Genomic DNA, 72,089 nt, shown 5'->3' with positions numbered 1-72,089 from the left:
GTGGTGAGTTTGGAGCCAGGCTTCTTCTGTCCCCAGATGAGTATTTCCAGGCAGACCATGCCATCTCAGATGCCTTCCTCATCTACCGGATTGGATCCCCAAGGCCCCATCCAATACTAACATCCTTTTTTTCTGCAACTTCAGAAAATCTGTTTTTTGTAATGAAAATAACCAAGTAATTCTTCTGTTTCCTAAGGCTCAAGACTAGCTATAAAACTAGCCCTAGTAATATCCATATCAGTCAAGTCAAGAAAATATTTATTGCTTGTGTCTCCACTGTTGAAATTCCTATCTTAGCAGCATTGGAAAAAAAAAAAAAAAAAGACCAGGATTTTCCTGACAGTCCAGTGGTTGCAAATCCACCTGCCAATGCAGAGGACATGGGTTTGATCCCTGGTCCGGGATGACTCCACTTGCCACTAGGCAACCAAGCCCACGTGCCACAACTACTAGAACCCATGCTCTGCAGTGAGAGAATCCACAGCAGTGAGAAGACGTGCACCCCAACAAAGAGTAGCCCCAGCTCGCCACAAATACAGAAAAGCCCAAGCAAAGCAGCAAAGACCCAGCACAGCCTAGATAAATAATAAATTTTTAAAAGACCAAATGACAAGCCTTCACTTTCCTATTGATGAACAAGCCTTCCTGTCTGACCTTGTTGTGAGTCAATCAGTCATGTCTGACTCTTTGCAACCCCATGGACTACAGCACACCAGGCTTTCCTGTCTTTCACTTTCTGCCAGAGTCTGGCCAAATTCATGCCCACTGAGTCAGTGTTGCCATTCCAACTGTCTCATCCTCTGTCATCCCCTTCTTCTCCTCCCCTCAATCTTTCCCAGAACCAGGGTCTTTTCCAATGAGTTGGCTCTTCGCATCAGGTGGCCAAAGTATTGGAACTTAAGCATCTGTCCTTTCAATGAATATTCAGGGTTGATTTCCTTTAGGATTGACTGGTTTGATCTCCTTGCAGTCCAAGGGACTCTCAAGGGTCTTCTCCAGCACCATAGCACTCAGCCTTCCTTATGGTCCAGCTCTCACATCCATACATGACTACTGGAAAAACCATAGCTTTGACAAATACCAGTGGTTTTCCTTAAATTTTCCTTTAGCCAGTACAGCCTCTCCATGGATGCCCCAACATCCATGGTCCCTACTAGGTCCCTGCTTGGGTACCTACTTCCATCCTCCTGGTAGTTCTGACTTGGAAAACTCACTGGCATGGGTTAAGCTGCCTATGTTTGTCAATTCTCTGTGTTCAAGTAGGCATATGCACATCCTGTCTCTCCCTTAATAGGATACACGTACCCCGTGGCTGGGCAGTACACCTCCACTCCCCTTCCTAGCCTTCCCAACCACTCCCATGCAGGGACGGGGGCGGGCAGAAGCAAAGGGAAAGCTATGATACCAGGAGGAGAGCCCTTCTCTTCCCAGAGATGAGGGGCTTTGCCCTCAGCTGTGGAAATAAGTCCCAGTTTTGAGGCTGCAGTCCATGTAGTTTTCAAGAGTTCGACATGACTTAGTGACTGAATAACAACAATTTGAGGATCTAGCTCACATTTTTTTTTTTTTTTTTGGCCACTTGACTTGCAGTATCTTCCCCAACCAGGGATGGAACCCAGGCTCCCTGCAGTGGAAGTGCAGAGTCCTAACCACTGGACCACCTGGGAAGTCCCCTGGCTCACATTTCTGGAACAGACAAGCAGGAGAGTCACTCATCTGCAAGTCTGGGCCTTTCCCTTAGGCACAGCTTGGATCAAGTCCCATCTCTGTGTTGGCCTCTGTTTGCCCTCCCAGACCATAGGCACACAAACCTGTCATCCCTCCTGCCCAATTTGCATAAACTGAAAGTAACCAGCCCCAGGCTCCTCCTGTCACAGGAAAAGGGGACTTTATAGTATTAAACAGAGATGAGTCAACACAACAAGGATATAACACATGGGCTGAGTCAAGGCCGGTGTATCTCTGGTCAGGCCGGGTATTTGGGGCAGCTTGGAAGGGTTACTTCTTTTTGTTTTTTAATTTTTATTAGAGTATATTTGATTTATAGTGTTGTGTTACTTTCAAGTACAGCAAAGTGAATCAGTTAAACATATACATATGTGCTCAGTTGCTTAAGTCATTTCCGACTCTCTTGCAACCCCACAGACCACAGCCCACCAGGCTTCTTTGTCCATGGGATTTTCCAGGCAGGAATACTGGAGTGGGTTGCCATTTCCTACTCCAGGGAGTCTTCCTGACCCAGGGATCGAACTCCTGTCTCCTGCATCGGCAGGAGGCTTCTTTACTACTGAGCCACCTAGGAATTCCCATACGTATACATATGTGTGTGTGTGCTAAGTCTCTTCAGTCATGTCCTACTCTTTGTGACCCTGTGGACTATAGCCTGCCAGGCTCCTCTGTCTTAGGGATTCTCCAGGCAAGAATACTGGAGGGGGTTGCCATGCTGTCCTCCAGGGGAATCTTCCCAACCCAAGGATTGAACCTGAATCTCTTATGTCTCCTACATTGGCAGGTGGGTTCTTTCCCACTGGCGCCACCTGGGAAGCCCGCGTATTCATATATCCACTCCTGTTTAGCTTGTTTTCCCATGTAGGCCATTACAGAGTCTGAACTCCCTGCGTTCTACAAAAGGTTGGAAGGTCTCCTTCTTGAATCTTGTATTCAGCCCTCCTTTCTCCATGGCATGTCCAGCCTTGGGAACAAGGTCAGCAAATGGGGATAGGAGTCAGATGACAGGCAGACCCCTCCCTTGTCCCACGGAAATGCCATTTAGATAACTTTTTGTTGTTTACTTTCTCCAACAGTCACTGCTCCCTGCAAAGGCTCTGTACCTCCACTTGCTAGAGGCAAAGAGAATGGAGACAACGGGGAGCCCCTCATCAGGTGGAGTGTGTCACTTGGGGGTAAAAGACTGCCAACGGACCCGGAGGCCCAGTCTTAGAAGAGCAGACATCTGTTGACATATGTGGCCCAGACACAGGATGTACGGGCTCCCCAGAGACAGCCTGTTTTCTCACGTGGCAGAGCCAAGGCAGCCCAGACATGGTCCTGGTGCCAAAGGGGAAAGCGACAGCACACCTGTCGGTACGCGCTTGCATACTTAAGAGCTTGCGTGCTTGCATTCCTGCAAGATTGTGTGATGACCTCTGTACAGCCTCTTGGACCAGCTCACTCTTCACCAATCATGCCCAGATCTAGCTGCAAAGAAGACCCAGGCAAGGGATGGGATCTCGCCCTAAGACCCCCAGCATCTGTGGGCACTGAATCACTGGTGACCTCATTTCCTCTCTCATTTGATCTGTCATTGAGAACTCCCTGGCTGGGAGTCCAAAAATACTAATGAGATTGAACAGCTGTCAGCATGCCTTTCCTTCAGCCAACCTGCCTGTCTGCTGCTGCTGCTGGTTGAAGTCCAGCTGTCAGCCATCTGCTGTAAGAGCCCAAGATGAGCGTTCAGAAAGAAAAGTAGCACAGTCAGGACACCAACAGCCCCAGAGGCTTACAGTTCTGTCATTTCTCCCACCTCTACACCCACAGTTGCCACCAGGACTCCTAACTTTAACTTCCACTGCCCAGCACCCACCATGAGATTTCCTACAACCCATCAACTTCCTGGCCTCTTGTCCCTGCCTTGCTCTCCTGCCCAGGATCCAACCCAGCAGCTCCTGGGTGCCTTGCATCTGCTCGGTGAAGGAGCATGTGACCTAAAGGCAAACTGTCCCTCCCTAAACTTGAGGCCATTGTTGTTGTTTGGTGACTAAGTCTTGTCCAAATCTTTTGCAATGCCCTGGACTATAGCCCACCAGGTTTCTCTGTCCCTGGGATTTCCCAGGACAATACTAGACTGGGTTGCCATTTCCTCTTCCAAGGGATCTTCCTGACCCAGGGATCAAACCTGTGTCTCCTGCTTGGCAAGTGGATTCTTTAGCACTGAGCCACTTGGGAAGCCCTGGGGCTAGAAAACCCCAAATGGCCCTCCTGAGAACCTCAGGGAATCTGGTTTCTTCAACAGGTTTTCCAGGTGACCGAGGATGATAAGTGGTCTCTGGAGAACTACATGCCAGCCTTCTCCCCCAAGCTGATCCCAACTGCAGGGTATCCTGAGTGCAACATGGGTACAGAAGCAAAAGGGACAGCAGCTTGTGAGCCCCATGGGAAATGTCCCTGCTGTGCATGTGTCTATCTTTGTGAGGCAGCTGTGCCTTCATCCACAATAATTTTTCTGAGATCTACCCTAGTATCTACTTTTTAGAGCTATAAACCCGTGTTGTTGTTCAGTTGCTAAGTCATGTCTGACTCTTTATGACCCCATGGACTGCAGCACACCAGTCTTCCCTGTCTTTCAACATCTCCCAGAGTTTGCTCAAACTCATGTCCATTGCGTTGATGATGCCATCCAACCATCTCATCCTCTGTTGTCCCCCTTTTCTCCTGCCCTCAGTCTTTCCCAGCATCAGGGTCTTTTCCAATGAGTTGGCTCTTCACATCCGGTGGCCAAAGTATCAGAGCTTCAGCACCAGTCCTTCCAATGAATAAAGTCATCAAAATAGAAAAATCACTCTTGATGGCAGTAATCTCTGGGCTGCAATATATGACTCAGAGAAGAGACAGTGTCACTTTTCACAATGAAAGCTTTCATGCTGTTTGATTTCTTATCCTACACTTGTAAGCTTTTTAAAAACTAATAGCAATAAATTCTGGAGAAAGTGGAGAAAAGAGAACTCTCTTGCACTGTCACTGGAAATGTAAATTGATAACAGTTTTTAAAGGAGAATTCCTTTAAAAACTAGGAATAAGACTACCATATGCCCCAGCAATCCCACTACTGGGCATGTACTCTGAGGAAACCAAATTTGAAAAAGACACGTGTATCCTCGTGTTCACTGCAGCACTATTTACATTCAACACTATTTAGTTAGGACATGGAAGCAACTTAGATGTCTGTCCATCAACAGATAAATGGATAAAGAAGTCGTGGTGCATATATACAATGAAATGCTGTTCAGCCATAAAAAGAAATGCTTTTGAGTCAGTTCTAGTGAGGTGAATGAACCCAGAGCCTATTACACAGAGGGAAGTAAGTCAGAAAGAGAACAACAAATATCTTATATTAGTGCACATGACACAGCAAGGGAAGGAGAGGGTGGGACGAACTGACATACCAAGTAGATAGAGTAGCTTCCCAGGTGATACAGTGGTAAAGAATCCACCCGCCAAGGCAGGAGACTCGAGAGACATAGATTTGATCCCTGGGTTGGGAAGATCCCCTAGAGTACGAAATGGCTACCCACTCCAGAATTCTTGCCTGGAAAATGGCATGGTTAGAGGCGACTGGAGGGCTACAGTCCATGGGTTCCCAGAGTCGACTATGACTGAGCGCGCGCACACACACAGTCCTGTCCATCAACAGCACCGATCCTTTGCACCTGAGTTTAATCGCATTAGAACAACTTTGAAACAATCCATTCAGTTCTCAGGCAATTCTCAGGTCTAGAACCAACTGCCTTTCCACATCATGGCTTCACACATGCCATTACACCCATATGATCCACCCCATTACTATCAAATACTTTGAAGTTTACCTGCCAGAGTTCCCTAATATCACCCAAGATTGGTGAGGGAATTAAAGGGGATGGGTGATACAGAAACTCTTAGACTCCTGTGGGTGTGGCTACTCTGCCAGTCCAAACTTTCCTGGAGGGCTCAAGGCTCAAGAATTGGGTATTTTCTCTAAGAATATATTTCCAGCTTGTCTCAGAGAAAAACTGCAAGTGCTCACTTTTTTTCACCCTCACCTCCACCCAGGAGATCCTTTGATCTGTGAAACTGTTCCCTTGTTGAGCCACCTCTTCCCAAGAAGAGACGTTGAAGGAAAGTAAAACTCTAAGAAGCTTTTTTAAAGCTGCCCCCCAGGGCTTCCCTGGTAAACAATCCTCGGGCCAATGCAGGAGACATGGATTCGATCCCTGGTCCGGGATGATTCCACATGCCGTGGAGCAACTACACCGATGCACCACAACTATTGAGCTTGGGCTCTAGAGTCCAGGAGCCACAACTACTGAAGCCCCAGCACTCTAGAGCCTGTGCTCTGCAATAAGAGAAGCCACTGCAATGAGAAGCTGGCACAGTGCTGCCCTGACTCACCAAAATTAGAGAAAGGCCTGTGCAGCAACGAAGACTCAGTGCAGCCAAAAATAAAATAAATGAATAAATAAATTTAAAAAAAAAACCTACAACCCAGTCTTCATATGCCCGAGCGTGTGAAACCATTACCAGGAGCTGGGGGCATCACTCATCACTCTCTCTCACTTGCAGCCCCCAGGCTGGTCCTCAGAATGGAACCCAGTTAGCCAGAACCATTTTTCCAGGACTTCTGTGAGAAGCAAGAGGCCCTCCTCCAGCCCACTCAGTGCTTCTGATCTGTCAGGATTAGGCAGGCTTGGAAACTCAGACCCAGCATGAGTCACTTCCAACTCACTGCTAGTGTCATCATTTTATATAAATCTGGAATTATTTGGAAGTGCCATTTTTTTCCCAGAATTTCTCTCTAGGCTAAGAAAGGTTTTGCTTTGCTTCGTTTCTTTCAGAGAAGTTTCTCCTTTTTTATTTTTTTAAAATTTTATTGGACTCTAGGTGATACACAATGTTGTGTTAGTTTCTGCTGTACAGCATAGTGAATCAGTTACACATATACATATGTCCACTCTTTAGATTCTTTTCCCATATAGGTTACTACAGAGCACTGAGTAGAGTTCCCTGTGCTGTTTAGTCTATTTTATATATAGCAGCAGTGAAGTGAAGTGAAAGTTGCTCAGTAGTATCCGACTCTTTTCGACACCATGGACTATATTGTCCCTGGAATTCTCCAGTCCAGAATACTGGAGTGGGTAGCCTTCCCTCCTCCAGGGAATCTTCCCAACCCAGGGATCGAACCCAGGTCTCCCGCATTACAGGTGGATTCTTTACCAGCTGAGCCACAAGGGAAGCCCAAGAATATTGGAGAGGGTAGCCTATCCATTCTCCGGGGGATCTTCCAGACCCAGAAATTGAACCGGAGTCTCCTGCATTGCAGGTAGATTCTTTACCAACTGAGATATCAGGGAAGCTGCATATATAGTAGTAAGTATATGTCAATCCCAGTCTCCCAATTTATCCCTCCCCACCTTGTCCCCTGGGAAAAGTAAGTTTGCTTTCTACATCTGTGACTCTACTTCTGTTTTGTAAAAATATAGCATGTGTTATGAATTTTCATGTCATTTTTTTCTCTTAGATGGTTTGAGTTTTGTTTCATTTTTTCATTAATGTTTTGTTCACTAGTCTAAAGAAATTATATATTTATCTCTGTTATAAAAGTGCTTACCTCTAAGAGTTTTTAACATCATATCTAATTAAATAAAAATCTATTTTGTCAAAAACTTTCTTGACAGAAATAAATTTGTCAATATTTATTCCCTTCTCTCTAACTAAAAAGAACCTCAGAGTGCTTTAACTTCTATCTCTCCCCTCCCCAAACCTACTATAGTTCCTTCACAAATTAGATATTTTATTAAACAGTTGACGCTTGTTTGTGAGTGTGTGTGTGTGTGTGTGTGTGTGTGTATGTGTGTGTATATGCTCAGCTGAGTCCAGTTCTCTGCAACCCCATGGACTGTAGGCCACCAGGCTCCTACTCCATTTCCTACTCCAGGGGATCTTCCCAACCCGGGGATCAAACTGGTGTCTCTTACATCTCCTGCATTGACAGATTCTTTACCAGTGTCCCACCTGGGAAGCTCAAATGTTTGTTTAGCTTTATTCAAACACTGACTATATACTTAGCCCACCATTTCTTCTTACATCCCAGGCTTTCCTAGTGGGGTCATTTTCCCCTCCCGCTAGTACAGCCTTTGGAAGTCAGTTTAATAAAGGCCTCTTGGTATGAAACTTCACCACTGACACCTTTGCATGGTTCTTGTTCTTGAAAGATGTTTTTATGGGACCCACAATTCTCAGTTGATAGCATTTGCTTACAATACTATAAAACTATTACTGCATTGTTTTTCAGCTTTCACTTTAACTGTTGAAGAGTTCCCCATCATTCTAATTGTTGTGCCTCTGTAACCAACCAGCTTCTCTTTGCTATCTCCTGTGCATACCCTGGAAGAGAGCATGGCAACCCACTCCAGAGTTCTTGTCTGGAGAATCTCATAGACAGAAGAGCCTGGCAGGCCACGGTTCATAGGGTCACAAAGAGTTGGACATGACTAAAGTGGCTTAGCATGCACACACGTGGTTAACCTCACTTGTGAAATAATTTTCTTACTGCATCCAGCTGAGTCATGCTTTTAAAAATATGCTAATGAGAGCTAACTTAATCCTTATATTCCAGATGTCTTTTACTGGGGGAAATTGTGCTACACAATTAGTCATCTATATGACTAGAAATGAAAAGCCTTTTTATTGTGGTTTTTTTTAAGTTTCTTCACTACTTTGTTCACTTAACAATTGAGCAAATATTTGTTGAGAACCTTCTAATTGTGAAGCATTGTATCAGGTACTGGATGTATATTGGAGCATAAAACAGATATGATGTTGCCCTATGGAACTTACAGCTTAATAGGAGAGATATTCAACAAACAAGAAAACAAATAAATATGAACATAGAGAATGACTCAGAAGTCGAAAGAACCTAAAACATTGTTGTATGAAGAAATGAAGGAATTAAGAAGGTTTGGCCTTCTCAGAAGGCTCAGAAGAACTTCATTTTGAAAATCCTTTTTATATTTTAATCCACTTCATCTGACTGACTCCTGGTTCCACCCACTCCACTGAAGCTACTTTTGTGAAAGCTTCCTAATCCAGTGGATTTACCCACATCTTAGGCCACATTCCTAGGTGCTGTGCTTAGCCATGTCCAATTCTTTTCGACCCCATGGACTTTAGCCCACCAGGCTCCTCTATCCATGGGATTTCCCAGGCAAGAATACTGGAGTGGGTTGCCATTTCTTCCTCCAGGGGATCTTTCCAACCCAGGAATGGAAGCCAGGTCTCTTGCATCTCTTACATTAGCAGGAGGTTTCTTTACCACTAGCGCTACCTGGGAAGGCCTAGGCACCATTGACCACTTCCATTTCCTTTTTCTTTTATCCTCTAGGTCACCTGGCTTTTCTTTCTTTTTTATTTTTAAATACCAGTTTTACTTTTTTTAAAAGATTTTTAAAATGTGGACCAGTTATTAAATCTTTATTGAATTTGTTACAATATTGCTTCTGTTTTTGATTTTTTGATCACAAGGCATTTGGGATCTAGTTCCCTGACCAGGGATCAAACCAGCATCTCCTGCATTGGAAGGTGAGGTCTTAACCACTGGACCACCAGAGAAGTCCTTCACCTGGTTTTTCTTCTGGCCTTATTTTCTCCTGTACTGACAATTCTTATACTACCTGCTCTCAGGGGTTGCCTGTCCTACGTATATTCATTTTTAACTCCCAGATCTTCTATCACTCTCTTCCACCCTACTTGGTCCCTTGGAGTCTGACTCACATGGACTGCATTCACTGGGCTCCCTGGGTGTCTAGCTTTCAGTTGGGTTCGGCCTGCCAGAGGAATGGAGAGGAAATCAGAAGGCAGCAGGCTGAGAGGTGAGAACATTTATTCCCCAAGCTCCTCACCCAGCTTCTGCAGGGTCACCATCTACTCTCTCTGAGGTCTGGGAACCAGAATCATTGTTCAGTCGCTGAGTCATGTCTGACTACTTGAGACTCCATGGACTCCTATTTCAGGGAAATAGAATGACTTCTACCAACTGTGCATCACCAGCCAAACTGTTGTCTAGGGAGATTTACCTATAAATACCAAAAACATAACAAATTCATTTATCCAAGCTTTACTACAATAACTCCTCTTTTATCCCTCCCCCTAAAGCAAGCAAACACACTAAGCTGATCATCCCACTGGTTGTTTGGTGGTGTTAAGTAATGCCTCTTCCAGTGGGTCAATCTAAAAGTCTGAGAGTTAGCCTCAACTTTGCTTCTTCAATCCCCATTCATATCTAAAACCATTAAGTTCCTTCCAATTCTACCTTGAAAATGTTTCAACTCTATCCCTTCCACTCTCTCCCCACCACCATTATCTTATCTCAAGGCTTATCTCAAGGCCTCATCACTTCCTCCTAGACTGTCTCCTTGATTTGAGCCTGGCCCATCTCCAGCTGTACAGTGAAAAAATAAACTTGCTAAAATACAAATTTTGTTGTATCACTGAGATCTCCTTTGCCTAGTACACAAGGTTCTTCCTAATGTGGTCCTTGCCTACTTTGCTAGTCTCATCTCTCATCACTTGCCTTCAAAGAGCCTACCTGAAGGCATTTGGTCTGATACCCTCCATCCCCTCTGAGGACTACTTCTCCTATAAGACATGTGAGTAGCATCTGCCTATGAATATATTGTCCCAGATTCCTAGACTCAATCAACTGGCCCTTCTCTTCTTGGTCTCCTGCACTGACCTCTATCAGAGCATCTCTAACACTCTACCATCAGATCAGATCAGATCAGATCAATCGCTCAGTCGTGTCTGACTCTTTGCGACCCCATGAATCGCAGCACGCCAGGCCTCCCTGTCCATCACCAACTCCCGGAGTTCACTCAGACTCACGTCCATCGAGTCAGTGATGCCATCCAGCCATCTCATCCTCTGTCGTCCCCTTCTCCTCTTGCCCCCAATCCCTCCCAACATCAGGGTCATTTCAAATGAGTCAGCTCTTCGCATCAGGTGGCCAAAGTACTGGAGTTTCAGCTTCAACATCAGTCCTTCCAATGAACACCCAGGACTGATCTCCTTTAGGATAGACTGGTTGGATCTCCTTGCAGTCCAAGGGACTCTCAAGAGTCTTCTCCAACACCACAGTTCAAAAGTGTCAATTCTTCGGCACTCAGCTTTCTTCACAGTAAGACTCTCACATCCATACATGACCACTGGAAAAACCATAGCCTTGACTAGACGGACCTTTGTTGACAAAGTAATGTCTCTGCTTTTGAATATGCTGTCTACGTTGGTCATAACTTTCCTTCCAAGGAGTAAGCATCTTTTAACTGCATTGCTGCAATCACCATCTGCAGTGATTTTGGAGCCCAGAAAAATAAAGTCTGACACTGTTTCCACTGTTTCCCCATCTATTTCCCATGAAGTGATGGGACCGGATGCCATGATCTTTGTTTTCTGAATGTTGAGCTTTAAATCAACTTTTTCACTCTCCTCTTTCACTTTCATCAAGAGGCTCTTTAGTTCTTCTTTGCTTTCTGCCATAAGGGTGGTGTCATCTGCATATCTGAGGTTATTGATATTTCTCCCGGCAATCTTGATTCCAGCTTGTGCTTCATCCAGCCCAGCGTTTCTCATGATGTACTCTGCACATGAGTTAAATAAGCAGGGTGACAATATACAGCCTTGACGTACTCCTTTTCCTATTTGGAACCAGTCTATTGTTCCATGTCCAGTTCTAACTGTTGCTTCCTGACCTGCATACAGATTTCTCAAGAGGCAGGTCAGGTGGTCTGGTAGTCCCATCTCTTTCAGAATTTTCCACAGTTTATTGTGATCCACACAGTCAAAGGCTTTGGCATAGTCAATAAAGCAGAAATAGATGTTTTTCTGGAACTCTCTTGCTTTTTCGATGATCCAGTGGATGTTGGCAATTTGATCTCTGGTTCCTCTGCCTTTTGTAAAACCAGCTTGAACATCTGGAAGTTCACGGTTCACGTATTGCTGAAGCCTGGCTTGGAGAATTTTAAGCATTACTTTACCAGTGTGTGGGATGAGTGCAATTGTGTGGTAGTTTGAGCATTCTTTGGCACTGCCTTTCTTTGGGATTGGAATGAAAACTGACCTTTTCCAATCCTGTGGCCACCTTACAAATAGCTGTGAAAAGAAGGGAAGCAAAAAGCAAAGGAGAAAAGGAAAGATATACCCATTTGAATGCAGAGTTCCAAAGTATAGCAAGGAGAGATAAGAAAGCCTTCCTCAGTGACCAATGCAAAGAAACAGAGGAAAACAATAGAATGGGAAAGACTACAGATCTCTTCAAGAAAATTAGAGATGCCAAGGGAACGTTTCATGCAAAGATGGGCTCAATAAAGGACAGAAATGGTAGGGCCCTAACAGAAGCAGAAGATATTAAGAAGAGGTGGCAAGAATACACAGAAGAACTATACAAAAAAGATCTTCATGACCCAGATAATCACGATGGTGTGATCACTCACCTCGACCCAGACATCCTGGAATGTGAAGTCAAGTAAGCCTTAGGAAGCATCACTACGAACAAAGCTAATGGAGGTGATGGAATTCCAGTTGATATCAGTAGTATCCATCTCTAAATTAGTTCAAATTTTCTCTCACACTTACTTCTTCCAGGCAAATGGCTCAGTATTTCTCAGTATTATGCAATCCAACATTTTTTTTGTAAAGAATCCAGACTATTTCACACACACACACACACAAATTAGGTGTAGCTTTGAAATAAGTCAAACCAGTTAGGGCAACAGTCTACTCTCCCCAAATTATGTATCTGTCAGTTTATCCAGTCAACAGTCCCCTAAATCATGGGAAAGTTTCTTTAAAAATGTAACTCAATGTTTACGCTTGTTGTAGTCATTTCTTAAGAGTTGAGGTCAGTTGGAAGTCTGATGGATAGATGATTTCCTACAGAGTAAACGCAACAGAGATTTCTTTGCTCCAACTATTTTCTTAGTAAAGTACGCTTTACTCATCTGATTTCATTGTGGAGACAAGCTAGGTTCCTATCCTGCTGTACAGGACTGAAGGATAAGCACTTTTCTACTCAAAGATGATATGATTTTGCTATCTAGGATATTTCACAGTCTAAGGGAGGTCTCCAGAAACCGTGGCCATGCTGTTTAAGTATCACTAGAAATAATAGTTTCAAAATAGCTTTTCTAAGACCAAAGCCATCATTTTTGAGGACATCTCAAACATTCAGTCAGCCTACAACTATCAAGTTAGATAAAGTGTTGCTCAGTGCTATGTTCCATCGCTCAGTCATGTCTGACTCTTTTGAGACCCCATGGACTGTAGCCTGCCAGGCTCTTCTGTCCATGGAATTCTTCAGACAACGATACTGGAGTGGGTTGCCATTTCCTACTCCAGGGGATCTTCCCAACCCAGGGATGGAACCTGCGTCTCCTGCATTGGCAAATAGATTCTTTACCACTGCACCACCTAAAGGAATGCAAAATCAAATTCTTCAAAAATCACATAATAGAAATTATATGAATGTTGGCTTCACTATCTAGAGTCTGCTTCAACCTCATTCTGTCCTCAGTTCCCTGCACGGGAAATAAAATCCATACCTGGGTAAGCACTGTCATAAAATACCAGTGGTAACTGCAGGATAAAATACCACCTGAGTGTGATGAGTGCCACATCACTACATTGCTCTAAAAGTGGAAGGTTTCCGTTTTGCATTTTCTCAGGCTCTTTTTCAGGAGCCAGGGCCAATTCATGCATTTCCACCTGGCACAGTGCAGCCCAAAGTGGCTTCCCATCCCCTGGTGATGCTAGAGAGGAACCATGCGATTGTCCAGGAGCCAATTAGACATGGGACATACCCATTTAAATAAAACTCAGAGTCCATAACCATTTATTAAGCATTCAGTGTGCTGTGGGGAATAAGTAAATAACCAAAAAAAAGAGAAAATGATTCAAACCTCCAGGAACCACATCAGGGTAAGGAGAGGGTAGGACAAATTGAGAGAGACGCATTGAAATATATGCATTACCATGTGTAAAATAGATAACTAGTGGGAAGTTGCTGTATAACACAGGGAGCTCAGCCTGGTGCTCTGTGACGACCTAGAGGGATACAATTGAGGGAGGTAGGGGTAGGCAATAGGCTCAAGAGGAAGGGGACATATGTATACTTATGGTTAATTCATGTTATTGTACAGCAGAAACCAACACAATATCGTTAAGCCATTATCCTCCAATTAAAAAATTTTTTAAAGAACCCAGACTTACAAAGTTCAGCAATAAAACTATTTCTCATTCCCAGCCTCTCCAGAGAGCAAACAATGCTATAATTAAAAAGTGGCTTCCAGGAAGAACAGAAACACAGAATCTGTCTTGAAAACATGAGTGTGATTATAAAAACACTTGCTAGGACTTCAGGAAAATTTAAGCCTCACAGACCTTTCAAAGACACAAAAGACTTTCCTAGGATAATATTCACATGTCTCTAAGATATTCACTATTAAGCAATAAGCCCTGCTGAGTTACTATCCCTCAGTAGCCACAGAGGGAATCCAATGTAGAAATGGGCTTATTCTTAAGTGTGGTAAGCTTTCCAGGTGGGCACTCATGGTAAAAAAAAAAAAAAAAAAACCCTCCTGCAAATGCCAGAGACATAAGAGATGCCGGTTCGATCCCTGGGTGGGGAATATGCCCTGGAGAAGGGCATGGCAACCCACTCCAGTATTCTTGCCTGGAGAATCCATGAAAAGAGAAGCCTGATGGGCTATAGTCTATGGGATGGCAAAGAGTCGGGCACGACTGAAGTGACTTAGCAGCATGCACAGCCTAGACAGTAGGAGCTATAGACCACTGCTCATCTGCTTACCACCATCCCTTCATCAGGGACCTTGTGCATGTGAGTCCTTGCTTCAGTCCAAGCCACAAGAGCTGACACTTAACTGTCATTACCATTGCTACTGCCCATTTGGCAGTGGCTGCCAGAGGCACTTCCATGACCATAATAGCTACTACCTTCTACCCACCTTTTAATCCAGTGCAAATGAGAAGGTGAGTGTGGAGCTGAGTCACTGCATCTGGCACAAGGTATGCAGTGCTTTTAACAGCGCCTGCTGCATAGTAAGTACTGATTAAAATGTTCACACTGGTGGCAGCTGTATTCTATATTCAGTCATTCCAAGAGCTGAGGTCTGGGAGGTCCCAGCTGTTGTGTGTAGTTTCTATTGACTCTGATTCATGTCACTCACAGTTTGTGGCTCTGTGTTTGGTGACCTTTGATTGTGTGCTCATTGATGGTGGATGTTAGCTTGTGGGGACTGTAATCTATAGTAAATTGGAGTCCTGCCTCCAGAGAGGATTTGTGTTTCCCTCTGCTGGGAGACTGTGCATGAGTGCTCAGTCACTCAGTCCTGTCTGACTCTTTGTGACTCCATGACTGTAGCCTGCCAGGCTCCTCTGTCCATAGGATTATTGCACAAGACTACTGGAGTGGGTCGCCATTTCCTTCTCCAGAGGATCTTCCCATCCCAGGGATCAAACTTACATCTCCTGCATTGGGAAGCGAATTCTTCCCAGGTGGCCAAGTGGTAAAGAAATCCACCTGCCAATGCAGGAGACTCAAGTTTGATCTCTGGGTCGGGAAGATCCCCTGGAGAAGGAAATGGAAACCCACTCAAGTATCTTGCCTGGGAAATTCCATGGAGAGAGGAGCCTGGTGGGCTACAGTCCGTGGGGTCACAGAAGAGTCAGACACGACCTAGCAACTAAACAAACAAAACAACTGACATCATTATTGTAGTCATGATCTTTTCTGGCTGGTTCCTGTTCTGATTAGCTGGTGTCTATGCCATGTATTTTGGGGGGCTCCAAAATCACTGCAGATGGTGACTGCAGCCATGAAATTAAAAGATGCTTACTCCTTGGAAGAAAAGTTATGACCAACCTAGATAGCATATGAAAAAGCAGAGACATTACTTTGCCAACAAAGGTCCGTCTAGTCAAGGCTATGGTTTTTCCAGTGGTCATGTGTGGATGTGAGAGTTGGACTGTGAAGAAAGCTGAACGCTGAAGAATTCATGCTTTTGAACTGTGGTGTTGGAGAAGACTCTTGAGAGTCCCTTGGACTGCAAGGAGATCCAACCAGTCCATTCTGAAGGAGATCAGCCCTGGGATTTCTTTGGAAGGAATGATGCTAAAGCCAAAACTCCAGTACTTTGGCCACCTCATGAGAAGAGTTAACTCATTGGAAAAGACTCTGATGCTGGGAGGGATTGGGGGCAGGAGGAGAAGGGGACGACAGAGGATGAGATGGCTGGATGGCATCACTGACTCGATGGACAGGAGTCTGAGTGAACTCCGGGAGTTGGTAATGGACAGGGAGGCCTGGCGTGCTGTGATTCATGGGGTCGCAAAGAGTTGGACACGACTGAGTGACTGAACTGAACTGATGCCATGTAAGTTGTCAAATATTTTTAATATCACCTCTGTCCATAGATTTAACTCAAAGTGCTGGGAGACCAGGAAAATGTGAATAACCTGGAGCCCAGTTTAGCAGGCTTTGAAGGTCCTAGATTGTGACCTCGGGGTCAGCCCCTGACCTTGCCACTGACCTTGAACTCTAATTCAGAGGCACCATTGATCACAATGCTAAAGTAAGTGTTTTCCTCTCTGGGAGGAAGACTGAAGTTGAGATACGTTTACCTGCTGCTGTTTTACCGCCGCTCTGGCTCAAGTTCACTTTAGAGGGCATGGGATGGGGATGGCGGGTGGGAGACACAGAAGGAGCAATTTAGAGATTTCCTTTCCTTACTGGAAACCCAAAAAAAAAAAAAATGTGTGTGTTTAAGTCTGTTTTATCTACAACATTTGTTTTGAGGCAGAAAGACCCTGTAAAATATTCAGCCATGTTGCCCAAAACAGAAATCTGCCTTTTCATTCAACAGAAACTGTGAGCCTTTGAGGAATGGAGGTCAGGGAATGTTAGGAACTGATCCAGTTCAGTTCAGTTCAGTTCAGTCACTCAGTCGTGTTCGACTCTTTGCGACCCCATGGACTGTAGCACGCCAGGCTTCCCTGTCCATCACCAACTCCCAGAGTTTACTCAACTCATGTCCATTAACTAGGTGATGCCATCCAACCATCTCATTTTCTGTCGTTCCCTTCTCCTCCCTTCTTCAAGCTTTCCCAGCATCAGGTTCTTTTCCAATGAGTCAGTTCTTCGAATCAGGTGGCCAAAGTATTGGAGTCTCAGCTTCAACATCAGTCCTTCCAATGACTATTCAGGACTGATTTCCTTTAGGATGGACTGGTTGGATCTCCTTGCAGTCCAAGGGACTCTCAAGAGTCTTCTCCAACACCACAGTTCAAAAGCATCAATTCTTCGGTGCTCAGCTTTCTTTATAGTCCAACTCTCACATCTATACATGACTACTGGAAAAACCATAGCCTTGACTAGACTGACCTTTGTTGGCAAAGTAATGTCTCTGCTTTTTATTATGCTGTCTAGGTTGGTCATAGCTTTTCTTCCAAGAAGCAAGTCTCTTTTAATTTCATGGCTGCAGTCACCATCTGCAGTGATTTTGGAGTCCAAAAAAATAAAGTCAGCCATTGTTTACATTGTTTCCCATCTATTTGCCATGAAGTGATGGGATCCGATGCCATGATCTTCGTTTTCTGAATGTTGAGCTTTAAGCCAACTTTTTCACTCTCCTCTTTCACTTTTATCAAGAGGCTCTTTAGTTCTTCTTTGCTTTCTGCCATAAGGGTGGTGTCATCTGCATATCTGAGGTTATTGATATTTCTCCAGCAATCTTGATTCCAGCTTGTGCTTCATCCAGCCCAGTGTTTCTCGTGATGTACTCTGCATATAATTTAAATAAGCAGGGTGACAGTATACAGCCTTGACGTACTCCTTTCCTGATTTGGAACCAGTCTGTTGTTCCATGTCCATTCTAACTGTTGCTTCCTGACCTGCATACAGATTTCTCAAGAGGCAGATCAGGTGGTCTGGTATTCCCATCTCTTTCAGAATTTTCCACAGTTTATTGTGATCCACACAGTCAAAGGCTTTGGCATAGTCAATAAAGCAGAATAGATGTTTTTCTGAAACTCTCTTGCTTTTTCGATGATTCATCGGATGTTGGCAATTTGATCTCTAGTTCTTCTGCCTTTTATAACACCAGCTTGAACATCTGGAAGTTCATGGTTCACGTATTGTTGAAGGCTGGCTTGGAGAATTTTGAGCATTGCTTTACTAGCATGTGAGATGAGTGCAATTGTGCAGCAGTTTGAACATTCTTTGGCACTGCCTTTCTTTGGGATTGGAATGAAAACTGATCTTTTCCAGTCCTGTGGCCACTGCTGCGTTTTCCAGATTTGCTGACATATTGAGTGCAACACTTTCAGCATCATCTTTTAGGATTTGAAATAATTCAACTGGAATTTACCACCTCCACTAGCTTTGTTCATAGCAATGCTTCCTCAGGCTCACTTGACTTACTTATTAAGGTTTTAAAAAGAAAACTGGCAGTAAAGCAACTGATGGGAACACATCTTTTAATATTAGGGGCATGAGCATCACAGTCTGCAGAAAAGTATGATACAATGGCAATCACAATTTTCCAGGAAAATCTAAATTTCAGTCCAATGGTTCTCACATGCTATTTTTAAAATTATTTATTAGTTAGGGTTTTTTTGGCTGTGCTGGGTCTTCTTGGCTATGGGGGCTTTTCTCTAGTTGCAGCAAGCTGGAGCTACTCTCCAGTTGCTGTGAGCGGGCTTCTCATCGCAGTGGCTTCTCTTGCTGCAGAGCACAGGGTCTAGGGTGCTCAGGTTTCAGTAGCTGCAGCACATGGGCTCAGTAATTGTGCTTCCCAGGCTCTAGAGCACAGGCTCAATAGTTGTGGTACACAGGGTAAGTTGCTGCGCGGCATGTGGGATCTTCCTGGATCAGTATCACACTCTTGTTTCCTACATTAGTAGGTGGATTCTTTACCACTGAGCCACCAGGGTAGCCCCTCACCTATGTTATATATTTGTCAGAACTCTCATCCTGATATGAACTTGACTACATACAGTTATTGTAGATATGGCCTTCACCATAAATGTGATACATTGGCGTTCTAGCTTATTAATCCACCCCTATGAATTTGATTCTTATTATTAATCAGATAAGGAACACTTAGGCAAGCAAGCCAAACTTCAACCTTGGTGACTCCAGCAAAGGTCAACCACTCCCCATGGCAGCTATCAAAGCTCCTTTACCTGGAGGCATGCTGAGCTCCCTCTAAGAATCTGATTCCATGAGTCATGCTCCAGAGGCACACCTCAAATTTCCGTTTGCTTTGGAAAACTCAATTACCTTTCCCCAAGAATAAGTCCCATATACAACAGTGAGAATAATTCAAGTTGAGCATTCAAGAACAGTACTGGTGGTATCAGCAGATTTCATCAACTAATAATGTCTGTTAGTTGGCATGAGAAGAAAGATGGCATGTTTCCCTATATAAATAACAAATGTTTGTTTATTGTTCAAGGAAGAATAACTTGTAAGTGTAACTCCACCCAATTGTACTGGTTACCTTTTAAGTCTCCTGGCTGCATTTACAGGCATGCCTGTCTTGAGCAGTGAAGGTTCTTGGAAGAGACTTCAAAGGAGTCCCTTGAGAGGTGGTTGGAATGAACTGGCAACACACAGGCAGGATTTATGTCAGACAGACAGCCTGCGAGAAGCTCTGATGGATCAAATAGGGTGACAGAACAGGGACAGGGAGAAATTCAGGATGAGTACTAAGACTTTTACTTAAGTATTGGGTCGTTGGAGTACCATTTGGTAAGAGCTGGGAGATAGATGTAGGGATGGGTTGAGCAGAAATATCAAGGTTCAGTGTAAGGCATGTTAAGGTGAAGATGCTCTAGGACAGCCAGGTGACTGCCAGGTATGCAAAGATCCAAGTCTGAACTCACCCTAAGCCACCCTAAGCTATAACAACACAGAACTTCCAGGCCACTCCCTTGAGCCTTCTCAAATAGTTTCCCATTGTTACTATATTAGTTGTCTGTGAACTTGAACACCAGATAAAACTCCATTTGTTGCTGTTATTGTTCAGTTGCTAAGTCATTTCTGATTCTTTGCAACCCCATGGACTGTAGCATGCCAGGCTTCTCTGTCCACCACTGTCTCCTGGAGTTTGCTCAAATTCATGTTCATTGAGTCAGTGATGCTATCTGACCATCACTTCCTCTGTCGCCCCTTTCTCCTTTTGCCTTCAATCTTTCCCAACATCAGGGTAATTTTCCAGTGAGTCAGCTCTTCGCATCAGGTGGCCAAAATATTGGTGCTTCAGCAATAGTCCTTCCAATGAATATTCAGGGCTGATTCCTTTAGGATTGACTGGTTTGATCTCCTTGCAGTCTAAGGGACTCTCAAGCACCACAGTTCAAAATCATCAATTCTTTGGTGCTCAGCCTTCTTTATGATCCAACTCTCACATCCATACATGACTACTGGAAAAACCATAGCCCCTTTGCCACGACAAGGCTGTGATCCATGAAGGGGAAAACACCATTAAATGGCTTTTAAAAGCCATCTAAAAGGCTTGGCACTTCAGGAAGCTGACTATAGCTGGCTGCTTCTACCACAGCACTCCACATCATTCTTCACAGAAATACTTCCTGCCTGACCTAAGGTGGAGTCTGGCATCACCCACAGGCCTCTCTGGAGCCCCAGTCTTCCTCCTCTGGGGACGGAAGCCTCTTCCTCCATCTTTGCATTCTGCACCCCTCACTCTGCACCATGCTGCCTCCTTTCTCCTCCTGTATATCAGTCACTATTCTGCTCCTGGAACAAGGAAGAGAAAGAGAGAACCTGGAACCCTTGCTCATTGATGTCTGAGTTGGAGATTGGGAGGAGCGCTGTGTCCATGGGGATCCCTGAGAAATCATCCCCTTGACATCTGTTTGCCCACCTTTCCCCCGGGGCAGATTCCCCACTACTCTCTTCCTCACACTCTCTACCCATTCTACTGGTCCCTCTGCCCAGCATGTCTTCCCTCCCCTTCCGCTTTATTTATTTTTTAAATTATTTTTATTTATTTAATGAATTTATTTGACTGTCCCAGGTCTTAGTTGCAGCAAGTGGAATCCTAGTTCCCTGACCAGGGATTGAACCCAGGGCCCCTGAATTAGGAGCATGGAGTCTTGGCCACTGGACCACCAGGGAAGTCTCTCCACAGTACATTTTAATGCTCTCTGGGGAATTCCATTGTGGACCCAGGAGAACCGCTATCCCACTTTTTCTCCTTCGTCTCTTCAAAGGTATCTCTTGCTCCCTTTGAACGCCCATGCTGCTTAGTTTCTACCTTCAGTCACTCAGTTATTCATTTGTTCAGTCACAGATCCCTTACTGGGTACCAGTGACTATTTGGGACTCTGGGGATCAGCAAGAAACAAGACTGATGTTTTACATCCTCCTGCAGCTTCTCCCCAGCAGAAAGTGAAAGTGAAAGTCGCTCAGACATACCGCCGACTCTTTTCGACACCATGGACTATACTGTCCATGGAATTCTCCAGTCCAGAATACTGGAGGGGGTAGCCGTTCCCTCCTCCAGGGGATCTTCCTTACCCAGGGATCAAACCCAGACCTCACACGTTGCAGGTGGATTCTTTATCAGCTGAGCCACAAGGGAAGCCCAAGAATACTGGAGTGGCTAGCCTATCCCTTCTCTAGCGGATCTTCCCAACCCAGGAATTGAACAGGAATCTCCTGCATTGCAGGCAGGTTCTTTACCAACTGAGCTATCAGGGAAGTCCCTCTCCAGCAAAGGAGACAGTCAATTAAATGGAATAAAGGCACAAAAGTGAAAAGCAAAACTTGAAAACTTTTAGAACAAAACAGAGGAGGATTTTTGTGGCTTTGGGAAGGAAGATATTTCTTAAACAAGACTCCAATGGTATAGAACATAAATAGAATACGGATCGACTTGATCTCATTTTAAAAGTTAAACTTTTTTCATTAAAAGTGAAATGACAAGCTACAAACTGGAATATAATATTTGCAACATACATATTTTGCAAAAAATTGATATTTAGGGACTTCCCTGGTGGTCCAGAGGTTAAGACTCTGCACTTCCATTGCAGGAGGCATGATTTGATCCCTGGTTTGGGCTTCCCTGGTAACTCCACTGATAAAGAATTCACCTTCAATGCAGGAGACCCTGGTTCAATTCCTGGGTTGGGAAGATGCCCTGGAAAAAGGATAGGCTACCCACTCCAGTATTCTGGGTTTCCCTCATGGCTCAGATGGTAAAGAATCCACCTGCAATGTGGGAGACCTGGCTTTGATGCCTGGATTGGGAAGATTCCCCTGGAGAAGGGCATGGCAACCCACTCCACTGTTTTGCCTGGAGAATCCCCATAAACCTGGCATGCTGCAGTCCATGGGGTCACAAAGAGTTGGATACGACTGAGCGACTAAGCACATAGACATAGACAGAAGGAATTAAGATCATGCCTTCCACTCAATGGAGTAAAAACAAAAAAAAAGGTATTCAGATGATATAAATAGAACTCCTACAAATGAATTTTAAAAATAAAAATCAGCAGAGAAAATTATAAGCATTTCATAGAAGAACACACCTGGCTAGAAAACATTTGAATAGATGCTCAACCTCATTAAAAATTTGAGAAATGGGAATTAAATTATAATAAGATATCATTTTCTACTAAGTTATCAATTTTTTAAAAGTCTGGCTACATCAAATGTTGCCAAGAATATGGAGTGATGGGGATAGTGAGACACAGATAAGGATGTGCAATAGATACTGTAAACAATCACAATAAAAATGTAATTGTTATATAATAGGTGGAGTAGGAAGTGACTAGGACCCAATAGCAGGTGAGACAGGAAAAGGCCCATGAAAGTTGAAATGTAGTAGATGAATCATAGGGGGGAAAAAAAGGCAGAGTGTCCCGCATAGAGAGGGGGTGAGCATGATAACAATTAAAGTTAAAGAGAGGCGTGTATAAGGGCTAGGTCAGAAGGGCTAGAAACTGTCCAGGAGCTTGGACTCTAAGGGTCATGAAAAACTATTAGGTTGTTCCTTGCAGCACTATATCAATAGCTAGGACAGGGAAGCAGTCTAGATGTCCATCAACAGATGAATGGATAAAGAACCTGTGGTACATATATACAATGGAATATTACTCAGCCATATAAAGGAACACATTTGAGTCCATCCTAACGAGGTGGCTGAACCTAGAGCCTTTTATACAGAGTGAAGTAAGTCAGAAAGAGAAAAATAAGTATCATATATTAATGCTTATATATGGAACTAGAAAGATGGTACTGATGAACAGATTTGCAGGGCAGCAATGGAGACACAGACATAAAGAACAGACTTATGGACACAGGCAGGGAGGTGAGTGGAAGGAGAGGGTGGGACAGATGGAGAGTAGCGTGGAAGCATACACACTACCCTGTGTAAAGTAGACAGCCAATGGGAATTCACTGTGTTACTCAGGGAACTCAAACTAGTGCTCTGTGACAACCTAGAGGAGTAGGATGGGGTAGGAGTTGGGAGGGAGGTTCAAGAGGTACCTATGGCTGATTCATGTTGATATATGGCAGAAACCAAGTCAAGATTGCAAAGCAATCATCCTTCAATCAAAATAAATAATTTTTAAAAATAAACTATTGGGGTTTAAGCTAGGACATGACATTCATTCATTCAACCAAAAAGTCACTTGTACCTTACATAGACCAAATTAAAAAATATTTTCACTCAGTCGTGTCCAACTCTCTCTGACTCCATGGGCTGTAGCCCACCAGGCTCTTCTGTCCATGGCTCTTCTGGAATTCTCCAGGCAAAATACTAGAGTAAGTTGCCATTTCCTTCTCCAGGGGATCTTCCCAACATAGGGATCGAACCCAGTCTCCTGCCTTGCAGGCAGGCTGTTTACCATCTAAGCCACCAGGGAAGCCCCACATAAAGTTCTGGCTCTATGTGATTGCATCTGTTCTGAAAATATTATTCCAGCTGTAGGTGGAGAATAAGTTGGAGAGTCACATGATGAACAGCAGGGAGACCAATGAAGAGGTGAGTTGGGTGTTGTCATCTGAGCTACGGAGCAACAGACACAGAGGGTGTATATGCACAGAGACCAGAGGTATCCTGGGGGAAGAAGAAGCCAAAAAAGTGGTTAATCAGAAGAAGAGCTAGCTTAGTGAATGAGGAGAAGGAATTAAGGTAGTGCTCTAGGAATCCATGTGGATGATGAGACTTCTGTGGGCTAGAAATACAAGAGAAGGGCACGGGACTTCCCTGGTGGTCCTGTGGTTAAGAATCTGCCTTGCAATATAGAGAAGAAGGTTTGATCCCTGGTCAGGGAATTAAGATCCCACATGCCACAGGGCAATTAAGCCTACACACTGCAATTAGAGAGCTGTAGACCACAAGGAAAAATCCTGATAACACAACAAAAACCCCATGTGCCACAACTAAGAACCCACACAGTCAAATAAATTCAATAATTAAAATAAATAAACTCAAAAATAGGACAAAGGAAAATCAATGTGGTATTGCAGAAGCTAGGGTTCAGTTCAGTTCAGTCACTCAGTCATATTTGACTCTTTGAGACCCCATGAATTGCAGCACGCCAGGCCTCCCTGTCCATCACCAACTCCCGGAGTTCACTCAAACTCATGTCCATTGAGTCGGTGATGCCATCCAACCATCTCATCTTCTGTCGTCCCCTTCTCCTCCTGCCCCCAATCCCTCCCAGCATCAGAGTCTTTTCCAATGAGTCAACTCTTCACATGAGGTGGCCAAAGTACTGGAGTTTCAGCTTTAGCATCATTCCTTCCAAAGAACACCCAGGGCTGATCTCCTTTAGAATGGACTGGTTGGACCTCCTTGCAGTCCAAGGGACTCTCAAGAGTCTTCTCCAACACCACAGTTCAAAAGCATCAATTCTTCAGCGCTCAGCTTTCTTCACAGTCCAACTCTCACATCCATACATGACCACAGGAAAAACCATAGCCTTGACTAGACGAACCTTTGTTGGCAAAGTAATGTCTCTGCTTTTGAAGAAGCTAGGTTAGGAGGGGCTTATAGTTGAAGAAGACAAGAAAATAGTCAATAATATGAAATACTGCTGAGAAGTCAAATTTGAAAGGGGAGGGGAAGACTTCCCTGGTGGTTCAGTGGATAAGAATTTGCCTGCTAGTGCAGCATACATGGGTTCGATCCCTGGTCTGGGAAGATTCCACATGCTGTGAAGCAACTAAGCCGGAGAGCCGCAACTACCAAAGCCTACACACCTAGAGCCCGTACTCTGCAACAAGAGAAGCTACCACAGTGAGAAACTCACCAACAAAGACTGGTCCCCATTTGCTGCAACTAGAGAAAGCCCATGCAGCAACAAAGACTCAGTGCAACCAAAAACTTAAATAAATGATTTTTTAAAAGGGAGGGGGCAGAAAATGGTCCATCAGCTGTGGGCCAAGGATGACCTTTATGAGAGAAGTTTCCATCTGGGAGGCAGCAAACCACTGAGGTTTGAAGAGTTGGAGGAGAAGCAAGGGAAAGCACTCTTTCAAGAAAAGCAAAGCAATAGACAGAGAGGAGAGGAAAGATGTTGTCTTCCTTTGTTTTGTTTTAGAAAAGCAAGACATGAGTGGGTCTGGTGAGATGGAGCTGCAGAGAGCAAATGGTTGAAGATGAGAAAAATCAATACAACAAGGTCTTTGAGAAGATGGGTATCCCATTTGAATCCCAATTGAGTGTACTTCAATTAAGCTCTAGTAATAATCACCCAGAGTCAGTGCAGACCCCACAAGTTAAAAGGCACCATCCCTTACTTCCAATACCAGCTGTGCTTCAGGGGTCCCCAGGCCACTGACTTCCAACTAAGTGGCTGTAAACTGAGAAGTTCCCATGACCCCCTCAGGTTGGATAAAGATTCACGGGACTCAGGAAAGTACTATTATTGTTATTATATGAGAGGCCCTTGGACAGCAAGGAGATCAAACCAATCAATCCTAAAGGAAATCAACCCTGAACATTCCTTGGAAGGACTGATGTTGAAGCTGAAGTTCCAGTACTTTGGCCACCTGATGCGAAGAGCCAAGTTATTGGAAAAGACCCTGATGCTGGGAGAGATTGAGAGGGAAGGAGAAGGGGGCAACAGAGGATAAGATGGTTGGATGGCATCATCAACTCAATGGACATGAGTTTGAGCAAACTCTGGGAGTTAGTGAAGGACAGGGAAGCCTGGCATGCTGCAGCCAGCCCACGGGGTTGCAAAGAGTCAGACATGACTGAGTGACTGAACAACAACAATTGTAGTGTAAAGTATTATAATTTTATTATATAGGATATATATCAGGAAGAAGGGCCAAATGACAAGACATCTAGAGAAAGGTCTGGGAGGGACCACAGAGCTTCCATGCCTTCTCCCTGTGAGTCAGGATGCCTCACCTGCCCAGTGCATCATTGTATGTTCCATCCAGAAAGCTTCTCCGAGCTTCAGTGTCCAGAGTTTGGGGGGATTTTATTACACAAATATGCTGGGTTAAATCATTGGCTATGTGACTGAACTCAACCCCCAGCCTCCCTCTCATCCCAGGAGGCCAGAAGAAATGATTGATATCGTGTGTCCCAGCCCCAGCCCTCTAATCATCAAATTGGTCCTTCTGATGACCAGACACCAGCATGAAACTCTCTAGACACCCTGCCATGAGTCAGATCATTACCTGTCACTGAGGAAATTCCAAGGGTTTCAGAAGCACCCTGCCAGAAATCTGGGACAAAGTTCAGATAAATTTTTTTATTATATAATAATGAGTCAGGGACTTCCCTGATGGCTCAGTGAATAAGAATCTGCCTGCCAATGCAGGGGACACAGGTTCAATCCCTGGTCCAGGAAAATTCCACATGCCACAGAACAACTAAGCCAGTATGCCACAACTACTGAAATCTGCATACCCTAGAGTCAACAAGCTGCAAAGTCCATGCACCTAGGACTTGTGCTCCGCAACAAGAGAAGCCACTGCAATGAGAAGCCCATACACCGCAACTAGAGAGTAGCTCCTGCTCTCTGCAACTAGAAAAAAGCTCGCACACAGCGATGAAGACCCAGCACAGCTAAAAATAAATAAATAACAATGAGTCAGGATGTTCAGGACCTGGCGAAAAGAAAGAGCCTGTACTACTCCAGGAATAAGAGCATAGTGGGGGTGGGTGGGATGCAGTTGGTAGTGTGGGGGGAGATGCTGAGCGGATTTTCAGATGATGAGATTTATTTTCAAGGACTGAGCATGTGAGTGATGGAGTCAAGATATTGCTGCTGTGCACAGACGCCAAGGAAAGCTTCATAGGATGACTGAGCAGAATGAGAGAGCAGTGGGTGGTGGTGGAGCCCATGCATCCAGGTCACAGCTGTATGTAAGGTCAAGTAGTTTTCTCCAACAGTCCCCAGGAGCTCCGACGGAGAGGCAGATCATTAATACAACCAGGTCAGAGGTGTTGTCTAGTGAGTGCTAGGGAAGAAATGGAGGGGGAAATGGTAACCCACTCCAGTATTCTTGCTGGATAATCCCATGGACAGAGGAACCTGGCAGGCTATAGTCCATGGGGTCATCAAGAGTCAGAGATGACTGAACGACTGAACATGCACGTGTTATAAGGAAGAGAAAAGAGGAAGTCTGCTGAGAAGACCATCAAGAAAATGGTTGCAAAGATGGAGCCTAGAAATTAAACTGGGTGGAAAAGGAAGCAAAAGCAGAGGGGGCAGATACAGAGGGGGGATGTCCGTGGGCTAGAGGTTCTGATAAGGGTGAATAACTGGTGCTTTGAGAGTGTGGGAGTGAGAAAGCAGGAATGCTGTAGGCAGAGAACAGGAAGCCTGCATGCATGATTGCTGAAACGGAGCTTTTCCAAGAGGCAGCCAACCTTGGGGGTGGCCAGAGCAAGGCTTCTTCTGCATGGAGTATTAATTCCTTGTATTCAAGGTGATAAGTAAGTGGAAATATTAGTCATTCAGTCATGTCCAACTCTTTGTGACCTTTTCCAGGGGAATCTTCCCAACCTAGAGATTGAACCTAGGTTCCCTGCATTGGAGGCAGATTCTTTACTGCTGAGCCACCAGGGAAGCCCTTGTTCCCTGATTAAACCATCTTTAATCCATCTTTGTTTTCCTAGCAGTACTGAAAATGCTACATGGAAGGTAATGATAACCTTGGGAAGGGAGGAGGCTAAATTATGAGGGATGTGGGAGACCTCAGGAAGCCCCTGTGCAGTAAACCTACTTGGGGTTCCATTCAGTCAAAAGTCTCAGGGAACTCATGAGACAAAGGAGCAGTGATGCACACTGGGCAACAGGACTCCCCAAGTTCACTGCAGCCCCAGGTCAAGTGAGCTCTTTAGGAGCAACTGTTGCCAGTTAACGTTTTCCAGTCTTAAAGCACACATACTCACTCATACGGCTTCCCAGGTGGCGCTAGTGATAAAGAACCCATGTGCCAATGCAGGAGACTTAAGAGATGTGGGTTCAATCCCTAGGTCAGGAAGATCCCCTGGAGGAGGGCATGGCAACCCACTCTAGTATTCTTGCCTGGAGAATCCCATAGACAGAGGAGCCTAGTGGGCTACAGGATCACAAAGAGCTGGACGTGACTGAAGCAACTTAGCACAGCACAGCACTCACAACCAACAATCCCTGTTGGATTATCTCTACAGTCAGAGATTCAATGGCAGCAGTGGAAATGAGGTCATTCTCATAAGGAAGGGACAACTCCTCATTAGGAAGGGCATGACATCCGTGGACGGGACAAGGAGGGCAGCACTGTATCTGATGCCCTCCTTGGTCTTTTCAACTCACTCATTGAGTGCCTCCTGGAATCCTTTATTCAGTGATAACTCAGCCAGTTCATTGAGTGCTTGCCCTAAGCAAGGTGTCACAGGAGAAGGCGAGGTGGACAGTTGTGTCATGGCCCCCTAGGAGCTTACAGACTGGTGGGGAGGGTCAGCTATGTTCCCAAACCGTCACACCCAAAGAAGCTCCCTAGTAACCAAGAAGGACGTTTGTCACCTGGGGAGATGAAAGGTTTGGTTCTGAGTATCCATGTAACGAGTTTGTTTGCTTGTTTGTAGGCTTGCTTTCTCATGACTTAGAACTTAAAAGAAGTCAGAGGAAACCTCCCTGTCCTGTGACAACGGGAGCCTGAGGTGAATCCGATCGTACTCTTGATGCTTTAAAATAATGTCTCCTAGGAAATCACCCTCTGGACAGAAAGAGTTAAGGAACTTGCTGGAATTCACAGAAACCAGCCAACTCCTGAGAGCTGGGTATCTACAAGATAACATAAGAGCTAAGTGGTCTGACAAAACCACGTGTGCTCAGCCAGCCTGGCTGCTGTGGATTCAGAGGAAATGTTGAGAATGTATTCCTTTTTCCCTCCATCTCCACTCACACCAGGCTAGTCCCCTTGTCAACAAAGTCATTTATAGAAACGACAATAGGCAGGGCTTCCCTGGTGGTCTCAAGGTAAAGAAGCCACCTGCCTATGCAGGAGACACAGGTTCGATCCCTGATCTTGGAAGATCCCACATGCCTCGGAGCAATTGAGCCCATGTGCTACAACTATTGAGCCCACATGCCCTAGAGCCTGTCCCCTGTAATAAGTCCACCCACCCCTGCAACTAGAGAAAGCCCTCAGGCAGCAATGAAGACCCAGTGCAGCCAAAAACAAATTAATTAAATTGAAAAAAAAAAAGACAACAGGCAGGGAACTGATATCAAGTGGCAGGAACTGTGTGAAGAACGTGGCCCCTGGCTGACACTGAGATTTCAGAGTCCTGGGGTTTCCCAGGGGCACAGTGGAACGCCTCATGCTCTCTCCATCTGAACATACAGCGTGGGTGGGAGGATATTGAGCCGGATGTTGGGTACCTGCATGGGAGTCTGTGCTTTGCTAGATCTGGGCTGGACCCTGGGCCAGGCTGGTCCCTCGGCCATCGGCTGCCCTGGGGAGCTTGGGAAGAGACGCCTGATCAGGACATCACAGTGCCTTAAGCCCCTGTGAAGTAGGACCCTATTGGGTAAGGTTGCTCTCTGGACTGAGCAAGCAATTTTAGAAGGAACTCCAATGCGGAACTGAGAGAGGCAGGGAAACTTCCCCCATGAGCCAAAGTAGTACAATCTTCCTGGCAGGACCCAGGGACATGAGCTGCCCACCCAGAGGCACTGAATTGAATGATACTAACTTTCCAGGTCCTGCATCCTTTGGAGAAGGAGGAGTAAGACCTAAACAGAATCCACAATCAGCCATCCGGAACTTGCAAAGGATGATCTGATTAATCCCCAGTTGACCAGCAATTGTTCATCACATACCCTGGCCTGGGGACACAATGCGAATACAACTGGTTTCGATTGTCAGTAAACAGCAGATCCTAAACCAGTCCATTCTAAAGAAAATCTACCCTGAATATTCATTGGAAGGACTGATGCTGCAGCTGAAGCTCCAATACTTTGGCCACCTGATGGGAAGAGCTGACTCATTGGAAAAGACCCTGATGCTAGGAAAGATTGAGGGCAGGAGGAAAAAGGGGCGACAGAGGATGAGATGGTTAGATGGCATCATTGACTCAATGGATATGAGTTTGAGCAAACTCTGGGAGACAGTGAAGGTCAGGGAAGCCTGGTATGCTGCAGTCCATGGGATCACAAAGAGTAGGACACAACTGAGCAACTGAACCACAACAACAAATTTTGCATTGGGGTACAGCTGATTAACAATGTTGTGATAATTTCAAGTGGACAGCAAAGGGATACGACATACATATACATTTATCCATTGTCCCCCAGACTTCCCTTCCATCCAGGCTGCCACATAACGTGGAGCACAATGCCCTGTGCTGTACAGTAGGACCTGAAGCCTTTTGTAGTTTCTCCAGACACCATATTGCCAAGACCAGCGCTGCTTTTCCTCACAGTCTCTTGTCCAGAGTGAGGGGATGCTCACCCCACTCCTTTCCTGGCATTCTCAGGTCCTCAGCCCTGCCCTTCCCACCAAAGCTCACAAGTCCCCCAAAAGCAGCTCGGTGTGCAGCCTGGAGCATATGCAGCCCACAGAGAGCTGGAATGTGTTTCTCTCCCTCCTCTGGCCTGGCTGTGTCCCTGAGTGTGGAGAGGAAAGTGAGATGAGCTTCATGACAGTTTATATCTGCCCCAGGACTGCCGTATTCCGTCTAAAATTGTGGATGTTTGCAAAACTCCTTGAGGACAGCCATCATGCCTTGTGTAGTTGTGTTACCTTTCCTCTGTGCATACACACACATACACACACAAACACACATCAAACTGGGTACCTGCTATGTTGAATGAGTGAAGGACTTTACCTTATCTGACCTGATCTGACCTAAACTTTCTCACGCCAACTTGTCATCAGCTCTGACTTCATCTTCCTAGAATTCCTGCATTTTCAGAGGAATTTGAAAAGCCCTCAAGAAACACTTCAAAATTGTCCTTTTGGAGAAATTGGAGCACCTTTCCAGAAATTTGCCTCTAGGGTATTTCTGGTGAGACCCAGATCACCTGTTTGTGGTTATGGGGGGAGCTTCCATCATCTGCCTGTCCCAAAACTAACTTCATAGAAGGGTCAGAGTTCCCCACAGAAGCAGGTGGGCCCTGCTCTGACACAAGACCAAGCAGTAAGGTATACACTGTGCCTTCATGACAGGAGCTGAGCTTCTCCAAGAGGGTAACACCCCTGACTGGGCCCAGAACCACTCTCTTGCTCTAAGAGTCTGGGGGGCCTATTTGTTGCTGAAGAGTTGGTTCTGGGCTGGATATTGTGCTGCTGATGAATCTCTGCTTTTCATGCAAGGAGATTCTTTTCTAAGGAAACACTTCCCCATTAGAGGAAGCTAGCACAAGATGGAAGCAATGAGGGCGGCATGGTGTGATCACTCCTGACTTTCATGCATTTGGTCAACCAACATTTGTGGAGCACCATTATGTGCCAGGCACAGAAGTCAAAGCTGTAATAATCCCAAGCCTGCAACAGGTACATTAATAGTAAGGAACTAAATTGATGGCATCACTGACTCAATGGACATGAGTTTGAGCAAGCTCCAGGAATTGGTGATGGACAGAGAAGCCTGGTGTGCTGTAGTCCATGGGGTTGCAAAGAGTTGGACATGACTAAGCAACTGAACTGAACTGAAATGTCCATCAGCAGATGAATGGATGGAGAAGATGTGGTACATATGTACAATGGAATATTACTTGGCTGTAAAAAGGAAGGAAACTGAATCATTTGTAGAGATGTGGATGAACTTAGAGTTTGTCATATATGGTGAAGTCAGAAAGAAAAAAATACAGTATGTTAACACATATATGTGGAATCTAGAAAAAATGGTATGTGCATGCTAAGTTGCTTCAGTTGTGTCCGATTCTTTGCAAACCTATGAACCATAACCCACCAGGCTGCTCTGTCCATGAGATTCTCCAGGCAAGAAAACTGTAGTTGGTTTCCATGCCCTCCTTCAGGGAATCTTCCCGACACAGGGATCGAACCCACGTCTCTTATGTCTCCTGCATTGACAAGCAGGTTCTTTACCCTAGCGCCACCTGGGAAGCCCATAGAAAAAAATGGTATAGATGACCTTATTTGTAAAGCAGAAATAGAGATACAGATGTAGAGAACAGACATGTGGGCATGGGGGAAAAAGGGAGGATGGGGTGAACTAGGAGAGTAGGATTGAAATATATACACTACCATGTGTAAAATAGATAGCTAGTGGGAAGCTGCTCTATAGCACAAGGAGCTTAGCTCAGTGCTCTGTGATGACCTAGAGGGATGGGGTGAGAGGGACAGGGTGAGATAGGCCCAAGAGGGAGGGGATACATGTATACATATAGCTGACTCACTTCATTGTACAACAGAAACTAAAGAACACAGTAAAGCAATTATGCATGTGTTAGTCACTCAGTTGTGCCCAACTTTTTGCAAACTCATGGACTGTAACCCACCAGGCTCTTCTGTCCATGGGATTCTCCAGGCAAGAATACTGGAGTAGGTTGTCATTCCCTTCTCCAGGAGATCTTCCCAACCCAGAGATCGAACCTGCATTGCAGGCAGATTCTTTACCATCTGAGTCACCAGGGAAGCTCCAAAAGCAATTATACTCAAATAATGAAAAGAAAAAATAGTAACAGAGACAAGCAAATAAAACACAATGAAGGAGGTCTGCAGAGGGTGTTAGAGGCACATCAGAGGTAAGAAGGGTACCCACCACCCAACTTGGGAAGAGACTTGTCATGGAGGAGGCAAAGCATAAGCCTTAAGGACTAGGGTCTGGTCAAACTCCAAATAGGAGAAGGAGGTTTCAGGCCAGAAAGAACAGGTTGTACCAAAGCCCAGAAAGGTCATCACATTCAAGGGACTGCAAATAGTTTGGAAGGGCTGAAGCGTGGGCTCAGAGAGGAAAGCAGAAGACTCCATGATGGGACTTGTCTGCCCTGCTCAGGAGCGAGGACTCATCCACAAAGGGGATGGGAAGCCAAAGACAGGATTGAAACAAGGGCTTGGGTCCCAAATTTGTTTTGTGATCTCTGTGGCTGGTGTGTGGGGAATGGATGGATGGAATTTCCACGGCAGCAAGTGAACCAATTAGGACATGATTGAAATAACCTAGGTGAAAAGGGAGGAAGACTTGAACTGTAGTGAGGTATGGGGATGAAGAGAAATCTACAGACCCCAGGCATTTAGGAAGCACTCAAGAAAGACCCTTTCTATGAATCAATGGTGAATCATGAATGGAGGGATGGGTGAGTCCTTGGGTGGTGATGACCGGGATACTTTCTGATTGAATGACTTTTCCAGTGAGAGAGGAAGTGGGGAAGGGGAGTGGAGGGCTTCCTCTTTTTATTCTAAATATTTTTGAATTGTTTGAAAATCTTAAAATGAGCATATGTATTAACAAAGGGCTTCCTAGTTGGTGCTAGCGGTAAAGAACCCGTCTGCCAAGGCAGGAGATGTAAGAGAAACAGGTTCGATCCCTGTGTCAGGAAGATCCCCTGGAGAAGGGAATGGCAACCCACTCCAGTATTCTTGTCTGGAGAACTCCATGGACAGAGGATCCTGGCAGGCTACAGTCCACAGGGTTGCAAAGAGTCAGACACGACTGAAGCAACTTAACACACACATATATTAACAAAAATCCCAAGAAAGGTATTGGGATTTTTTAAATATTTATTCATTTATTTTTGGCTGTATTAGTTCTTGGTTGTCACATGTGGGCTCTCCAGTTGTGGTGTGCAGGCTCACTAGCTGCAAGGCATGTGGAATCTTAGCTCCCAGACCAAGGATCAAACCCACATATCCTACATTAGAAGGCAGATTCTTAACCACTGGACCACCAGGGAAGTCCCAGGGATATTGGGACTAGTACTAGCATATAACTTTCTGCCTGTGCACATCATCAATTAACCTTGATCATTTCTAGAACCACCATGTCAAACATCACTCTCTATAAAAACCTAATTTGAAAAACGGGTTCTCTGTGACAGTTCCACTGATGCTTTAAAGGGAGATGTTGAAAGATTTTCTAGCCTTCTAATATTAGGGTGAGAAAGAAACTCCACATCAGAGGTTGGTGAATTCTGTAATATCTATCCACTGTATTGAAGTTTGGGCAGAATTGTTATAACACCTTTATACAATCAGACTTCCTCGTTCAGTAATTAGGGGAGATAATCACCCGGAGTTTGGGTACTAGACTTAAGCAGTACAACCAATAAATCCTGAGTGACCTTGCTGAGAACTTCCTCTCCCAGAAAATAGAAAACTCAGTTCTAGCGAATTCGGAGAAAATGAGTCAAGAAGTGAAATTAAGTAAGCCATAGAAGGAAGTGGCCAAATCACCTTTGATTATGTAACAACCAGCGGGTAGAATACACAACAGAAAGTTTAGGAGAGATGCATTTTATCACAGATTTTAGGAGAGAAGTATTTTTTAGCATCATTTTTTTTTTAAGGCATAAGATTCCGGGGGTAGAAACCCTAAAGGGATTGTTTTGACAGTGCTATAGCAAAGTCTTAAGGAAAAAGGCTAGGACAGAGGAAATCAGGCAACACAGCAGCCAGAGCAGGTGAGAAAGTGAAGAGGAATAAGGAAGATACTCAGAAAAGAGAAGAGAGAACTGAGAACTCAGCTGGAAAGTACCTGTGCTGCCCTGAGAGAAGGAGAAAGACACAAACTCACACAATTTATCACAGATAGGAAAAGGAGGGAAGAGTCCACCCTAACCCTACTAGGCCAGTGTAGAAACACTTAGGGGAAAACACACGATCCGCCAGGATGACATTGTTTGCAATATAACCGAATTATTGAGAAAGGAGCCTAAAGATGGACACCATGGACATCACAGGAATGGGGCAAGAAGTGTTCACGACAATAAATTAAGTGGTTAAAAAAAAAAAAGAGGATCTAGTTTGGGTTCAGCAAACCCATATGTAAGTCATGATTTCAACACTTACTGGTTGTTTGGTCTTAGATAAATTACTTCTGTTAGCCTCAGTTTCCCTATAGGTGAAATGGATCAGTACTATTTACCTTTCTGAGCCATCAGGGAAGCTTAAAGGTAAATAGTGAAGATTAAATAAGATAATGAGATTAAGGTGACTGGTACTTCAGGTCAGTCACTCAGTTGTGTCCAACTCTTTGCGACCCCATGGACTGCAGCATGCCAAGCTTCCCTGTCCATCACCAGCTCCCGGAGCTTACTCAAACTCACGTCCATCGAGTTGGTGATGCCATCCAACCATCTCATCCTCTGTAGGTGCCCAATAAAAACAGCTTTTTTCCCGCTTGTTTTCACATTATCTTATTGAGTTATTGGGGCTTCCCTGGTGGCTCAGAGATTAAAGCATCTGTCTGCAATTCAGGAGACCTGGGTTCGATCCCTGGGTTGGGAAGTTCCCCTGGAGAAGGAAATGGCAACCCACTCCAGTATTCTTGCCTGGAGAATCCCATGGATGGAGGAGCCTGGTGGGCTACAGTCCACGGGGTTGCAAAGAGTCGGACACATTATCTTATTGAGTTATAGTTGCTATACCATATTATATGTTACAGGTGTACAGTAGACTGTCACAATTTTTGTAGGTTGTACTCCATTTATGGGCTTCTCTGGTGGCTCAGTGGTAAAGAATCCACCTGCGATGTGGGAGACTCGGGTTTGATCCCTGGGTCGGGAAGATCCCCTGGAGGAGGAAATGGCAACCCACTGCAGTATTCTTGCCTGGGAAATTCCAGGACAGAGGAGCCTGGCAGTCTATAATCCATGGGGTGGCAAAAGAGTCAGACATGACTGAGTGACTAAATGACAACAATAAACTCCATTTGTGGTTATTTATAAAATATTGGCTACATTCCCTGTGTTGTACAATATATCTTTGTAGCACATTTTATATCTAATAGCTTGTACCTCTTATTTCCCCACCCTTATACTGTCCCTCCCCCTTCATCTCTCCTCACTGGTAACCATTATTTTGTTCTCTATATTTGTGAATCTGCTTCTTTTTTTGCGATATTCACTAGTTTGCTTTTTTTTTTTTTTGGCCACACCATGCATCATGCGTGATCTTAGTTTACTGATCAGGGATCAAACCCACGCCCTCTGCAGTGGAAGTGTGGAATCTTAATCACTCGGTCACCCAGGAAGTCCAAGATTCCACATTTAATTGATTGTTAACAGTATTTGCCTTTCTCTATCTGACTTATTTCACTAAGCATTCAGTTTAGTTCAATTCAGTCGCTCAGTCATGTCCAACTCTGTGACTCCATGGACTGCAGCATGCCAGTCCTCCCTGTCCATCACCAACTCCCAGAGTTTACTCAAATTCATGTCCATTGAGTAGATGATGCCATGTAACCATCCCATCCTCTGTCGTCCCCTTCTCCTCCTGCCTTCAATCTTTTCCAGCATCAAGGTCTTTTCCAATGAGTCAGTTTTTTGCTTCAGGTGACCAAAGTATTGGAGTCTCAGCTTCAACATCAGTCCTTCCAGTGAACACCCAGGACTGATCTCCTTTAGGATGGACTGGTTGGATCTCCTTGCAGTCCAAGGGACTCTCAAGAGTCTTCTCCAACACCACAGTTCAAAAGTATCAATGCTTCGGCACTCAGTTTTCTTCACAGTCCAACTCTCACATCCATACACGACTACTAGAAAAACCATAGCCTTGACTAGACTGACCTTTGTTAGCAAAGTAATATATCTGCTTTTGAATATGCTCTCTAGGTTGGTCATAACTTTCCTTCCAAGGAGTAAGTGTCTTAATTTCATTGCTGCAGTCACCATCTGCAGCGATTTTGGAGCCCCAAAAAATAAAGTCTGACACTGTTTCCACTGTTTTCCCCATCTATTTGCCATGAACTGATGGGACCAGATGCCATGATCTTAGTTTTCTGAATGTTGAGCTTTAAACCAACTTTTTCACTCTCCTCTTTCACTTTCATCAAGAGGCTCTTTAGTTTTTCTTCACTTTCTGCCATAATGGTGTCATCTGCATATCTGAGGTTATTGAATTTCTCCCAGCAATCTTGATTCCAGCTTGTGCTTCATCCAGCCAAGCATTTCTCATGATGTACTCTGCATATAAGTTAAATAAGCAGGGTGACAATATACAGCCTTGACTGTACTCCTTTTCCTATTTGGAACCAGTCTGTTGTTCCATGTCCAGTTCTAACTGGTGCTCCCTGACCTGCATACAGATTTCTCAAGAGGCAGGTCAGGTGGTCTCGTATTCCCATCTCTTTCAGAATTTTCCACAGTTTATTGTGATCCACACAGTCAAAGGCTTTGGCATAGTCAATAAAGCAGAAATAGATGTTTTTCTGGAACTCTCTTGCTTTTTCTATGATCCAGCAGATGTTAGCAATTTGATCTCTGGCTCCTCTGCCTTTTCTAAATCCAGCTTGAACATCTGGAAGTTCACAGTTCACATACTAAGCATAATACCCTCCAAATCCATGCCTGTTGTTGCAAATGGTAAAATTTCATTCTTACTATGGCTGAGTGATATTTCATTGTGTACATGCACCACATCTTCAGTATCCATTCATCTGCTGATGGACCCTTAGGTTGCTTCCACATCTTGGCAACTGTAAATAATTCAGCTAATGAACACTGAGGCTGTGTATCTTTTCAAATTACTGTTTTGTTCGTTTCAGATATATACCCAGGAGTGGAATTGCTGGGTCAGTTTTATTTTTAGTTTTTTAAGAAACCACACTGTTTTCTGTAGTGGCTAAACCAATTTACACTCCTACCAATGGTAAAAGTATCCCCATTTCTCCCTATCATTGCTAATATTTGTTATTTGTTTTCTCTTTGTGCAGTAAGCCAGGCTTTCTTCCTGCAAACCTATCTCCTGGCATCTTTGGTGATACCATTCTGACCCGTGTGAGGTGATATCTCACTGTGGTTTTGATTTGCATTTCTCTGATGATTAGTTGTATTGCCTGTTGGCCATCTGTATTCCCTCTTTGGAAAAATATCTGTTTAGATCTTCTGCCCACATTTTAATCCAGTTGTTTGTTTTTTTGGACCTTGAGTTATATGAGAAAGGACAGCTTTTTTAAAGTACTATCTCTAAGTTTGCATACAATAAAAATGGTGTAATACAATGGTATGTGACAGGGACACGCACCCTTCAGTCTACAGGCCATAGCCAGTTAAGCCCATCTGTTTACATATTACCCATGGCTGCTTTCTCACAACGATGGTTGAGTTGAGTGGTGCAACAAAGCCTAAAATACTTGATACCTGGCTCTTTCTACAGAATGTTTCCAGACCCCTGGTATAAGTTGTATCAGAGTGTTATGTTTATGGCCAGCTCTCCTATACCCATTATGCGTGCAAAGAGATATAAACACAAAGTCCTTGGTAACCATCTCACCCACCCACGGTTTTTCTGCTAGATCTAAAGGAAGGGCAAGTTTTCACTGGGTTCTCAGAGGTGAAATAAGATCTCAGCCTATAGAGAGAGTCCACTGGAGACCATATACCTCACTGAATTGCTCCTCCTGCTTAAATATCTAAGCCCTCCTTGTTCTAGATCTGGAGAGAGGATGGAGCATTCCTGGAGTCTGTCCCCTCTATAAGTACTTGGGTTCAAGGGGGCAGGAAGCAGACCCAACTAAGATGATGCTCTGAGAAGAACAGAGGTCTCAAACCTAAAAATCAGACTTCCCAGTCCTAAATAATACCCAGTGAGCGACTTCACTTTCACTTTTCACTTTCATGCACTGGAAAAGGAAATAGCAACCCACTCCAGTGTTCTTGCCTGGAAAATCCCAGGGACGGGGGAGCCTGGTGGGCTGCTGTCTATGGGGTCGCACAGAGTCGGACACGACTGAAGCGACTTAGCAGCAGCAGCAGAAGGAAAAGGAGTCATGTATCCATGGTGACAAGTGTGGCTATATAGGACATTGTTTACACTTTCGGATACCAGAAAGATCTACAGAAATAATGGAAGGAAAATGACAGACTCTTAGGAACAATATTAGGAAGTCAATGCTGAGGATGAGAAGGGACTTGGGGAAGATGGTAGGGTTGGTCATGGCCTCCAACATAGAGCAGACATCACTACATGTATCATGACAATATAAGAACTAACCCATGATTATTTTGCCTGTCTTCTTGTTCAAACTGAGTGAAGACCATTTGGGTGAGACCAACCTTATTAAGAGAGGCTAGATGCCCAAGATGAGGCATAAAATGATACCAAGGCACACGCTGCTCTAAGTAAGGCCAGTCCTGTTTCAGAGGAATGACTCGGCAGGGTAGCGGGCAATTTTGATATGAGAAGAGCTTGGGTGACTCAACAGCTGAAGAATCTCCGAAGAGCTGAAGCTCCCTATGACATCCAGGCTTGCCAATCTCCCACTTCTGCTTGGTCCATTCCCAGGCATCTCCATCCCCATCATCATCACTCTTCCAGGCCCTCCCTCTGTGCAGCTACATCTGTAATGAGATGTTTTCTGCTTATTGGGGACCGGAAGGAAGTGCTGGGGCCTGAGTCGTCCTCCTGGAAAGACTGTTTTTAATACAGGCATTGTGCAATCTGTGAACTTGACACAATAAGAGGTTTCACTTCCTGAGATGGACAGGATGCTGCCAGGTTTTGTGTCCAGGCCACAGGGCTGGGATGAGACAGGGCAGAACTGTAGAGATTATTACGTCAAGGGGCATTGCCCCACGGCTCCAAAATTTCCCTTGAACAGAAAGAATGAGGGCTCATGCACCCTGGATACTGATGGATGAAGAAGATGGAGAAGTAATCTTATTCCTGACCTCTATCTCAAGTCCCAGAAACAGAACGGATTCATTCAGAAATGATGCTTGAGTCCCTTGCCTACTTCTCTTACTGCCGCTGGTTTTCGTCTTCCTTCACTTGGCTTCTAATCACATCACCAATTCTGATTCTCTGTCAGGAGAACCCACAGAACTACCAGACCACCAGGTCCCCAGCATAAAGAGTCTGAGGAAGTCGGTAGTTCTTTCAATGAGACTTGAGGACCAAGAGTTCATTTCCAGAGTGGATCCTATGATGGCAAAACAGAGTCTGCAGAACCAGACCTCCACTTTTATGAGGGCTTAGACTTAGGAAATGACTACAGATCCCCAAACCCACAAGAAAGGGATGTATTGAACAGGTTGCAACTTTTAGATTCCATGTGGAACATACAACATTCCAAAGATAGGTTTCTTGCATCTGCCTTCCTGATATCAAGATTTGTTGTGATTGTTGTTTAGTCACTAAGTCATGTCTGACTCTTTTGTGACCCCAAGGACTGTACCCCTCCAGGCTCTGCTGTCCATGAGATTTCCCAGGGAAGAATACTGGAATGGCTTGCCATTTCCTCCTCTAGGGGATCTTCCCAAACCAAGGATCAAACCCATGTCTCCTGCATTAGCAGACAGATTCTTTACCCCTGAGCCTCCTGGGAGGCTCAATATCAAGATACTAGGGGCCCAATCAGAAGGCTGGCTGGTGAAACCATTATATGATCCTTGCCCATGGGAAAGTCTATTTCCCTCCTGCCTGCAAAAGTCAAAAACTGTCTCCCATGAACCATGCTGAGCAAAGTTTTACTGCCAGAACTTGCACATCACAGTGTGCTTGTCCCGGCTCTGAGAGTTCACAAGCTCCTAAAGGAACCTGGTAAGTGAGCCAGGTTCCGATTCAGTGCTATAAGTGCTATAGGGTTTCCCTGGTGGCTCAGTGGTAATTTTGCCTGCCACTGCAGAAGACACAGGTTCAATCCCTGATCCAGGAAGATCCTACATGACACGAAGCAACTGAATCCGTGAGCCACAACTACTGAACCTGTGCTCTAGAGCCTGGGAACTCCAACTACTGAGCCGGTGTGCTGCAACTACTTAAGCCCGAGTTCCCTAGAGCCTGTGCTCTGCAACAAGAGAAGCCTGTGCACCAAATCTAGAGAATAGTCCCTGCTGGCCAAAGCTAGAGAAAGCCTATGCACAGCGATGAAGATCCAACACAACCAAAAATAAATACATAATAAATTATTTTTTAAATGTGCTATAATATAGGTGACAAAGGGGGTAGAGAAGGCATCGTTCTGAGACTCCAAGCACTAGTTTTGACCTGATTATTCATTCATTCATTCTTCCAGCGCTACCCTGGAGCAGTACCCAGGCAGGCATGCTTCTGATGTCTGAGTTAAACAAAGTCTGGTGCAAAATAGAAATAAAGAAAACAGTGCCATTTACAATAGCATCAAAAGCAACAAAATACTTAGAAATAAATTTCTAAGAAGGTGAAAAGACCTGTACACTGAAAATTATAACACATTGATAAAAGAATCAAAGACATGAGTAAAGGGAAAGATATCCCATGTTTTGAACTAGAATAACTAATATCTTTTTTCTTTTTTAAAATGTATTTTATTTTTAATTAGAGGATAATTATTTTACAGTGTCATGATGGTTCTGCTAGACATCAACATGAATCAGCCATAGGTATACATATATCCCCTTCCTCTTGAACTTCCCTCCCACCTCCATCCCCATCACACCCCTCTAGGTTGTCCATACTACCTAAAGCCACCTATAAATTCACCACAATTCCTATCAAAATTCCAACAGCATATTTCACAGAAACAGAAAAACAACTCAAAAATGTGTATGGAATCTCCAAAGACATTGAATAGCCAAAACAATCTTAAAAACAACAAAGCTGAAGGTATCACACTTTCTGATTTCAGACTATATTACAAAGATACATATCTCAATTTAGAGATATATAACACACACAGAGTCGGACACGACTGAAGTGACTTAGCAGCAGCAACATGTATATAAAAGAATATTATTTAGCCATAAAAAAATAAAAGGAGAAAATCTTATCTTTTTGACAACACAGATGAACTTGAGGGGCATTATGCAAAGCGAAATACGTCAGAGAAATACAAAAGCTATAGATCTCACCTATACATGGAATCTTAAAAAAAATAAAATAAAAGCAAAGCTCATAGGAACAGAGAAAAGAATAGCGGTTGCCAAGGGCTAGGGGGTGAGAGAAATGGGAGATGTTGGTCAAAGAGTATGTATGATACTTTCAGTTTTAAGATAGCTAAGTTCTGGGAATCTAATGTACAGTATAGTGGTTATTATTAACTATACTGTATTACGTATCAGTATAGTTAATAATAATCACTAAACTGTACATTAGATTCCCAGAACTTAGCTATCTATACTGTATTACGTATCACGGAGAAGGCAATGGCACCCAACTCCAGTACTCTTGCCTGGAAAATCCCATGAACGGAGGAGCCTGGTAGGCTGCAGTCCATGGGGTTGCTAAGAGTCGGACATGACTGAGCAACTTCACTTTCACTTTTCACTTTCCTGCATTGGAGAAGGAAATGGCAACCCACTCCAGTGTTCTTGCTTGGAGAATCCCAGGGACGGGAGAGCCTGGTGGGCTGCCGTCTGTGGGGTTGCACAGAGTTGGACACGACTGAAGCAACTTAGCAGCATTACGTATCATGTGGGCTTCCCTGGTGGTTCAGGTGGTAAAGAATCCACCTGCAATGTGGGAGACCTGGGTTCGATCCCTGGGTAGGGAAGATCCCCTGCAGAAAGGAATGGCAACTCACTCCAGTATTCTTGCCTGGGAAATCCCATGGACAGAGGAGCCTGGTGAGCTACAATCCATGGGGTTACACGACTGAGCAATTAACACTGTACTGCACTGTATCATATAGCTGAAAGTTGCTAAGAAGGTAAATCATAAATGTTCTCAACACCATGTGTATATATATGTATATATATACACATATAGTACATATGTGTATATATGTATAAGTTTATGAATGGTTAAACTTTTTGCTATATGTGTATATATATATATATATACTCACCCATATATATATATAAAGTCATCAACTTGTATACCTTGTGCTGTACTTAGTTACTCAATCATGTCTGACTCTTTGCAACCCCATGGACTGTAGCCCACCAGGCTCTTCTGTCCATGGAATTTTCCAGGCAAGAATACTGGAATGAGTTGCCATTTCCTTCTCCAGGGGATCTTCCCAATCCAGGGATCGAAACTACATCTCCTGCATCTCCTGAATTGCAGGTGGATTATTTACCTCTGAGCCATTGAGGAAGCCCCTGTTGAACACCTTAAACTTATACAAGGTTAATGTAAATAGCATTGCAATAAAACTAGAGGAAAAAAAAGGTCTAATGTCTAATAACTCTTGGAGCTACCAACAGATATAGTCTCAGCTGAATATTTTTATTTAGAAATTTTTTGCTTCTCAGACTTAACAGAAAAAAAAAATTCTGTTAGGCATAAACCATCTCTGCAGTTTTTTTTGTAGCCCCACCATGAGGCATGCGGGATCTCAGTTCCCCAACCAAGGATCAAACCTAACCCCGTTGCAGTAGAAGCGCAGAGTCTTAATCACTGTTCTTCCAGAAAAGACCCCAACGTCTCTGCATTTTAAAAAGGGAATGTGATTATGAAACTTATTCACAATCTTTTCAAACAGGTTCTCAATCCAGGTTCATTTCACTGTCCAACAAATATTAATGTTGATTCCATATGCAATTGGCTAGGATACCAGCACCTGGTCAGAATGGGTTGGATGAGCTTGTCTCCAAGGTTCCCCCAGCTCCATCTGAAGCCTGCATCCCTGCACAACTGTGTTTTCCCTGCCTCATCCTAGCAAGATCAAATGCCTCCCCAGAGGCTTCAGTAATTGACCCAGAGCCTTCAAGGTAGAAAACAGCATGATGGGTTCAGAATTCACAGGGTTACTGTCACTTCCCTATGCTCACTTATTCATCTCCAAGTGAGAAGTTTCCTAAACTTAAGTGCAAGGAGTGAGCGAGGAAGCAATTTTGTGCGTGTGCCTGTGTGTGTCCTCCACTTTGTCCCCGGAGATCCGAAATTAAAACATCCTTCTTACCTAGGAAAACCCGCTATTTTGGTTTCACATCATCTGCACAAAAGTTGTCAGAAAAACCAACATATATTTGCATGATGACACATTTGCAAGGATGTGTCACAGTTGGCTATCACTTGCCCTCCCAAGGACTGGAGAATTATTTCTCTCCCAGGAGTTACCATCAATCCTTTTTTTTTTTTTTTAACTTGGTTGCGAAATCAGTTAACCAAAGGGGAAATCTCTCAGCTCTCCACTTCTGCTTTTGAAGGCCATAAAATAGGTAGGAGAGACCAGCAGACAGTATACCCGCTTGGAGGCACAGCAAGCCACCCAGGGATCCTATTCTCTCCAGCCAACCTTCATTGCCCAGGTACCACTTTAATTCTTCCTTCTGACTAGGTCTTAAAGGAGTCTCTCTCTCTCTTTTTTTCTGTCTTCCTCCCTCTCTCTTCTCTTCCTTCTCTGCCTGACAGCTGGGCTTTCTGCAAAACTGCCAGCTATGTTATAATACCATAACTTGCAAAATAATAGGGGAATTAATACCACTTATCTAGCAGCTGGCATCTGAGAGCTCAGGATCCTACCTCTCCCCCAGATCACCTAAGAGATCCGCTCCTGGTTTGGGCTTGGTTTAGCAAATGCTTTACTCTGGACCCCTGTGGCTCAGCTTGTAAAGAATCCGCCTACAATGTAGGAGACCTGGGTTTGATCCCTGGTTTGGGAAGATGCCCTGGAGAAGGGAAAGACTACCCACCTACCCACTCCAGTATTCTGGCCTTAAGAATTGCAAAGAGTCAGACACAGCTGAGTGACTTTCACTTACTCTGAACCCAAAGGATGACTTTCGTGCATTCACTCATTCATTTGAAAATGGCTTCTTTGCTTGCCTGCCAGGTACAAGATGCTGAGGGCAATTCACATGTGAAGAAGGCAGCCCTCGTGGGGACTGGCATGGCAAATGGTCACTCATTTTTCTCCTCTTTGCACAGGTTTCTGAAACAGCCATGGCAACCGTACCTGAACCCATCAACGAAATGATGGCTTACTACAGGTCAGTGGGAAAATTGATACCAATTGTGTTAGCAGGGCTTTCCTCTCAAGAGTGGATTTTTATATGTGCTTAGAGACCAGATTCGTCTCCCAAACTGCCTCTTACAGTGGCAAGCAGGGTTCCAAGTCAACCTGGTTTAAGGACTGATGTCCCACTGCAAGTCCAGCCATGGTACCCCTAGGCCACCCAGATGCTGCTTCAGGGCTTCCTGCAAATGGAAACAGGAAAGAAAGGTTCCAAGTGGACAATCCAGGGGATCCCTTGGCAGATTTGGCTTAACTGAGAAGGAAAGCTCAGATTTTCACCGGGCTGGAAGTTAGGTCTCAGGATACAACAGAGAGCTCAGACAGCAATGGATACCTACTCTCCTCCTGTGCTGTCCCATGTATATTACCATGGCAACTACCTGCTTCAGGCAGCCCTAAGGAACATGTTGTTTGCAGTTTACTATTGCCCAGCTTCCCAGGTGGCTCAGTGGGTAAAGAATCTGCCTGCAACCCAGGAGATGCAGCAGACATGGGTTCGATCCCTGGGTCCAGAAGATGCCCTGGACAAGGGCATGGCAATACTCCAGTATTCTTGCCTGGAAAATCCCATGGACAGAGGAGCCACAGGATCACAAAGAGTCAGACACAACTGAAGCAACTTAGCACACATGCATTGATGGTGAAGATTATCAACAGGGAAGAAAAGCTAATCTTGTCCAGGAGATGAAATTGAGCAATCTTTCTGTTTTTATTACAGTGACGAGAATGAGCTGTTATTTGAGGCTGATGACCCTAAACAGATGAAGGTGAGTCTATGGGCTTTGATCCCAACATGTTGAGGGGCTCTGACAGAGGAAAGACTCAAGGGAAGTGTTCTGGGCCGGCTTGTTCCTATGGAATTTTGTGATAAAATGACTTTATCCTCTTCCAGTGAGACAAATGGAAGCTGGCCACTCTGCAACTCCCATGCCACCAGTGTTTCACTGAGGCTTGGTGATGCTGGCCATGCTTGCAGAGGCTTTTAGAAGGGGAATTTAAGTAGAGATAGTGCTTGTTGTCTCTTCCAAGCAAATTTAATTCTTCTTTTAGGAGAGGTGTTCAGCTCTAAAAGTGATGAAGTTACATTAATCACTTGAACTGAACCTGACCCAGAGATGATAACCTTGAGAATGAATATGTCTGCCTCCTTTAAGGGTGGGATTGTTTTTTGCTCCCTGAAGTGGAGCTTAAGGACAACAAGTCATGATGTAAACAAAAAGTTGAGTTTGGGAGTTACGAGAAAATTATTCACTTGCTGTTGGATCTTGAGCAAGTCATTTTACCCCTTTGATGCTAGTCTGAATAATAAGGGTCATAAGCAGGATGATGTCCGAGACCCTAGCATCCTGCAACCCTTGGCTCTGAGATATTACCAGCAGGAGCTAAGTTTATCTAGCAGAGGAGTGTTTCTTTGTGTGTGTGTGCTCACTCACTCAGTAGTGTCAGATGCTTTGTGACCCAGAGAGCATTGTTGACCCTCCAGCTGTCCCTCCTCTTCTGTAAATGTAATAACTCCTGTAATCTAATAACTCTCTCAGGTAGTTCAGCCATCAGCCGAGCTAGCACAGTTGTACCAATTAGCAGGCAGCTGTTCTCTCAGATGTTTTTAGTTCGTGACAACCTCCTCCAGCCTTATCAAGCATTCCTGTCTTGCTGAAAGTTCCTTTCTTTAAAGACTTTAAAACCAGCACAACTGGTTTTCTCCAGCCCTAGATGGAGCCCAGTTTCTCTGTCCAGCCCTCCCTCCCACAGTCTCTTGCAGCATTCTGGCTCTCTCTCCTGGGGCCTCTGCTCTGGGCAGAATGTCCCTCCCACTCAGCTTTCCTCTGTGTTGTTACAGGTCTCTTGAGCTGTCCTTCAAACTTTTAAACCATTATCATGCCTTGCAAGCAACTTCAGTTAAGGCTTAATGCAGTTAGTTAAACAGTTTCTCTGAATTGAGGAACTATTTCATAATAGTAACCACTTTTTTGCAGGATGGTTATGAGACAGCATTTGAGAAAAAGGTTGTATAGAACATTGTTGATTGGGCAGAGGCATATTGAAAATCTGATCATCATAGCCCTGAAAAATGAAATACATAACGTTGGTGCATTAGGCTTCCAAAAAGATAAATAGTGTTAGAAGGTATAAGTTTATGGTTAGGTGGAGCATGTGTAAGAAAAGATAAGGTAAGAATGGATTTATTCTAGAAGAGTGTTGTATACTGCATTAGAAAGCTTACATTATGGTTTAGGGTCTGCCTCTCACTGGCCGCTGTTTTTGGATAAGCCACTTAACCTCTCTGGGTTGCAGAGAGATGAAAGTTTATCTTTAGAAGCTCTGTTATCTCTTCCTTGGGCTTCCCAGGTGGCTCAGTGGTAAAGAATCTGCCCACCAATGCAGGAGACGCAGTGGGTTAGATCCCTGGGTCCAGAAGACTCCCTGGAGGAGAAAATGGCAACCCACTTTAGTATTCTTGCCTGCAGAATCCCATGGACAGAGGAGCCTGGCTACAGCCCATGGGGTCTCTGAGTGTCGGACATGACTGAGTGGCTGAGCACGCATGAATCTCCTCCTTCCTCCTCTCTCGTGTCAAAACAGGAGTTGTCTGGCCCAACCACCTTCCCACGCTGACTTCTTTGGTCTCTTCACAGAGCTGCATCCAACACCTGGACCTCGGTTCCATGGGAGATGGAAACATCCAGCTGCAGATTTCTCACCAGTTCTACAACAAAAGCTTCAGGCAGGTGGTGTCGGTCATTGTGGCCATGGAGAAGCTGAGGAACAGTGCCTACGCACATGTCTTCCATGATGATGACCTGAGGAGCATCCTTTCATTCATCTTTGAAGAAGGTACCTAATGAGAGCTGAGGGCAGACATGAGATCGCTGGTCATTTCCTTCTCAGAGGCCATAACCCAACAGCTAACACCCCCCAACCCCCGAGGCTGAAACCCTTTAAAAGTAGAGGGCCCAGTAATGAGAGGAAAACAGAGACACCTAGAAGCTCAGTTAATCATCTCTTCAGTTGAAACCAGTCTTTTTTTGTTTTGTTTTCCATCAGATTGATTTGCTCCCTTAAAAGACTTTTTAAGGAATTCTTCCTTAATGAAATAATGATGTAACTGGCTAATCATGCTATGCATCCTAAAATTATGGAAGCTTTTCTCGAATTTACAGACTTGCATAAAATGGTACCCAAAATGTTACATTTCAATACACTACTGTATAGAATCCAACTTGGTGATGGTTTCACTCTCCTTTTTAGTTGTTGAAACTATTCTTAAAATAGGACCTTGATAACTACTCATATTTGCAAAGCAGCCAGTCATTCTGTATGCTTTCATTTATATTATATCCTGTGAATCTCAGGATGTCCTTGTTCGGCCACATCTGTTGCCACCACCATTTTACATAAGTGACTCCATGGCTCATCCACGGCAAGTAATAGAGCTGAAGTTTGAACCTACGTCTTAGGGTGCCAGGCGCAGTGTTCTGACCCACCCCAACCTCCTCTCCACTGATGTAATCGAGCATCAGCTAGGCATGCTCAGATGTCCTCCAAGGAAACAAATTCTGCCTCCCATAATCACCTGGGAATCTCCCTAAACAAGATCTGTGCTCCACATTTCAGAGCCTGTCATCTTCGAAACGTCCTCCGACGAGTTTCTGTGTGACGCACCCGTGCAGTCAATAAAGTGCAAACTCCAGGACAGAGAGCAAAAATCCCTGGTGCTGGCTAGCCCATGTGTGCTGAAGGCTCTCCACCTCCTCTCACAGGAAATGAACCGAGAAGGTACCTGGGGACTTTGTCTCTTTTCTTGGCCTCCTCGTTGCTTGCTAATTCTCTACATTTTCAACAGAGCAGACCCATTAAGGAAAATGATCCATGGCAGTGAAATAGCATATAATAAAGAACATGCTGGGGCTTCCCAGATGGCTCAATGGTAAAGAATCTGCCTGTCAATGCAGGATACATAGGTTCAATCCCTGGATCAGGAAGATCCTCTGGAGAAGGAAATGGAAACCCACTCCAGTATTCTTGCCTGGGAAATTCCATGACCTAGAGGGCTATAGTCAAGGGGATATGATTTAGCAACTAAATAACAACAACAATAATGAAGGACATGCAAACGTTTTGTTTGGATTCTAGTGATGAGACCACATTGAGTCCCTTAGTACGTTCATTTTTCAGCAACAGAGGTGACTCTGAGAAATTAGACTGCTCCAGCAAGCCCAGGACCACTGCCCAGCCAAGTCATTTAATGGCAGTGCTTCTGTTAGAAAGAGGTCATTTGATGGACATGACCTAACTGCCTGTGGGTTCTTTCTTCCGGTTTTTGGGGTTGAAACTAGAATGGTGAGGAGATAATTTGTCCCTCCTCATTCTCAACCCTGCCCCCTTACCCCTAACATCCTTCCCATCCAAAACCAGATGGTTCCTTAGAGGGAAACCTAACTGACAAGCAGGAACTTATATCTCTCTACTGTCACTGGCAACCTTTTTATTTTTATTTTTAAATTTTTCTTTATTTTTGGCTGTGTGGGTTTTTGTTGCTGTGAGGGCTTTTCTCTACTTGTGATGAGCTGGGGCTACTCTCTAGCTGTGGTGCATTGGATTCTCATTGCAGTGACTTCTCTTGCTGTGGAGCATGGGCTCTAGGGTGAGGGGGCTTCAGTAGATGGCTCATGGGCTCTAGAGTACAGTGTCAGTAGCTGTGACGCACAGGCTTACTTGCTCTGTGGCATGTGGGATCTCCCCAGACCAGAGATCGAACCCGTGTCTCCTACACTGGCAGGCAGATTCTTTACCATTGAGCCACCAGGCAAGCCCATGTCACTGGCATTGCTTCAAGTCCAGGGGTGGCCCACGGGTTGCAGGAATCTGTCTGGCACTTTGCCACTGTGGCTGAACCCTGTATGCAGGGGCGTAACCAAGAGGGCAGCTGAAAGGAGCAGCCAGACTGTTCTCTTCAAAGGGTGTTGACCTTGAAGAGAGGCATCCCTGAGGGAAAGCATCCTGGTTTCAACCAAGCCAAGACAACCCTGTTTCTTTAGAACAGCGTTCTGAGCATGACCTTCGGGCCTCTAAGTGAGACAGCTATAACTAAGGAAGACTAAAAATGCATGTCTTTTCTTTGGAACCCCTTTTCCCAGCTAAGCTTCTCCTTTCCCAGGTTCTTCCCACTTTCCTGTTTATAGTCTTGAAATAGATCCATGACCAGTGTCTTTCAGGAGCCCAGCTTTATCTCTTTTCTCAATTTTCATGTTGATCATACTGTTCTGTTCTTGTGGATCAGTCAGGGACATGAGAGCTTTCTCCTATTTTTAAAAATTAGACCCCCTGATTTTTCATTGCCACTATGATGAGTCTCTGAGAAGCCCCCAGACCATTTGAGGGAAACACCTGTTTCAAGAAACTGAAGCTGCTATGATCTGTGGGATTACCCTATCTGTTAGGCTGTAGGAACCTCAGTGTGGGTTGCCATAAGAACCTCAGTGTGGGTTCCCACAGAGGATGCTATACTGTATGAGTCTTGGGCTTGGGGTCCAGGGATTGGGCTGACCCTGCAGTGCCATATCCCTGACCACAAGACCCTTCTCCTCTCCCCAGTGGTGTTCTGCATGAGCTTTGTGCAAGGAGAGGAAAGAGACAACAAGATTCCTGTGGCCTTGGGTATCAAGGACAAGAATCTATACCTGTCTTGTGTGAAAAAAGGTGATACGCCCACCCTGCAGCTGGAGGTGAGTGAATACCAGGGGCTGAAGGCCCTTCTCAGGCTTTTCTGGGGCATCCCTAGCCATCACTTACTTCACAGACAACTAACTTTCCTCCTTCCCCAGAACCTCTGGGAGTAGATCTACATGATAATTTTGCATAAATGGAAATCAATTTAATGTAAGTGTCAAATGCATGTAGCTTTCACTCCCATAACACAAAAAGTAAATTATTCTGCAGATTTTTTTCCATCTTGCCACCAAACAGATTATACATTGTTAGAGTTCCTCCATTTGATGGGACTTCCGTGGTGGCTCAGAGGTAAAGAATCTGCCTGTAAACGCAAGAGATTCCAATTAGACCTCTGCGTCGGGAAGAAACCCTGGAGTAGGAAATGGCAACTCACTCCAGTATTCTTGCCTGGAAATGCTATGGACAGAGGAGCCTGGTGGGTTACAGTCCATGGGATCACATAAGAGTCGGACACTTCTGAGTGACTAAACAACAACCACCATTTGATAGATGACACTTTGAGGACTTAATCGGTTCAAGGGACCAGTCACTGCCATCTCCACTGCACTCCCAAAACCACACCTCCTTTTCCCACCAGTTTTCCCAGCAAAAATTTCATGTCCAACTTGAAGTCATTCTAGCCAGAGCCATGAGGAAAAACACAGGATAAGTCCCTGGAAACTAGCTACACCTAGAAGCTTTTACCTAATTTTCACTTTTGAAAATATTTCCACCTATATTATACACACTAGCATTTGATGCTAAGTTTCAGAGAAGGATAAGTGTGCCTTCTGTCACCGCACAGAAGGCCGGGGTCACAAAGACAACTCAGGAGTCTGGCTCCTGGACCCGAGCCCTGCTGATCCATTTTTAAATGACCCAGAGAACAACTTTGTCCAGACCAGGGTAGAATGTCTTTGCCCTTTCCTTCTTAAAGATGTTTATTTCTGTTTTGCTGCAGGAAGTAGACCCCAAAGTCTACCCCAAGAGGAATATGGAAAAGCGCTTTGTCTTCTACAAGACAGAAATCAAGAATACAGTTGAATTTGAGTCTGTCCTGTACCCTAACTGGTACATCAGCACTTCTCAAATCGAAGAAAGGCCCGTCTTCCTGGGACATTTTCGAGGTGGCCAGGATATAACTGACTTCAGAATGGAAACCCTCTCTCCCTAAAGAAAGCCATACCCAGGGAGTCCACGTGGGCTGAATAACCCCGAGGACTGGCAGAAGGGAAGGGAAGAATGTAGCTGCAGCCTGAACTTCACTGTTGTCTGATCCATGCCCGACTGCCTTCCCTGCATTAGTGCTTAGAGATCTCCCCACGGCCAGGAGGAACAATCCCCTCCTCCCAGAGCCCATCCTCAGACCCCATCCACTGAGCCACCCCTCTCTCACTTCTACTCACTCAAAGCCAGCCTGGCAAAAACCATGGCACACTAGTTTCAAAGAAATCCTCTGTCCTTTGCACCCAGCTTCTGATGAGCAACCACTTAACTATTTATTTATTTATTTATTGATGTGTTAGTCTATTTAATTTAGTTCCAGGGGGCCTAGAAGCAGGCGCATCTGTGAAAAATCCTAGCCTTCAATAACTGTGGAACCAATTTCCTTTGGGTTAGAGTGCCATCCTTCTGTCAAGTCCTTTCACCAAGCCTGAAAGTATACAAGCTCAGATTATTTAAATAGAATTATTTATAAATAGCGGAGAAGGCAATGGCACCCCACTCCAGTACTCTTGCCTGGAAAATCCCATGGATGGAGGAGCTTGGTAGGCTGCGGTCCATGGGGTCGCTAAGAGTCGGACACGACTAGGCGACTTCACTTTCACTTTTCACTTTCATGCATTGGAGAAGGAAATGGCAACCTACTCCAGTGTTCTTGCCTGGAGAATCCTGGGGACGGGGGAGCCTGGTAGGCTACCGTCTATGGGGTCACACAGAGTCGGACACGACTGAAGTGACTTAGCATAGCATAGCATTTATGAATAGGGAAGAATGATCAGATTGTTCAATGATTTTGAAATAAATTTCACTGAAAACAAATGTTTTTTCCACATGGTCATTGACTTTTCTTGGATCTGATGTAGAAGAGTAAAGATGAATGGAGTCATGAGCGATCTCCTTGGGGAATTAGAAACCCACTCCTCATCACTGAATGCAAAGCACTTAGGAACATCACTGGCCAGCAAAGACCAGCTTGAACACCCTTCCCTTTCACTTCTGTTATTCAACAAAAGTATATATGGCACACAAGTTTCCTCTGAAAAACAGGATCAGCTAAAGTATTATAGGGAGTAAGGGCTGGTGGTAACAGCTGCCAAGTGTTTCTCTATTCATTTATTCAACAAAAACATCTTAAGCCAGTGTTATGTCCTAGGGGCTGGGAGTACAGAAATCAGAAAGGTAAGGCTGTGGCTGCACGGGTGCAGGAGGGCCTAGAGGACCTATCCCATGTTGAAGGTCAGGAAGAGCAGTGGTGAGGAGATACCCCTCTTCCAAGGTAAGGAACAATGGCTGCCCTTTGCTGGAGCAGCCGTGAAGAGATACCCCACGCCCAAAGTAAGAGAAACCAAAGTAAGATGGTTGGTGTTGCAAGAGGGCATCAGAGGGCAAACACACTGAAACCATACTCACAGAAAACTAGTCAATCTAATCACACTAGGACCACAGCCTTGTCTAACTCAATGAAACTAAGCCATGCCCGTGAGGCAACCCAAGATGGGCGGGTCATGGTGGAGAGATCTGACAGAATGTGGTCCACTGGAGAAGGGAATGGCAAACCACTTCAGTATTCTTGCCTTGAGAACACCATGAACAGTATGAAAAGGCAAAATGATAGGATACTGAAAGAGAAACTCCCCAGGTCAGTAGGTGCCAAATATGCTACTGGAGATCAGTGGAGAAATAACTCCAGAAAGAATGTAGGGATGGAGCCAAAGCAAAAACAATACCCAGCTGTGGATGTGACTGGTGATAGAAGCAAGGTCCGATGCCGTAAAGAGCAATATTGCATAGGAACCTGGAATGTCAGGTCCATGAATCAAGGCAAATTGGAAGTGGTCAAACAAGAGATGGCAAGAGTGAATGTCAACATTCTAGGAATCAGAGAACTGAAATGGACTGGAATGGGTGAATTTAACTCAGATGACCATTATATCTACTACTGTGGGCAGGAATCCCTCAGAAGAAATGGAGTAGCCATCATGGTCAACAAAAGAGTCCAAAACGCAGTACTTGGATGCAATCTCAAAAACGACAGAATGATCTCTGTTTGTTTCCAAGGCAAACCATTCAATATCACAGTAATGCCCCAACCAGTAACGCTGAAGAAGCTGAAGTTGAATGGTTCTATGAAGACCTACAAGACCTTTTAGAACTAACACCCCCAAAAGATGTCCTTTTCATTATAGGGGACTGGAATGCAAAAGTAGGATGTCAAGAAACACCTGGAGTAACAGGCAAATTTGGCCTTGGAGTACAGAATGAAGCAGGGCAAAGGCTAATAGAGTTTTACCAAGAAAATGCACTGGTCATAATAAACACCCTCTTCCAACAACACAAGAGAAGACTCTATACATGGACATCACCAGATGGTCAACACTGAAATCAGATTGATAATATTCTTTGCAGCCAAAGATGGAGAAGCTCTATACAGTCAGCAAAAACAAGACCAGGAGCTGACTGTGGCTCAGACCATGAACTCCTTATTGCCAAATTCAGACTTAAATTGAAGAAAGTAGGGAAAACCACTAGACCATTCAGGTATGACCTAAATCAAATCCCTTATGATTATACAGTGGAAGTGAGAAATAGATTTAAGGGCCTAGATCTGATAGAGTGCCTGATGAGCTATGGAATAAGGTTCATGACATTGTACAGGAGACAGGGATCAAGACCGTCCCCATGGAAAAGAAATGCAAAAAAGCAAAATGGCTGTCTGGGGAGGCCTTACAAATAGCTGTGAAAAGAAGAGAAGCAAAAACCAAAGGAGAAAAGGAAAGATATAAACATCTGAATGCAGAGTTCCAAAGAACAGCAAGAAGAGATAAGAAAGCCTTCTTCAGCAATCAATGCAAAGAAATAGAGGAAAACAACAGAATGGGAAAGACTAGGGATCTCTTCAAGAAAATCAGAGATACCAAAGGAACATTTCATGCAAAGATGGGCTCGATAAAGGACAGAAATGGTATGGACCTAACAGAAGCAGAAGATATTAAGAAAAGATGGCAAGAATACACAGAAGAACTGTACAAAAAATATCTTCATGACCCAGATAATCATGACAGTGTGATCACTGACCTAGAGCCAGACATCCTGGAATGTGAAGTCCAGTGCGCCTTAGAAAGCATCACTATGAACAAAGCTAGTGGAGGTGATGGCATTCCAGTTGAGCTATTCCAAAATCTGAAAGATGATGCTGTGAAAGTGCTTCACTCAATATGTCAGCAAATTTGGAAAACTCAGCAGTGGCCACAAGACTGGAAAAGGTCAGTTTTCATTCCAATCCCAAAGAAAGGCAATGCCAAAGAATGCTCAAACTACCGCACAATTGCACTCATCTCACACGCTAGTAAAGTAATGCTCAAAATTCTCCAAGCCAGGTTTCAGCAATATGTGAACTATGAACTTCCTGATGTTCAAGCTGGTTTTAGAAAAGGCAGAGGAACTAGAGATCAAATTGCCAACATCCGCTGGATCATGGAAAAAGCAAGAGAGTTCCAGAAAAACATCTATTTCTGCTTTATTGACTATGCCAAAGCCTTTGACTGTGTGGATCACAATAAACTGTGGAAAATTCTGAAAAAGATGGGAATACCAGACCACCTGATCTGCCTCTTGAGAAATCTGTATGCAGGTCAGGAAGCAACAGTTAGAACTGGACATGGAACAACAGACTGGTTCCAAATAGGAAAAGGAGTTCATCAAGGCTGTATATTGTCACCCTGTTTATTTAACTTCTATGCAGAGTACATTATGAGAAACGCTGGACTGGAAGAAACACAAGCTGGAATCAAGATTGCTGGGAGAAATATCAATAACCTCAGATATGCTGATGACACCACCTTATGGCAGAAAGTGAAGAGGAACTCAAAAGCCTCTTGATGAAAGTGAAAGTGGAGAGTGAAAAAGTTGGCTTAAAGCTCAACATTCAGAAAACGAAGATCATGGCAGCCGGTCACGGGATCACTTCATGGGAAATAGATGGGGAAACAGTGGAAACAGTGTCAGACTTTATTTTTCTGGGCTCCAAAATCACTACAGATGGTGACTGCAGCCATGAAATAAAAGACGCTTACTCTGTGGAAGGAAGGTTATGACCAACCTAGATAGCATATTCAAAAGCAGAGACATTACTTTGCCAACAAAGGTTCGTTTAGTCAAGGCTATGGTGTTTCCTGTGGTCATGTATGGATGTCAGAGTTGGACTGTGAAGAAGGCTGAGCGCCAAAGAATTGATTATTTTGAACTGTGGTGTTGGAGAAGACTCTTGAGAGTCCCCTTGGACTGCAAAGAGATCCAACCAGTCCATTCTGAAGGAGATCAGCCCTGGGATTTCTTTGGAAGGAATGATGCTAAAGCTGAAACTCCAGTACTTTGGCCACCTCATGCGAAGAGTTGACTCATTGGAAAAGACTCTGATGCTGGGAGGGATTGGGGGCAAGAGGAGAAGGGGACGACAGAGGATGAGATGGCTGGATGGCATCACTGACTCGATGGACATGAGTCTGAGTGAACTCCGGGAGTTGGTGATGGACAGGGAGGCCTGGCGTGCTGCGATTCATGGGGTTGCAAAGAGTCGGACATGACTGAGCAACTCATCTCATCTGAAGGTGTTCCTAGTTAGAGAGGGAAGGTGGATTTTTAAAAATAAGACAGAGTAACAAGTAGAGACATGGCAAAGTATGAAAGGAGCAGCTAAGAGGGGTAACAAGATTTGCTCTGGAGACTGAGGGTCAAGTTGTATGATGTTTGAGTCAGGCCTAAAAGGATGAGCAAGAGTTCCCCACACAAAGAAAAGGAGAGAGTAGCATAGATAGATGGACCAGTATGAACACAGGCATGGAGGATGAAAGAATGAATGGGGCCAAGAGAAAACTTTCAGGTTTGCAGAAGTCACCAGTCAAAACACAAAAACAACCCAGGGGGAAAAAAAGGAATTGTAATCTCAGACAAAGAGGTAATTTGCCTAGTATATAGAGTTCCCACAAAACAGTAGAAAAAAGCAATCATGAAAATCCATCAAAACAATAGGTGGAAATTTAATAAAACAGTATATTAATAGGTTGTCCTCTGAAAAGGAAATACCATTTAATCTTGGACAAAGTAAAAGATGCTCCATATTACTTAGAATAAAGTTGAATTAACAGCACTTTGAGATTACACTCTTCTATCAGATTTAGCAAATACCAAAAGTTTAACATCACACCCTGTTGGGAAGACTGGGGAAACGCTCACTCCTGAACATTACAGTGCATGTATGAGGAGAATAAATGGGTTCAACTCCTACAGAGGAAAATTTGATAGTAATTATGAAGATTACAAATACACATCCACCTATAGCCCAGCAATTTCACTTTTGGGGGTTTATCCTACAAATGGACATACAGTCATGTGCATTAATGATCAAAATGATTCATTGCGCATCACTTGTAACAGCAAAAGATGAGCAACAACTCAAGTTTCTATCAAAGAAGACTGGCTAAATGAATTGTGAGACATTCGTAGAATGAATTATGGGACATTCGTAGAATGAATTATGGGACTCCTCTCCAAGATATTGTGAAACATAAAAAAGAACAAGAGGCAGTGTTTATAGTGTGCTAGCTTTTATGTGGGCTTCCCTAAAAGTTCAGTCATTAAAGAGTCTGCCTGCAATGCCGGAGACCTGACTTCAATTCCTGGGTCGGGAAGATCCCCGGGAGAAGGAAATGGCAACCCACTCCATTATTCTTGCCTGGAGAATCCCATGGACAGAGGAGCCTGGCAGGCTACAGTCTATGGGGTCACAAGAGTCAGCCACGACTGAGCAACTAAGAACACAGCTTTTATGTAACAAAAGGCAGGAAAAAAAATATATAAGGCAATACTCTAATGATTAGGACATGGAACTCTGCTCAATGTTATGTGACAGCTGGATGAGAGGGGAGTTTGGGGGAGAATGGATACATGTGTATGTATGGCTGAGTCCCTTTGCTGTCCACCTGAAACTATCACAACGTTGTTAATCAGCTACACCACAATACAAAATAAAAAGTTTAAAAAGAAATAAGGCAGTCCCTTCCAATGTCTTTTATCTGATTTTGAGAACTCCGGAAGATACATAACAAATTTAAAAAGTAGTCATGGTGCGGCGGCGGAGTCGGCATCGGCTGCAGCGGGAGACTTTGGCGCGATGTCTCACACCATCTTGCTGGTACAGCCTACCAAGAGGCCAGAAGGCAGAACTTACGCTGACAATGAATCTGTGAATGAGTGTATGGAAGGTGTTTGTAAAATGTATGAAGAATATCTGAAGAGAATGAATCCCAACAGCCCCTCTATCACATATGATATCAGTCAGTTGTTTGATTTTATTGATGACCTGGCAGACCTCAGCTGCCTTGTTTACCGAGCTGATACCCAGACATACCAGCCTTATAACAAAGATTGGATTAAAGAGAAGATCTACGTGCTCCTTCGTGGACAGGCCCAACAGGCTGGGAAATAGTTGAGTTTGCAAGCATTAGGGGAACAGGGGTGGGCTTGGAACACAGGTGTGTGCAGTGTGCTGTAGTGGAAGTTTGTATTATAGTTTTCCTGTTTCCATTTTGGTATATCCTAGCCAGAATTGAATGTATTAGATAAAATGTGATGATCTTGTTCAATCTGAAAACCCCTTTGCCCCCCCCTTTTTTTTTTACTTAAACATTTTTATGATGATTTAGATGGAAGTTGGGTTTTGTCAGTTAACATTGGTTCCAGTCCCTCAAACTGTTCATACCTTCTTTATAACATCCACTGTACTAATCCTCCTTCAAGTTGGGGTGGGGAGTGGAGGCGCAGTTTAGTTACGTCCTCAAGATAAAGTCTTGGTGAAAAATAAATAAATGTTCTTTAGTTAAAAAATAAATAAATAAAATAAAATGTAGTCATGAGGGGCTGGGGAGTAAGATACAAGGGGATGAGGGTGGGAGCAGGACATTTCTTTCAATACTTTTTATATTGTTTGATTTTTGAATCATGTGAATATATTAACTACTCAAATAAAATAGTACTAAGTTTTTAAAGCCTTCTATCAAAACAAAAAAGAGAGAAATGGCATATGACTTAGTTGGGGAAAAACAATGTGCCGGTCCTCAGTGGCTCACTGCCAACACCCTCTCCTCCTTCTTCACAGTTCTCCCAGCCAGGGCACAAGATGTGGATGGAACTAGACCCTGCAACCCAGCAAAGCCTCTCTCCCAGCTCAGTCTGCTTCCTAACTGCAGTGCAAAGGATGGGACGGCTGTTAGGAGCAGGCATCCAAGTGGTACCCATCCACAACACGGAATAGGACTCCTGGGAGGCAGGCGGCTGCTTTGGGGGAGAAAGTAGATGTGCCCTCTGGGAGCCCCAGTGGTGGCATTGTTCCGTTTCCTTGGTTCAACTCCACCCACTACTCTCAGGCCCCAAAGAAAGGACATGCCAGCAAGAAAACCAACAAACTGTGAAGGCGTCTCACTCATGTGTGTGTAGGTGCTCAGTCTCTTCAGTTGTGTCTGACTCTTTGCAACCCCATGGACTATAGCCCACCAGGCTCCTCTGTCCATGGGATTCTCCAGGCGAGAACACTGGAGTGGGTTGCCATGGCTTCTTCCAGGGGTCTTCCCGACCCAGGGATTGAACCCGAGTCTCCTGTGTCTCCTGCATTGCAGGCAGATTTTTTTAGTGCTTGAACTATTAGGTAAGCCCTGCAAATCATCTATGTGAGAGTAAATTGGTATAGCCACTTTGGAGAGAAAATTGATATGTTTAATTTATTTTTTTATATTTATTTTCATATTTGTCTGTGCCAGGTCTTAGTTGCAGCATGCAGAATCTTCAAACTTTACTGCGGCACACAGGATCTTTAGTTGTGGCACATAGACTCTAATTCCCTGACCAGGGATCAAACCCGGATCTCCTACATTAGGCGCATGGAGTCTCAGCCACTGGACAGGGAAGTCCTGACAGTGCCTAATTTATTTTTAACATGACTTACTGTTCCACTACTGAATGTCTTCCCTAAAGAAGCAAGTTTAAGGACTTTTACTTTAGAATTGTTTAGGAAAAAGTAAACTGGAAACAAGCTAAACATCCTTTGTTAGGAAAAACCTTAAATAAAACACAGCAAATTAAAAAGAAAACGAGAGCACTGAAAGGAGAGAGATCCAGGTGAATCATTGTGTGCAAAAGTCAAACTGCAGAACTCTAAGCACAGAATGAAATCATCCATATAAAAGAAAAAATAGACACTGCCCATCCAAAATGTATAATCCGGACTTCCCTGGTGGCCCAGTGGCTAAGACTCCGTGCTCCCAATGCAGGGGATCCAGGTTTGATCCCTGGTCAGGGAGATAGATTCTACATACCACAACTAAAGATCCTGCATGCGGAAACTAAAAAAAAAAAAAAGATCCTGCATGCCACAGTGAAGATCAGAGGTCCAAAATCTTGGGTGCCACAACTAAGACCCAGCACAGCCAAACAAATAAATAAATAAATGTTTTTGGAAAAAGAAGTAAAATGCATAACCATGCGAGTCTAAGAGTATGGAAGGCAAAGAGCCCTAAAGAGTACAGACCAGGCTGAAAATAGTGGGATGGGGCTGGGAGGGGGTCATGAAGAGGAACTTCAACTTTATTCATAACATTTGAATTTTTTACAAGAGGAATATATTCATGAATTATACATATATATATGTACTTACATTTTAATATTTTTCATTAAGATATTGTATTTTAATTGTTTCAATTCCTGGACCTGAGACAAAGACTAAAATAGAGCCTCCAAGGGCTGTTCTATTCCTGGTTTGTGGACAAGTTATTTCCCAAAACCAGCTCTCCTCCTCTGCACTGAGGAGCCTTATCCTGGAAAAGAAAAATGGCCTATTTTCTGTGTGTATCATTCCATGCCTTCTTTTTTTGTTTGCTGTTCTTAATTTTTTTTTTGGAGTATAGTTGCATTACAATGTTGTGACCGTTTCTACTGTACAGCAATAGCCCCTTCCTTTTGGACTTTCTTCCCATTCAAGTCACCCAGATCACTGAGTAGAGCTCCCTGTGCTATACAGTATGTTCTCATCAGTTATTTATCTTATACATAGTATCAGTAGGATATAAACGAGAATCCCAATCTCCCAATCCCCCTTGATGTCCATACCTTTGTTCTCTACATATGTGTCACTGTTTCTGCTTTGCAAATAAGATCATCTATACCATTTTTCTAGATTCTACATATATATGTAAAAGATAGAGGCATCCCAGTATTCACAGCCACATTATTTACAATAGCAAGGACAGGGAAGTAACCCAAGTGTCCATCCACAGATGAATGGCTAAAGACATGGTACATGTATACAATGGAATGTTGCTCAACCATAAAAGGAACAAAATTGGAGACCTGGATGGACCCAGATACAGCATGTCATACACAGTGAAGTAAGTCATAAAGAGAAAAACAAATGAAAATAGTCTGTTGGAAAGGAAAGGGAAAGGGTCAGAGGGTTTGAGTGAGGAGAGCTGATACCCTCCCACCCACCATGAACTCAACCGGAAATACAACGGGAAGTAGGAAGTCTCTCCAATGAACTGGGAATTCAATTTGTCTGCCCCTCCAGCAGGTTGCACTCTCCACCACCACAGCTCCAACTATCTTTCAAGGAGATCCTATCCAGGTACTTGAAGAGTAGGGGGCCAGTGCTTGGGGATTTTGGTTTGATGTACTGGATTCTGTATCAAGCCAACATAGGGTTAGGGTGTGGCTCATGCCGTAAGCTTGGCTTGCAGTAAGCAGGTGCGGGAAGGTAAATGATACAATGATGGATGGGAGCATGTCCGGTCTGAAAGACAGGTTGGGGGTGGTGACTGTGCCAGCATCCCGGTCAGAGGGACAAGGGTAAGACTGTGCCTTCGGATAGACCTCCTCCCTACCCATTCCCTACTCCCTGGTACAACCTTGCTGAAGTACTCAGAACCATCTGGTTGAACCGGACACCGGGGTGAGGATGATCTAGAGAACTGGTGAGATGCCCGCCCAGGGGTGTGGGACCACAGTCAGAGCCTCCTCCCAATTCCTATCACATCCCACCCACATCCTGGCTCCTAAATGGGCAGTGTGGAAGCAAGCCAAGTGACGTCCACGGGAAGTCCAGAAGTACTGCTTTTCTTATTTGCAGAAGCATGACTGTTTGCTTACACCAGTAATCGTGAAAATTCACATCCCTCTCTGAGAGCAGGTTATAAAACCATGAAATGCAGGATGTGGACAAGGAAAAGTAAGACTGGGAGGTGCAAGGAAGGTGCCACGGGCCTGGGACTCAGGACATCACTGCCTCTGAGAACAAGTTCCCTTCTGGCAACTGGGGCAGCTAGAGACAGAGGGGCCCAGGTGGGCTGAGGCAGGAAGGGCCCTCTGGAAACCAAGGTGTGAATTATGGTTGTTATTTGAGTCTGTTAAACTCAAACTTCGTCTTGAGTTTCCCCACAAGCTGTTTGAAAGGGCCAGTGCTTCTCTTTCTCTCCAGCCCCTGTGCCCCCATCCCACCAGCCCTCAGAGACAAAAGATATGAAAACTTTCATCTGCCAGGGATCATACAGAAGTAACATGGGAAGTGAAGGTCACTCCAGCATCCTTTCCAGCATTCATGGGACTGTTGCCCTGGTGCTGTGTTGCCTGGACTGGTTGAACGATGCCAAGAGTGACAGCAGCTCATGTCGGTGTGTCAGGTGATGGCAGTGACAACACTTAATCAAGTTCTGCCGCACAGTGATGAGGAGAAGGCTGAAGTGGGGGCCTGGGGCCACTTTGACCTCTGGCTTCTTTTCTTTCTCTGTAATGATGGGAGTGGAGGCGAGGTTGGGTCATCGGCTCTAGCATCTACACCAGTGATAGGAAAATAGCAAAGCTTTCTTAGGATAGAGAATAAAGGGTGGGTGCAATCTTTCTTAGGATAGAAAATAAAGGGTGGGTGCAATGAGAGGTGCCATTTTATGGGAGGTGGCTTGAGCAGAGATGTAAGAGGATGCAAATCTTGCAAAGATTTGGGGGGACAGCATGCCAAGGGGAGAGAACCAAGGAGAGTAGAGGAGGAAAAAACTTTCCTCTACCATTCTAGGATCTTTTGAGCTGGTCTAGTAATGAAATTGACAAAAGACATCAAAAAGAGAAAGAAAAAGTCAAATTTAATTGCACACATCCAAGAACCTCAAAGGTATATAGCTCAAAGAAGTGACCAAAGCGGGCAACTGTTATACCTGTAAGACAAAGAAAATTTGAGAAAATTTGACAAAACAGAGGGAATTTTGCTTGGGGCAGCAGACTATTGAAGTAACGAAGCTTATTTGTTTATACAGCTTTCTTGGCCTTGAATTCCTTATCTCATATTCCCTATGTCTGACATCCGTCTTGTGTAGGTAGGGTAACTTTCCATGATAGATGTATTTCTGGCATTCATGGGAACAGAGGAGGGTCAGAGCCTTCTTCTTACACTGTTTCCAAAGTAACTTTATTTCAAAAGAATCAGTACATTAAAGTGACATACTTGGAGGTGGCCTGCTTTGAATCCCATCAAAGTAAGGTCATGTGACTGAAGCAGAAAGGGCAAAGGAGGGAGAGCTGGAGGATGTCCCCCGTGGCTCAGTAGTAAAGAATCTGCCTGCCAATGCAGGAGACACTGATTCGATCCCTGGTCCAGGAAGATCCTGCATGCCTCAGAGCCATCAAGCCCCTACTGCTCTACTGAGCCTGTGCTCCAGAGCCTGGGAACTGCAGCTACTGAGCCCACATGCCACAACTACTGAATCCCATGTGCCCTAGAGCCCATGATCCACAACAAGCCCACACACCACAACTAGAGAGTAGCCGCAGATCGCCACAACTAGAGAAAAGCCCTCGAGGCAGTGAAGACCCAGCACCATCAAAAATACATAAATAAATAAAATTATAAAAATAAAAAGAGAGAGAGAGAGCTGGAGAGGAGGACAGGAAGGCAGGCCAGGGCCAGGTCTCTGTGTAAGGAGTTTGGACTTAGCATGTTACACAAAGCATACTACACCCGGGAGGGATGACGTCATAGAGGCTTTATCACTCTTGCTGTCATGTGAAGAATGGACCCTGGGGACAGAGGAGAGGATGTTAAGAGTGGAAGCAGAAAGACAAGTTGGAAGACTGTGGCAATGAACTACAGAGGAGATAATGTTACCTTGGACTAGGGTAAAAGCAGAGAAGGTGGGAAGGGATGTGTTCTGGCGTAGTGACTACCGAACTGGCGGATGGAGTAAATGTGGGAGGTGAGGGAAAGAGTGTAATCAAGGGGAACTCACAGGTCTGAAAGCTGGTTAAGTGGGCAAATGCGGGTATCTAATGGAAGTGGGGAAGACTTGGGAAGGAACAAAGGGTATGGCGAGGGGAGGGGTGGTCCAGAAGTCTTGTTTTGTCCAAGTTTCATTTGAGGAGTGAAAACTTCATTTCATATGAGACTTCTATGAGAATATAAAATGGGCATACTCCTTGAGATTCAGATTCAGAAATAACTGGCATGTAAAGGTATGAAATGCTGGGGGTCTCATGAGAATAGCTACTAAGAGTATGTAGCTATAAAAGAGAGAGTGGCCAAAGACCGAGCCAGAGGCACTACGTGGAGAGGTGGAAAGGGAGAAATGGAGCCTTCAAAGAGAGGTATTAACTACAATCCAGACAGGAGGCAAGATTCTATCTATTTACATTGCGTGAGGGAAAGATGAAAATGGTTAAGATAAAAACTGCATAAGGATGCCATTTGAAAGATGTCCATGGGGCTTAGATATGAAATCAACTCACAGCTCAAAAGCTTGATTTGAAGGCTGCCCATTGAGGAGGCAGAAAGACTGAGGGAAGAGAAAAATCAGGAAAAGGAAGAGAATGACAGGAGAAAAATGATTAAGAGGGGTCTACCAAATCCAAGGATGCTGACAGGTTGAGTACATGAGGACCTGGCCACTGGATTCAGTGAGAAAGAGGTGGTGTGTGGCCATAACAAAAATGAGGATAAGACTTCTCTGGTGGCTCAGTGGTCAAGAAAACCCCTCCCAATGCAGGGGACTCAGGTTCGATCCCTGCTCCGGGAAGATACCTCATGCCAAGGAGCAGCTAAGCCCATGCACCACAACTACTGAGCCTGTGCTCTAGAGCTCAAGTACCACAACTGCTGAAGCCTGTGTGTCCTAGAGTCTGTGCTCTGCAACAAGAGAAGCCACAGCAATGAGACCTGCACACCGCAATGAAGAGTAGCCCCCACTCACCACAACTAGAGAAAACCTGCACGCAGCCATGAAGACCCAGTGCAACCATAGATAAATAAGTAAATAATGTTTTCGTTCATTTTAGAAAAAAGCAAGGACAAAGCTGAGGACATGGCAACCCACTCCTGTATTCTTGCCTGGAAAATTCCATGGACAGAGAAACCTGGCAGGCTACAGTCCGTGGGGTCGCAAAGAGTTGGCCATGACTGAGTGACTGAGCACATCCAATAGAAGGCGAGCAAGTGAAGCCAGTGAGTAGGCAAGGCTCCTCTCAGTAGTTCTGCTGTGAAATAAAAGTGGGAGTGAGAAGGCCAGACAAATGCCAAGGTAGCTGGAGGAGGCTGTGGGGTCAAAAGAGGATTTTTATGTTTAAGGTAAGAGCTGTTATAACACACAGGGAGGTTTATATGAGTCAGTCAGTAGAGGGGAGAGAAAAAGGAGAATCACAGGAGCCAAAACCTTCAGTAGCTCACAGGGGAGGTGATGCTTGGCGCAGGTGTGCAGGGATATACATGGGTACAGCAGCAGGTAGGTCAGTCATTCCTAGGATGGAAATACGAAGCAGCTCTTTCCTGCCTTCTGAATGAGACAGCTCAGAGTGCTCAGTGATGCCAGCTGTCAAGGTCCTTGTGGTCATTAGTCCTGCACAGTCTGGGTTCTCCTCTCCTGATTCCCTACGCAGGACTATTTCACTGCCTCACTCTTACTCTCAGATCCAGCAGACTGAGCTGCCCCGACTATGTATGTATGTTCTAGTGGAGTCTCCTCTGCCAAGCCCCAAACACTATTGTGCTTTACCATCAGCTCTTTTGGGCTTCCCTAATGGCTCAGATAGTAAAGAATCTGACCACAGTGCAGGAGGCCCAGGTTCGATCCCTGGGTCAGGAAGATCCCCTGGAGGAGGAAATGGCTACCTACTCTAGTATTCTTGCCTGCAAAATCCCATGGACAGAGGAGCCTGGTGGACTATGTTCCACAGAATCAAAAGAGTCAGACATGACCGAGTGACTAACGCTTTCAGACTTTCACCTCCTTTAAGGTCGTACCAGGTTCTAGAAGGCCCTGAAAGTCATCTCCCCTTTATTCATTATTACATGATGACTGTCAACAGTGGCTTTCACAGGCAGTAAATGCATGAGAATGCTGAAATGTTATGTGTATGAGTATTAAAGTTCCCATTAATCAATACAATGAGTACAGAATCTCAGTCATCAACGAACACTTGGCGAAAAATTCAGGTAGTAAAGAAAGTTGCAACTGATAAACCAATAGGAGATATTAACTACAATCCAGACAACAGGCAAGATTCTATCTATACACAAGAGGTGGGGAAAAGATGAAAAGCGGTTAAGATAAAAATTGCCTAAGGGTGCCCTTTGAAAGACGTCCATAGGGCTTAGTTGTGAAATCAACTCACAGCTAAAAAGTCTGATCCGAAGGCTTGCCACTGACTCAGCAGCCTGACTCCAACACTAAGGGTTGACTGAGTGTGTTACATTGTGGTTTGCGTCGAGAATTATCCAAAAAGAGGTCACTAACGGGTTCAGATTTTCAAGCCAATGGTCCAAATCAAATTCCTAAATCTTTCACCCAGGAACCTCAGGGTCAGAATCTTTGACCTACACACCATCTAAGACAGTTAATCTATGATCTGTGCCCCTCTGTTAAGGAGTTTAACAACACTGGGAAAGTACTTAAAAGAGAAAAAAAAAGGGTAGAACTGATGATATAAATAACATCCATTGTTTTGTCACCTTGGTATTAGTTTAGAAATAAGTTTCTAAGATTTTCCTGGTAAACTGTCTTTGTTATTTAATGTGCCTGAAACCATTAAAAAATTGAAACATTAAAGAATTTGAAATATTAACTTTGCCATTCCAATTTGAAATGTGTAACTGATATTAGGCTTCTGATTTTAATTTGAAGGATAGAAAATTTGATTATGTTGGTAAAAAGTGTTTGAATTTTTAGAGCCTGATTTACTAATTTCTTTTTTCTTTTTCTTTTTTTTGGAGTTATAGAAATTGCTTAGGTGTTTAGAAATACTTTACTCACTAGATTTCTAAATCTGCCCCTGGCAGGTTTTTGAAGTGTTTGCAAGAATCACTTACTAAATTTGCAGGTATATTAAATTTATAGCTTAAAATATTTAAGGAAAACACAATTTACTATGCTAAAATAAAAGCTAAATATTTAATGAGATTTAATATTTTAAGCAGTGAAATAACAGTCTATTAATTTAAAAAATGAGAGTGATTTTCTCATTGCTGTATCAAAAATTAGCCTTATAAATAGAATAGCAAGGTTTGTAATTTGAATTTATTAAGAAAAATCTTGGTTTTTAAATTTATAATGGGTATGCTGCTGCTGCTGCTGCTGCTAAGTTGCTTCAGTCGTGTCTGACTCTGTGCGACCCCATAGACAGCAGCCCACCAGGCTCCCCCGTCCCTGGGATTCTCCAGGCAAGAACACTGGAGTGGGTTGCCATTTCCTTCTCCAATGCATGAAACTGAAAAGTGAAAGTGAAGTCACTCAGTCGTGTCCGACTTGTAGCAACCCCATGGACTGCAGCCCACCAGGCTCCTCTATCCATGGGATTTTCCAGGCAAGAGTACTGGAGTGGGTTGCCATTGCCTTCGCCAATAATGGGTATAGTTCACAACAAATTTAGGCTCAAATAAATGTTTTTTTCTAAACACAAAAATTGCTCCTTTTTTTTTTTTTTAATTATTTATGTGGCTGCACTGGGTCTTAGTTGTGGCATGTGGGATCTAATTCTATGACTAGGGATCCAACCCGGGTCCCCTGCATTCAGAGTCTTAGCCACTGGACCACCAGGGAAGTTCCCACACAAGCAACTCTCAAACCTTAAGGAAAAAAAAAAAGAATTAACTAACATCACAGGAAGTCATCCCACTAAGAGAAGCTGGTCCCCAGTGGTCTTCAGGATGCTGTGCTTCTTCTTTCTTCCCAACTTGTTAACAGTCCTTGAATGCTTCATTCTCACTGGCCCCTTTGAATCTCAAATGATGGACAACTCTGCTGCCTAGTCTCAGGGCTGAGTCCTAGTAGGGAAAACATCTACCCAACACACGCACGCACGCACACACACACACACACACATTTTGGCCACAAAAAGCAATTTTCAAGTAATTCAGATTCTTGGCTTATTTCCACAAACCCCATGAAAAGTGTCCATAGCCCAAGCATCACTTCTTCTTTTTTTCCCTTCAAGATTGTTTTTGATGTGGGCCATTCTTAAAGTCTTTATTGAATTTATTACAATATTGCTTCTGTTTTATGGTTTTGTATGTTGACTGTAGATCTTGTGGGATCTTAGCTCATCCACCAGGGATTGAACCCACACCCCTCGCATTTGGAAGGCCAAGTCTCAACCACTGCACTGCCAAGAAGTCCCTGAGTAGCATTTCTTAGAATGTCCCTATCTCTTCCATCCATTTCCTTCACAGCTGCCTCCACCCTTTCTCTTCCAAGCTCTCTGTTAAAATCTCTGCCGCATATCCTAGACCCCTTCTCTTTACCGACTGACATCACTAAAGTCTAAACAATTGGACTTACTAAGGCAGAACTGCTCATTTAAGGCAGGCATAAGAGTAAAAACATTATGTTGAGAAAATTTATCCAATGGGGAAAAGACAAAAAACTATTTGCACCTTTTCAGCATCTAACTCGGAGAAGGCGATGGCACTCCACTCCAGTACTCTTGCCTGGAAAATCCCATGGACGGAGGAGCCTGGTAGGCTGCAGTCCATAGGGTCGCGAAGAGTTGGACACGACTAAGCAACTTCACTTTCACTTTTCACTTTTCCCTGTCATGCATTGGAGAAGGAAATGGCAACCCACTCCAGTGTTCTTGCCTGGAGAATCCCAGGGACGGGGGAGCCTGGTGGGCTGCCGTCTATGGGGTCGCACAGAGTCGGACACGACTGAAGCAACTTAGCAGCAGTAGCTGCAGCATCTAACTAGCATGCCTAAAAGGCACCAGATGTTCTAAATATTTTTATTTCCTAGAAGAATACAGATAGTAAATCTTTTATGCTTGAGAGTCATAACATCTCCATCACAATTGCTCAACACCATTGCTTTGGCATAAGACCTGTAACAAATGGACAGGCTGTGTCCCAATACATTTTTATTACAAAAACAAACAAAAGGCCAGATTAAACTCATGGGTCAGTTTGCTGAACACCTTCTCCAGAAGAAAGTGCGTGCGTGCTAAGTTGCTTCATTTGTGTCTGACTCTCTGTGACTATAGATTGTAGCCCACCAGACTCCTCCCTTCATGGAATTTTCCAGGCAAGAATACTGGAGTGGATTGCCATTCCCTTCACTACGGGATCTTCCCTACCCAGGGATTAAACCTGGGTCTCCTGCTTCTCCTGCCTTGTAAGTGGATTCTTAACAACTAAGCCGCCAGGAAAATCTCTAGAGGAAAAGTGTTTTTGTTTAACTTACTGTTTACTATTGATCAAGGCCCAGATGGTGTTGAGTTAGATCTTGATCTGCAGAAGATGGATGAGTGGTGAATCATTTTTTTCCCATAGGATAGCAAATCAATCCTGCCCAGAGAAAATAGTGAACTATATTATTACCCTAGTTTGTATCTAGCTTTGCTATATACATATTGATACTTGTATACATAATTTACATGTATATATATGTAATATAATACATATTATATACATTCATTACATATATACACACATAATATATGTGATATATAGTATAGTGTGTATGTTTTAGGTAATGCATATTTTACATGTATAATATCTGCTCTAAAAAGGTGTAAGATTAGACAAATCTGATGTTTTGTTACATCAGCGAGGTTACATCTATGCTCTGGTAGACTGGTTTTGTGTTCTCAGAGGAGGGAGAAGTTAGGGCCAGAGAGCTACTTGTTGAGAGTTTTTGTGTTTCATGCTGCTTAGGAGAAGCCAAAGGCCAGCACAAGTATTGAAGGCCCCTCCCAATTCAACTTACAGACTGTAGAGCAACTTTGGGAAACCCTCCCCTACACTGGAGCTCAAGGAAGCCATGTGCAAATGAGAGGAAGCAAAAACGTGTGTGGATCTGTTCTGAAGCTCCTGGGTTGCACCATGGCTTTGGGAAATTCCTGACACAGTGAAAGAGACTAGGCGAGAAGGGAGAGGTCACACATCAGCAAGTCCAAGCAGAAGCCCACATAACATAGATTCTCTGGCTGATGAAGTCTAAGGACATTTGAATCACACCATAGTTCATTTTTTTTCTTTTTCTTTTTGGTTTAAAACTCAACATTCAAAAAACAAAGATCATTTAAAAAAAAAAAAAAAACAAAGATCATAGTGTCTAGTCCCATCACTTCAAGGCAAATAGACGGGGAAACAATGGAAACAGTGACAGACTTTATTTTCTTGGGCTCCAAAATCACTGCAGATGGTAACCGCAGCAATGAAATTAAAAGACACTTGCTCCTCAGAAGAAAAGCTATGACAAACCTAGACAGCATATGAAAAAGCAGAGACATGACTTTACCAACAAAGATACATACAGTCAAAGCTATGGTTTTTTTCCAGTAGTCATATACGGATGTGAGAATTGGACCATAAAGAAGGCAGAGCACCAAAGAAGTGATGCTTTTGAACTGTGGTATTGGAGAAGACTCTTGAGAGTCCCTGGGACTGCAAGGAGATCCAACCAGTCTTGGAAGGACTAATGCTGAAGCTGAAGCTCCAATACTTTGGCCACCTGATGCAAAGAACTGACTCATTGGAAAAGACACTGATGTTGGGAAAGATTGAAGGCAGGAGAAGAAGGGGGCGACAGAGAATGAGATGATTGGATGGCATCACTGATTCAATGAACATGAGTTTGAGCAAGCTCCAGGAGATGGTGAAGGTCAGGGAAGCCTGGTGTGCTGCAGTCCATGGGGTTGCAAAGAGTAAGAAATGACTGAACAACTAACCAACAACAACAACTTTTTGGTCACACTGAGCCACATGTGGGATCTTAGTTACCCAACCAGGGAGGGAACCCAGGCCCCCTACACTGGAATTGTGGAGTCTTAACCACCAGGGAGGTCCCCAGTAGTTCTGTTTTTAAAGGATGCAGATTTTTGTCCAGTGCTTTTTGTGCATCTATTGAGATGATTGTATGATTTGTGTCTTTTATCTATTACTATGGTGTTTCACATTTACTGATTAATGTGGAAACATCCTGGCATGGCAGAAGTAAATCCCACCTGATCATAGTGTATGATCCTTTTAATGTACTGTTGAATTTGGCTTGCTAAATTTTTTTGAGAATTTTTGCATCTATATTCTTCAGGAATATTGGCCTGTAGTTTTCTTAGTAGCCTGTTGTGATAGCAGGGTAGTGCTGGCCTCATAAAATGAGTTTGAAACTGTTCCCTCCTCTTCTAAATATTTTTTGGAAGGATTTTGGGAAGAATTGGCATTAATTCTTCTTTAAACGTTTGGTAGAATTCACTAGCCATCTGGTCCTAGAATTTTCTTTGTTGAAAGTTTTTGATTACTGATTCAAAGTCCTTATTCATTATTGATCTGTT

General features: G+C 44.1%; 1 protein-coding gene and 1 pseudogene across 1 annotated transcript; both read left to right on the top strand.

Annotated features, from left to right (window-relative positions):
• The first annotated feature begins 44,523 nt into the window (after positions 1-44,523).
• Positions 44,524-53,066, top strand: IL1B (interleukin 1 beta). Its single transcript, XM_027555462.1, has 7 exons — positions 44,524-44,604; positions 45,224-45,285; positions 46,030-46,078; positions 47,948-48,146; positions 48,927-49,088; positions 50,907-51,037; positions 51,985-53,066. The coding sequence occupies exons 2-7, from the start codon at positions 45,239-45,241 to the stop codon at positions 52,195-52,197; spliced, it is 801 nt and encodes a 266-aa protein (XP_027411263.1). The 5' UTR covers positions 44,524-44,604; positions 45,224-45,238; the 3' UTR covers positions 52,198-53,066.
• A 5,308-nt stretch (positions 53,067-58,374) lies between these two features.
• LOC113900738 lies at positions 58,375-58,943 on the top strand (annotated as a pseudogene).
• The last annotated feature ends 13,146 nt before the right edge of the window (positions 58,944-72,089 follow it).

Source organism: Bos indicus x Bos taurus, chromosome 11 (assembly GCF_003369695.1).
Source record: "Bos indicus x Bos taurus breed Angus x Brahman F1 hybrid chromosome 11, Bos_hybrid_MaternalHap_v2.0, whole genome shotgun sequence".
Taxonomy (NCBI): domain Eukaryota; kingdom Metazoa; phylum Chordata; class Mammalia; order Artiodactyla; family Bovidae; genus Bos; species Bos indicus x Bos taurus.
Note: the sequence above shows the minus strand (reverse complement) of the source record. Positions and strands in the feature narration are given on the sequence as shown.

Bases quoted from the DNA above. Each gene is read 5' to 3' on its own strand.
- IL1B (XM_027555462.1), top strand. From the start codon at position 45,239: ATGGCAACCGTACCTGAACCCATCAACGAAATGATGGCTTACTACAG. The intron at 46,079-47,947 runs GTGAGTCTATGG...GTCTCTTCACAG, and splicing joins ATGACCCTAAACAGATGAAG to AGCTGCATCCAACACCTGGA. The intron at 48,147-48,926 runs GTACCTAATGAG...TCCACATTTCAG, and splicing joins TTCATTCATCTTTGAAGAAG to AGCCTGTCATCTTCGAAACG.